This window comes from Mytilus galloprovincialis, chromosome 1 (assembly GCF_965363235.1).
Source record: "Mytilus galloprovincialis chromosome 1, xbMytGall1.hap1.1, whole genome shotgun sequence".
Classification (NCBI taxonomy): Eukaryota; Metazoa; Mollusca; class Bivalvia; order Mytilida; family Mytilidae; genus Mytilus; species Mytilus galloprovincialis.
The window spans coordinates 73647286-73719374 of record NC_134838.1 but is presented as its reverse complement, the minus strand read 5'-3'; the positions used below and the strand labels follow the sequence as shown (position 1 = coordinate 73719374).

General features: G+C 31.8%; 1 protein-coding gene and 1 long non-coding RNA gene across 2 annotated transcripts; both read left to right on the top strand.

Annotated features, from left to right (window-relative positions):
• Positions 1 to 16849: 16849 nt before the first annotated feature.
• LOC143083466 (receptor-type tyrosine-protein phosphatase alpha-like) lies at positions 16850 to 31529 on the top strand. Its single transcript, XM_076259737.1, has 16 exons — positions 16850 to 17106; positions 17401 to 17488; positions 19089 to 19156; positions 20886 to 20922; positions 21512 to 21609; positions 21890 to 22027; positions 22792 to 22937; positions 23205 to 23340; positions 23910 to 24059; positions 24794 to 24893; positions 25908 to 25981; positions 26634 to 26759; positions 27104 to 27214; positions 29017 to 29168; positions 30266 to 30401; positions 30884 to 31529. The coding sequence occupies exons 2-16, from the start codon at positions 17401 to 17403 to the stop codon at positions 30953 to 30955; spliced, it is 1632 nt and encodes a 543-aa protein (XP_076115852.1). The 5' UTR covers positions 16850 to 17106; the 3' UTR covers positions 30956 to 31529.
• Positions 31530 to 36231: 4702 nt separating this feature from the next.
• LOC143083457 (uncharacterized) lies at positions 36232 to 39878 on the top strand. Its single transcript, XR_012980715.1, has 3 exons — positions 36232 to 36338; positions 38673 to 38788; positions 39794 to 39878. It is a non-coding gene; the product is annotated as an uncharacterized LOC143083457 (long non-coding RNA).
• Positions 39879 to 72089: the final 32211 nt, after the last annotated feature.

Here is a 72089-nt window from a genome sequence, read left to right as displayed (position 1 = left end):
CGAAAATCCTTTCGTGATACGGCTCTTCATGGGTTTTCACACAATAATTTCTTTGAAAAATTAATACTTTGTCTATGTATAATCACTTCATAGTTTTTACATATTTATTCTATGGTCCTCTACTTTCCAGATCAATACGATTGGTTAAGCTCAATCACTTGTTCAAAATTGAAACATGTTTAGTTTCACTACACAGAGATTTATTGTTTACACAGTTACACAAAACTTTTGTGTTCCTTAATTGGAGGCGCATTAGCGATATTGACCAAGTTGTTTAAACGATATAATATATTTTTTTAACCAATTATTGTATAAATGTTTTTTCTTCTTCTGCTGATGATATTTGAATGAACAATAATGTTATACGTCTTAATTCAAACCGATAATGTTAGTAAATTAAATTGTCGACTTATTAAACAATCAAAGTCCTTTATCAACATTTATATACATATTTCATATAACAATTAAACATATATTTTCAGATTGTCCTAATGGTCAATTTGGAACAAACTGTTCTGGGTTTTGTGATGGATGTATATTAAAATTGTGTAATTTTGTTAGTGGGTTGTGTGATAACGAAACCGGATGTAACCCTGGTTATTATTACTCTCGATACTGCAATAGAGGTACGTAAGTTGACAATAATAAAACTATGCGACCATTTCATCATGACAAATATGTATGAGAAGAACGTAAAAGAAACATTTAATCTAATTGTGTAAACAGTTGTTCAGTGGGATTAAAACAACAACTTAATTTCGAATTATAGATTTATTATTCATTGCTCATGTAGACAACCTAATTTTTTACCGAAAAATGAAGTAGAAAAATTACAATTTTGTTTCTCAGTCTTCAGTTGTCTCTGTTCTTTTTGTGTACTGTTGTTTGTTCTTTGGTCTTTTTCTTTTCTTGCCATGGTTTTATCACGTAATTTTCGACATACGGTTTTTTGTATCCCTTTTTTGTATCTTTCGCCGCTCTTTTGTACTAAACTGATACTCCAATTTTGATTCTGAATTTGCTTATGCATAAATTTATTTAAGTCACAATCCACTGAAAGGTATTTCAACAATTTAAGGACACTTTATTCTGACACAACTGAACTGAACTCTTAATTACGATAATGAATTTAACGAATTTGACAGAAGCAGCAAATACTAGTTGTATTGTGATTTATTCCCATCCGTGGATGAAACCTACGATACTCTTCATTGAGATCTTGGACATAGAAAGGCCTTTTCTTAGTATTGTCTTCCTTTAGCAATATCGTACTCCGTCCTTCTTCATCTATTGATTGGTTCTTACATTTTCGATTTTTATGCAATGTTGACACCAAACAGTACTCGACGTCTGTGGTGCAAGGCAAACCATTATAAATGTGTAAAGATCACATAAGAACATCTCCCCGAACGTGTAAAACATTACGAAAAAAGCAAAAAATACTAAACAAAAATTTTAAGTTATTATTGGCTTTGATCTAGCTTACAATTACTGCTAGGACTCTCATATCTGTACTTTTTTCTTCTGTTATTTCGATCAAATGATTCCACTGATTTTTATAGTTTGTTTTGATACTGTGCTTTTACACCTCTTTCCATGATAAGGGGAATGTCTGCGGAATGTTAAAATTTGCAACCTTCTGTATGTTCCTGGGCCTTGTTGGAATTATTTGGTGGTGTGGTTATGGTGTGTTTCGGTGTGTCATATTTTTTTTTCCATTTATTGTAATTTAACAAATAAGTAGTTAGTTTTTCTCGTTTAATTTTTTTTTTTACTTTTATCATTTCGTATACTTTTATACTCGTATACTTGGATATATATGTTTTGTTAATTGTTGACAGTCGTTAATGCTATAGTTACAGATGTCTACATATTTTGATAACCTGCATTTCGGAGAGTGGTCCTGATAAGCAATCTTTATACTCCTCTTTTTCAAAAACTTTATCTTTTTATATCAAGCGATTATGGAATACAATCGTGAAAACTAGAAAAAGGGGGATTTTAAGGTATGTAAGATTTTATATTTGTTTTAAATCGATTGAATCTACGATTATTTTAACTCTCAGAGTGTAACGATGGGTTTTTTGGTGTTAAATGTCTACAAAAATGTTTCTGCCGTACCATACCTTGCAGTAAAGGCGAAGGAATATGTCCAACTGGAGGTTGTCAAGTAGGTTGGCATGGTGATTCATGTAGCAAAGGTAAGTAACAGTAAAAATTATAATAAAATCTCATTTATTGAAACATAGTATATACTAGTACAGATACATCTAGTTTAGTGTTACGTGGGGAAAATGTTTGATGATATGTTCAACCTAACATGTAAGGCGTTAACCAAATCGAAATGCATTATCATTCTAAGCATGATTACTGTTTTCGTTTAAATGTTTTTGCTATATCATAATTGGGTAACATTAAAGGCTGCAATTATTATGGTTTATTTTTTGTGGTTTCCAATTTAAACAATTATGAAATATCAGAAACGTTGCTATTGTTAGGAATGATATCGAGTCCTTCATGACAAGTTCCAATTTTTAATCATGAGATAACTCGCGACTTTTAAAGAACATTGAAATATATTGAACTGAATCGTAACCATACCTTTAAAGTATGAGAAGTGTTCATTAACCCCAACTTCTCTGAAACTTCTAGATGAAAATGCAATGTTTTGATCTGCTGAAATGTCTTTTGTCATACGGAATAAACTTATAATTCGAGAAGAGGAAGGATTGCCTTTGCCTTCCATTTACTATCACATCATTGCGCGTATAGTTTAGGCTCATAATCCTTTTCTTTTTTTTATACTTAGTTAGGTCGCATTTGAATTGTTGATATGATAAGCGATAGCTCGTATCAAGCATGCTTTTACCGCTATATATTGATAAATAATGACCCAAATGTTCTTTGTTTTGATAAATTGTGATAGTTTTAGTTTTGCTGTGAAATTGTGAAATATTTTTTTTAAACATGCATAACGCTTACTGTCCCTCAAAACATCATTAAATACGACAGTCTTATAATTTTGTGCATCAGACGCGCGTTTCTATCTCAATATACATCTGTGGCTCGATGAACTTCAACCGAAAATAGAAAAAGTAAAGCTTTAATATCATTAATCATTTGGAATGATACTGATTGAATTCACTCAAATTCTCATATTCGACTTATAACATTCTACAACGAATATCCAAATAAAAAAGTCTAAGATATATTAACTCGAAACAGTGTTTCAGCATTTTGTGTGTATTTTAGTCTAGACGCCAAATAATTAACAATTGAGTTTACCTTCCGAATAATGCCGTCGGTCATATCACCCGCAATTAACATACACATATCTAAATATACTCTTATATTTAGATATAGACAGCGAACTCGTGCAATAGAATTTTTATAAGTCTGTTTAATTTCAAATGATAAGTTATTCAGCGTTTTATCTGTATAAGAATGCGTTTTTGTCGATCGAGTCCGTCAGTCAAATGATTTACCTTTGCTTCACTTTCTATGTTAACATTCCTATCCTTTTAATAACTGAACACGCATAATTCATGCGTAGTCCCTCTCTAAGTATGGGAATAAATTGAAGGTCACATGAATACGGATTTGATGAGGACGAAATATTAACTTGCAAGTGAATACAAAATGTACTTTATAAGCGATGTTTTTTGCTTACTTTGACAAAAATTAACCAAATTGTCCGCTAAAAGCAAATTATTATTTTAATATTGCACTTTTATTAATTATATGAACAAGCAAAATCATATTATATTTCTTTTAATGTCTCGTAGCTAATGTATTTGTTCCATCACTTTTTTCCTAGCGATAAATGCCTTTGGGGTAACAATTGATCATGAAATTGAGAATTTAAATGTGGAACATGTCAAAGGGACAAAAACCCGATAAAAGAGCTGATTACAGCTGATGTTCTTATATATGTTGATCAGTCAAGTTCACGATTCTAATCATCTGCAATTATAAAACCAAGAACACAAACAATCACGTAAGGTTAATCACTGTCACAATTTAGACACAATGATACTAGTGAGCAAATCTTACATTAGTTAATGAAATGAATCGTTGTAATGACTCCTTTTGACAAACACATATGAGTCAAAAAGTCAGCACTACTCGACTACTAGTATTTATAGATCAATGAAACAATTATTCAAGTAATTTGTAGGATGAATAACTTTAGAAACTTCAAACGGATGAAAATAGGAAGCACACTTTCTAAGAGTTTTGAAAGCTAAATCGGTTCAACACACTTTGTTCTAGAGGTAAAGACCCTACAATCTAAATTACGTTAACATTTGAACACTGTATATTTCCTGATTATCTTACGAAATAGTCGCTATGAATTAATACACAAATATTCTGTAATTTTCGTGTTATACTTCAGAATGTGACAGTGGTTATTTTGGTCAAAATTGTGGAGAATTCTGTGACGGATGCGTATCAAATATATGTGATAAACGTGATGGTTTATGTACAAACACCACTGGCTGTGGACCTGGTTATCTTTACGAAGACTACTGTAACAAAAGTACGTATAATATTTATGGTACATTTGCTCATTTACTTATACCTTAGAGTTTGAGACATTAGCTTTATAATTATCAAATGAACGATCAATAGATATCATTGCAAAGCGACTCATTAGACCTCAGATCTTGGATGAATAAGGCTGTTGTTCTTTTGAATCTGTGTATACTTCCATACCTTTGATTATGTAAAATTATTAATAATGTACACGTATATCAAAAATAAAATCATTAACTGGTTCTTGTTACATGTAATTTTTTTTATTCAAAGAAAAGTACTGTATTTTTTCTTGATAATGTTTTACAAAGTTTGGACATTGTGCATACATGTTAGAATTTACAACCGGCATCTACCATGCACGCTAGAAAAATATCTTCATATTTGCAACTGTAATTTAGAAATGTTGCTGCCAACTTGTTTACAACTGATAATGTTTAATAAATTGTGTACTGTTAGAAGAGGATATCTTCACATAGAAACTAGTTTGCATGCATAGACTGTCGGATTTAAATAACCAATATATTCCGGATGACAGGCAACTTTATGTAACCGGACATTAAAACATTCTACTTTTTTACTTTTTAACTGATATACTATCAAGGACATACGTTCCTTTATTGATAAATTTGTACTATTTTACCAGCCTGTGACGATGGATATTTCGGAGCAAACTGTACAAGGAAGTGTAATTGTTTGAATGGCATGTGCATAAAATCAACAGGAAAATGTATAGGTAACAAAAATAAATGATCCTCTTATTTCTATCTTTATTATACATAATGTAAACACTTAAATAATCTCATAGATAAGGCGACCAACAGTACCTTTTGAACCGTTCTGTCAATGTTTTCTCTTTTGGTCATGAAGCTTTTAATTTGTAAACATGTCTGATATTCGTGATTTTGGTGGCTGAGCTGTCTATGTAGTTCATCGTCTATATCACAAGTCTGTCAAAACCAAACTTTTTCGTCTGAACTCCGCTAATGGCAAGTGTGTTCGAGTCCAATAGTTATTGACCCGGATAGTCATTTTTCTGTCCAAGATGTGTTTTTCTTTCCAGGCTTCATCCATTAATAATAATTAACCGCCACAATATAGCAAAAAGGACTAACATTTTCTTTAAACAACATTCATTTATCAATAATTTCCAGTTTTAAGATTAATTTTTCCGAATGACAGTAGGTTTAAATGAGAGCATCGAATTCATTAAGTGTTATGTCTATTTACTTCTGCATTGCGGATTGTGCTGCCGCTGACCCACTAGTCTTTGCAATGCCTTAAAGTTATTATTATATCTGCCATTTTGGTTTTTTTTGTATATAATTATGCATGTCCGTCGGCACTTATTTTTCTTGTAAACAGTCAAGATCACATCAACCGATGTTCATGTGTTTTTATACACATTCAAAATGCTAGCATAGTTCTCTTTCGATTTGATCGAAAATATTTTTTTCATTTTTCTAAAAAAAAAATTAGAAATATCTCTTTATACAAGAATTTCAAACAAAATAAGTTATTATAAACTCAAAATTTGTTTGCTTGTTTGCCAAATTTTTTCCGCAGTGAAGGCAGGGAGAGACAAACTTGTTTGTTTTAAAATATATACAATCATTTTGAAAGGATTTCAACCTTATTGATATATAGGTCCAATATGATATTTCTACTTCATTCTTAATGTCGACATTTAAACCTTGGATTTTGTAAAGCTTTTGCAATGTTTTGAAGACAAATCGAAACGAAGGTTAGCTTGCTATTTCAAACTAATTTCCTGTGTTGACAATTGTTGGTTGCACACTCTTTACGAATTGACAGCCAAAATACGTAGTTGTTTGATTTTAACAAAATTTCATATTTAAAGAGAACGCATCTTGAAATAATTCCTCGTCGCAAAATGGAAGAAAATTGATATACTATGAAAGCGAATTCAATCGTTTTCATGCGGTTTATTTTGTGTATATGTAGCACATTAAAAAAATAGTTTACATGCGGGGACCTTGCTGACATGTCAGTTGTCTAGTTGTAAATCAGTTCTTATAGTTTCTTAATATGTATCAAATGTTAACCACTGTACAGATTAAAACATAACTATATAGAAATTAAAAGTATCATTTGCCAAACACAATATGCCACTACAGAATAGTTAAGCCTGTTTAGGCTCTATAAATAAAACATCATAGAATAGTTCTTAATTTTTACATTATACAACATTCTCTGGTTGAGAGTTTTCATTTTGGCAATCATATGATATCTTCTTAATCATCTAGTGAAGTTCTAGTTTAAATAGATGATTTTCATATTGGTATTTAAACAAAACAAAAAATGGAAGCAGGTCCCTATAGAAAAGATATTATTAAAAAAGAGGGACGAAAGATACCAAAGGGACAGTCAAACTCATCAATCGAAAAATAAACTGACAACGCCATGGCTAAAAATGAAAAGAATAAACAGACAAACAATAGTACACATGACACAAAATAGAAAACTAAAGAATAAGCAACACGAACCCTACCACAAACTAGGGGTAATCTCAGGTGCTCCGGAAGGGTAAGCAAATCCTGATCCACATGTGGCACACGTCGTGTAGCTTATGTGATAACTAATCCGGTAAATAGTCTAATTCGGTAGGTCACATTAATGAAAGGGAAGGGGATTGTCGTTACGACGTAAAGAACATATCCGATATCATTTGTGAAACGGTTATTCCATAACGGTCAACCAACTCGTGATGGCGTCCGTAAAATTTACGAAGGGATGATTTCAACTTCACCATTTGGAACTCTTGGTTTAATATCTTACTTGTGAGCAGCAACCCTCTATCAAGAATATCATGATAAGAAATGCAAGCTCAGGAATATTGTATCAATTCGGAGATATATACCCCGTATGCAGGTGCTGCTGAAATTTTGCTACTTAGAAATGGAAAGTTCACAATTGGAAAGCTGAAATCATCTCTTTTGTCGTTAAGTTTTGTTTTCAACCGACCCTCATTGTCAATTTCTAGATGTAAGTCAAGATATGAGGTCAACTTAACTGTATCTGTAGTATCCTTTATATTAGTTACATGGTGTGTTAGTGACCTAAAACGATATACATGGGGTCAGTAAATTTCATATGGGGTGAGAGCGACCTAATACGGTATATATCGGGTCAGTAAAATCATGGTCACTAGCACACTGTGTAACGAATTTATCTCACCGACAATTTTCACATGTGATATTTTGACTAGCGGCCTATCAAAGTGATCATGTCTCCAATACTTAGTATTTAGATTCTACTTCTAATTGTCTATACAGAAAACAAATGCCAACAATAACAACATTTTTGCTTTACATTAGTTTTATGTATATATTTTAATCGTATATTAAATGTTACAGTATCAATTTCTTCGTCTGTTGAGTCCTCTCAGATTTCTTTTATTGTTTTGTAAGGGAAGTAACTCCGTTATGCCAATAATAAAAAAAACTTGGTAGCTTTTACTTTGTTTTATGAAATTATTTCAACCTTTCATGATCAATTTCTTCGTCTGTTGAATCCTTTCAGATTTGCCCTCAACACTGTGTTGTTTTTATAAAGGGTTGTGGTATCTTTTTTGTTTTGAAATGGAAGTAATTCCTTACTAACCCCATATGGTAACTTACCATGTATGGTTGCTAAGTAACCCTATATTTTTTAGGACACCCTATATCAAATATACATAGTCACCACGTGTAGTCCTTTAAACAATCATATCTCTATAAATCTATCGGATGTAAGATAAATATATATATACTAGTATAGATTAGTCTAAATTAAAAACAACGTTCAAACCTTTGATTGCGTTGGATAAAAAAGGCAACAGTAGTATACCGCTGTTTGAAACTCATAAATCGATAGAAAAAAACAAATCCGGGTTACAAACTAAAACTGAGGGAAACGCATCTATAATACTAAAATAACGAGGTCCAATTCGTCAGCCGTCATGGGGTAAACACGACAAATCAAAGAATTCAATTTTATATACAGCCAATATAGGACAATGGTGTTGATTAAAAATTACACCACTCCAGACCCTTTTGTTTTCCAAATAATTAATATTGCCAATAATTAACAAGTTCCGGGTCGAATCCGATAGCGATACCAATAGTATATTAACCTGTTAACTTATTTGTACGTTCCGCATCTAACACGCGCACCACCAAACGGTGTATTTCGGATTTTGCTATATACACGGGTCATAATCACAGGGTTGACACTACTAAATTCAACCATTGTCAAATCGTTCCCTATTGTAGTATTTTAATCAGTAAGACTTTCTAAGATGACAATACGAATACTAACAAACTGGACTTAAAATAAGGCGTATATGTACAGATTTCAATTATTTGTTAATGCGGGCATGACGTAAAACAGCGAATCAAGAATTCAACGGGTGTGTTCTAGTTAAATATAAGAGAACATCCTCACAATGAAATGTAACACACAGAGAAACGAACTAAACATTAGACAAAATCCGATGAGAATAACAAATATAACATCAAAACTAAATACATGAATTTGGGATAGAGAAGTACCGTGGCAAGTCTAATAGTTATGTGAATTCACATTCAAACATAAGAGGAAACAAACGACACAACAGAAACACAACGTTAAAATGTAACACACACAGAAACAAACTATAATATTATTATGGCCATATTCCCTACTTGGTGGGTTGAACCTGGTTTTGTGGCATGCCAAACCTCCCGCGATAATGACATTGTTAAATATAAGATTAAAATGACAACATAAAATTACAGGACTACAATACAAATAAATCGGAGAACATATTGGACAAAGAAATACACGAATAATATCTAACGAAAAGCACCAGGTTTAAAATTTAATACGCCAGAAGTGCGTTTCGTCCACACAAGACTAACTAGTGTCGCCCAGATACAGAAGTTCGAAAACCAAAACAAGTACAAAAATGAACAGTAACACGTCTAATATTAATGTGAATTCACACTCAAATTAAAGAGGAAACAAACGACACAACAGAAACACAACGTTAAAATGTAACACACACAGAAACGAACTATAAAATAACAATAGCCATATTCCTGACTTGGTACAGGACCTTTTTTAAAGAAAACAATGGTGGGTTGAACCTGGTTTTGTGGCATTACAAATCTCCCGCGATAATGGCAATGTTAAAATAACATTAAAATGACAACATAATTTTACAGGACTACAATACAAATAAAAAGGAGAACATATTGGATATAGAAACACACGAATAATAGCTAAACAAAAGCACCAGGTTTGAAATTTAATAAGCCAGAAGTGCGTTTCGTCCACACAAGACTAACTAGTGACGCCTAGATACAACAGTTCGAAAGCCAAAACAAGTACAAAGTTGAACAGCAATGAAGACCTTTAGTTCAAAAAAGTTGTCCCCAATACGGCTAGGGGTTTCTGCTAGGGATAAGAACATCTTTATTAATTTGAATAATTTATACTTTTGCAAACAGTAAATTTTATAAAATGCATATAATAGATATATTTTTTTATACGTGTGCATGTAAAACAAGTTTCGTTGTATAGGGGTCTAAATATAGCACAAACAACATCGTGTAGTATATACAGAAGGGGGTACAGCTCATTGTCGGGTTGTTATCTCTCTGATATATTCCTCATTTCCATTCTCAATTTTATTTGGAACATTTATAAAAATATGTAGAACAATTCTGTGCTTTAAATACTCCCCAAAATTCATTGATGCGAATAAAACCATACTGCACTTTCGCGTAGAAAAATTTTAATGGTACAATTAGTTCAACTAAATGAAATAAAAGTCTGTATTAGTTTAAAGGTAACTGACATGGAACAAGGAATTCAAATGAACCACTCACATTGATCAATTAAACTACTACAATTTCATATGCCGCATTCGGCGATTTCACAATCGAAGAGAAAAGATATGCGATGTGGCTACCACAATTGCAACATTTCAATTGTAATCTTTAGCTTAAACAATCGATAAGCAGTCGTATGAAATATTTAGAAGAAATACCTTTAACTGTTTTTATCTGGCAAAACACAACTCACTAAATATAGGTTTATTATGTATACCTTGAACTTATATTTCTTCTTTTTCGTTCTGAGTGGTCGTACAATTCCTATTTTATATAAGGAATTTTGCACAGAAAATAATATTTTATTGATGTCTTTTGGGGTTATTGAGCATATAATATTTGTCTATTATTTAAGTTGGATCTAAATCCCCAATTGAGGGTTCGTCTAACGGGGCAGCGATAGGTGGAGGTGTTGCAGCTGCAATAATCGTTCTGCTTGTAGTGGTGGGAGGATTTATTTTTTACAAGTAAGTTTATGACATATATATACTTAAACAGGTAAAATTGATTAACAGCTAAAACATAACTGACAAATTTACATAGGAAATTATCGGTTTGCGGATTCATATATTTAGATTTCGAAGTGACAAAGTTTATTCGACAGCACATATCGGAAATTTTAGTCTTTTCGTCTTTTGCAACAAATGTATATTAAGACTGGTTTCTTGATGATTTTTTTATATGAAATAAAAATATGCAAATTAGAATTTATTTGAATAAAGACCTAATAGTTTAAAGAAATAACGTCATCTATGGTTATTTCTATCCTCAATCAATTGGGAAAAAACATAATAATTAAAATAAAGTTATCAGTACCACTTTACTCTATCAAATGCGCATTTCCAAACTAATACCACTCCGGTAATGTTCGAGGTAACAATATTTGCAAATCCAAAGTTTAAACATATTTTATTTGCTGAATTAAAGCAAAAGGGATTAGACACAAGTAAATCATACTTATGAAGTCTTCTCCATAATACAATATGAAGTTACAATAATAGTATAATATAATGGACATGCATATAAAACAAACAATTTATACAATATAATACTAGCTTCCATAGTAGAACAAAGAGGAGAGAAAGTAAAAAGAAAGTTTGAAAAGTCGTATAATTCTGTGACGATGACTTGTGAATTGATGACAATGATGACGTTCCGTGTCAGTAATAATAGCGCTCTATCAAGGCATAAGAAATCTGTTTGACCTTTTTATGAAATTTTGAACATGTTTGATAATTTGAATATTTTTTTCGTTCGAAAGTTCCAAGTGTCCGCAAAATAATAGTTTTGTATCTAAAACAGAGTTTTCAGATAGCCAGTTAAGGTTATGGAATAAGGTTTTTCTACATAATGTGTATTTTGGGCAAACGAAGAAGTAATGGTAGACATCCTCAATATCTGACCCACAATTGCAAGACGGATCATTTATAATATTAGCTCTAAATAGGTCATTGTTTAAGAATGAAGCGGAACATCGCAATTGCGTTAAGATAATATTTAATTTCCTTGGCCCGTACAAATAAAACGTTTCAATTTTACATAATAGACTAATCGTTTTTTAATTCTTTCTTAAATTTAGAAATAGAGTCGACACTGCGAATTTTTGGATCAAGTTTATTCCATTCACGTATAGTAGAGGGAATAAACGATTCAGTAATAAGGGAAAGTCTACAAAATGGAACAATAATATCATGACCATTTCGCAACGGGTAGTTGGTTGTACTTTGTAAATCCAAAGCCAATCATTCAATGAAAAGTTCATAAACATACAAAAGGACAGAGATCAAAAGGTGGGAGAGGAATCGGAATTATTGCATATAAATAGCAACACATAACATACACATTTGTTGAGTCTAGTTCATGAATAAAAAGATAAATTCAATTACATAAATAGAATTAAAGACTGACTAATAATGTAGATATTACATCATATTTAGTAATTTAAAAAAATACAATATTTTAAAACAAACTAGCTTCGTTTGGCTTAAATCTATCCAGATAAAATGGGATGAGCATAAGACACTTATTAACAGTTGCGAACTTACCGAACATCAATTTTGATTTTGTATATCAAACGAAAAATCTTGAACTTTTTATTTTGGCAATGAGCTGTACAAATTTCTCAGATTGTATCTGCATCCGATTTTAAATTGATAGATGCAAACCTTGGTATGATAGTTTGTCTATCAAAATAGTGTGTTAATTTTTTATGAAATGGTATATCAAAAGAACAGGTGGGTAAACAACCGTGTGTGGGTAATATATACCTGACGTTTTTGTTCTATATGAACAAATATGAAGAACATAATTTATAATTTTATAAATGATGTGTTCTAGTATATCTGTATATAACTATTGAAATGCTTTATTTTCCATATTTTAATTTTAAATTGTAATATTTTATAGTTTAGCACGATGCACTGATGAATACACTAATTTCGAATTTCTTTTTATAAATTTCTTGCTTTCTTGTTTATCAAAAGTTATCAAAGGTACCAGGATTATAATTTAATACGTAAAACGCGCGTTTCGTCTACACAATAAAATTGAAAAACCATTGTAAACTGAATGGTTTTTTTCTACATCAAGATAATCGGGACCTTGATATTAAGTAACTAAGTAAGTAAGTAAGTAACACCATTTTACAGAATTTCTTTTTTTTTTTGTTGCTTCCATTGTTCTGAGAAGACGAAACACGCTTCTAACATACTTTTATCGTGAGCGTAGTCTGTTTTGTGGCATTATACAAATATAGCCTATTTGAAAGAGTGAGTGCATACGTAATAACAGAAAGAACGGATAGCAAGGAGACAATCACCAATTATCATGATCAGTTTGAAAACATACAAAGTATTAAAACGTTTGAACCCGTTGTATTTGTTTGCACCAGTCCAGAATCTGATGTTCAGTAGTTATTGTTTGTTAATGTGGTTCATAAGTGTTTCTCGTTTCTTGTACAGATTAGACCGTTAGTTTCCCCGTTCGATTGGTTTTACATTTGTCATTTTGGGGCCCTTTATAGCTTGCTGTTCGGAGCGAGTCACAAGTTGTAAAAGTAAACCATTACAGGTCAAAGTACCGTCTCCAACACGTTGCATTGGCTCACATCGAACACTACGTTATAAAATGTTTTAAAAGGCACCGAAAAAGACTCAGTAAAAAAACATTGACACAGGAAAACTAACGGTCTGATATTTATAATAAAACCGAGAAACACATATGAACCACATCAACAAACGACAACCACTGAACGACAAGTTTCTCAATTATTTCACCCCAGCTCCTTTGTTCTAACAGGGGTGATCTGAGCCGGATCACCCCTACCAGATCACCCTAGTTTGAGTTTCTTTGTTATGCATGCTTTCCTTTGTTCTGTAACATTTTGGCGGGAATGTCAAATCCACTATAAAACTTATAATTAATTATGCGGAAAAGACTATCTATCAAAATTCACGTAGAAAAAATCCAGTGTATATGCTGGGATTCGAACTCAAGACCTTTAGCATATAAAGCCACGACACATACCACTACACCAGGACGACTGGATACAAAATAATAGTAATTTGACATACTTAAAGGAAGCAAGATCTTTTTTATAAGTGGGGCGAGTTTTCAGACCTTTATTCGGTGGGTTTTTAACCTTTTTCGTTAATTAGTGAGTTTTCAGACTGATTGTTCAATTTGATTTTACACTTTTTCCAAGTGGGGCAAGTCGGTAAACAAGAGTGGGACGATATTTTTATAAAGTGGCGATGTAGTGTGGGCCGATTGGCAAGTTGGGCGAGTTGACATTGTTTGATATCTACTCATCGTGTTTGGGGGTCAAAAAGGGTATACATCATATAGCAATATATAAAGTATATTGTTATGGTTGTGTGGCGTTTTAAACTAGATTTTATGAATTGTAAATGGTTTTTCATCTGATCTAAAACAGCTGGGATGTAAAATAGTTATCCCAGTCGGACTTGGTGTGTCAGTGTTAGATCACCCTCTGGCCTCCGGCCATCGGGGTGATCTTACACTGACACACCGCGTCCTTGTGGGATAACTATTAAGGACATGTGCACACAAATGCAGAGTGTTAAAATGCTTTTTAACAGGCGCCAACTTCTACCTTCACCTGATATAACAGTGTAACATCACAACATTGAAAAATGCACTATTAATTTTCAATTGAAATGTTTGTAAATATTGTCTCAGAGTTGTTTTCAATTATTTAAAAAACATTATCACTTAATATACTAATTAAACGAGCTCAACAAATTATGAAATGCATACTTTCGTAAATGTTCTCAATCTAATGTATAGAATATACCTTATCTGTAGTTGTGTCTTCTATTTTGAAGACGCAGATTAATATCAGCAAAAGAGAAATATGTTCACCGGACAAAATCAAGCGATAACAGAAACTATGGTGAGCAAACTGTTATCATTGTATTTTCATATAAACAAAAACGTTGATTTATCAATAACGAAATTAATATCCTGTAATTTCAGCATACATTTACAGCTAATGATACTTCCTTCATCGTATAAATTAAGCTGTGATGTTGGGGTTTTTTTTTTTTGTGTTTGTGTTGTTGTTTTTTATCAACACTCAATTTTCTATGAATGGAGAATAATGTTTATTAGAAGGAAATTTGACTCATAAGGTCGTTATGATGTGAATGCATTTCCAAGGACACTTTCTATCAAGTGTTCACCCAATGAAATATTTCTTATGGACAAAACAGGATAACGAATGTAGGAAAAATTGCTTAAACTTTTTATACTAGATTGTAATGGAATCTGTTCTGATGAAACATCGAGTTTCGGGCTGCATAGCTTGTTTATGAACATCGGTATTGATAATGCTATGACACCAAACAATTACGTTAAAATGACAACGAAGTATTACAATGGACACAAATCATCTTTGTTCATAACAGCCAGTTGTTCCTTTTTTGTATTGTATTTTTTATGCCCCACCTACGATAGTAGAGGGGCATTATGTTTTCTGGTCTGTGGCTCCGTTCGTTCGTTCGTGCGTTCGTTCGTTCGTCCGTCCGTCCGTTCGTTTGTCCGACTTCAGGTTAAAGTTTTTGGTCAAGGTAGTTTTTGATGAAGCTGAAGTCCAATCAACTTGAAACTTAGTACACTTGTTGATTATGATATGATCTTTCTAATTTTAAAGCCAAATTAGACTTTTGACCCCAATTTCACGGTCCACTGAACATAGAAAATGAAAATGGGAGTTTCAGGTTAAAGTTTTTGGTCAAGGTAGTTTTTGATGAAGCTGAAGTCCAATCAAATTGAAACTTAGTACACTTGTTGCTTCTGATATGATCTTTCTTATTTTAAAGCCCAATTTCACTTTTGACCCCAATTTCATGGTCCACTGAACATAGAAAATGAAAGTGGGAGTTTCAGGTTAAAGTTTTTGTTCATGGTAGTTTTTGATGAAGTTGAAGTCCAATCAACTTCAAACTTAGAACACACGTTCCCTATGATATGATCTTTCTAACTTAATAGCAAAATTATATTTTTCATCCCAATTTCACGGTCCACTGAACATAGAAAATGATAATGGGAGTGGGGCATCCGTGTACTATGGACACATTCTTGTTGTATATTTATTTTTTTGCGATCGTGCCTTTCCTTGACTAATATACAAACATCTGGTTAACATTTTTAAAGATCATAATATGGTATTTCTGTTCAGCAATAGGGCGCGGTGGTAATCTTGATCTTAAACATTCCACCTGAGGATAAGTGGATGCACATTTTAAAACAAATTAAAGGGGAGACTATTATAAATTAGTGAATTACATTATTAAACATTTAGCATCTGAAAATTCTTTTTATTATTAAATGCGAATTTTTATAAATTGAACATCTGAAACATTTCCCATTCATTGGATATATTGAGATTTGGCAGTATCCACCTTCGCTCCATATTTCCCTAGCAAAGGACAGTTATGGTGACTTTCTCTATAACGTATAGCCAGTCAAATTGCACACTGGGAAAATCATGTAATAATATGTATTTGGTAGTTTGCCTTAAAAAAAATACAATGTCCATGAATCCAACACTCTAGACGATCTGATTTGTGTATGTTGAAAATCTTATCTTGTTTATTTTTGTTGTAATTTCTTGTTACAATTGTTTATGGTTTTAGCTTAGAAATTTCATGTGTACTGATGATTCACGACGTAAGTATTTCTATGGATAACAAAATTTATCAACTTATTCTCAGTGATTTGAAGCTCTATCAACGACTTTCTGTAATGCTGTCGTTTTTTGTTGTTGTTGTTGGTATTTTCTCATTGTGTGTTCCTTTCTATATTAAATTTGGTTTGGTTTTTAAAATGTTTTCATTATACAGTACTCCTTTCAAGATATGAATTGCTGGAAATAAAAATTACCTTCTTATTCTTTTTATTTAATTTTTCATTAGGTAAACAGACGGAAAACAGTAATGAAAATGAGTATGCAAATGTTAATATCGCTGCAACATTAGATGAGGAAGATGTCACTCTTACACTAAAAGACAGAAAAAATATCGATTTGCAAAGAAACGACAATGAGGATGAAAACGTGTATAATAATGTTAATAGTGAACATGATGTTTCCAAGTACAATATACTAATTGAAGATCTGAAAGATGCTATAAATGAGAAACAGAAGGAAGAAGGTTTCAAGAAAGAGTATGAGGTAAATTATGTAACCTGGCAGGGTTTGCTTTTGATGAATGCGATATTGTATGTTCTCTGTGAATCGGACAAGTGTTATTTAGTTTGTTAATTTTCTATATACTATTAAATAAATCTAGCATGGAGATAAAAAACGAAGTGATCAAATTGTAAGTGTATTCTGTAAGAAAACATTCGAATGTCAACAAAGTCTTTCGCTAAGAGAAAAAAAAAACGGAATAATGTTTTAAATGATGCTATCAAAATAATGTGAAATATGCTGACAATTCATATCTCTGTTTTTGTTTCTTTTCAGATGCTACCTAGAGGGCTTGTGTATGCTCATGTTGAAGGTTCAAAAGAAGAAAATAAAGTAAAAAATCGCTTTCTCTCAACATGGCCGTGTATGTAATAATTAATCATAAATAATGATAGTTTTGAAAATTAAAAAAAAACTGTTGACAAATAATTTTTAATTTCAGATAATAAGATTGGGAAACAAAACATGAGCAATTCATAATAGTTATCAAAGATACCATAATTATAATTCTGTACGCCAGACGCGCGTTTCGTCTACATAAGACTCATCAGTGAGGCTCATATCAAAATATTTATAAAGCTAAACAATTACAAAGTTGAAGTGCATTGAGGATTTGAAATTCCAAAAAGTTGTGCCAAATACGGCTAAGGTAATCTATGCCTGGGATAAGAAAATCCTTAGTCTTTCGAAAAAATCAACGTTTTGTAAACAGGAAATTTATAAAAATGACCAAATTATTGATATTCATGTCAACATCGAAGTGTTGACTACTGGGCTGGCATAAAGTGTTTTCTCGTCCATTTTAGATTTGAATTGTTATTTGTTTGTCAGTCTAAGCAATTTGTTTACAAATGATTCATTTAGATGCCAAGAATAAAGAAGGTTTTAATCACGTTGATTCATATGGCCGGTCTTAAAATGTTTTATTTTATAATTTGTAACAATGTCTTAGATTTTTTGTTTTTCATTTAAAGTTAAAAAGAAAAAAAACATACATGTAGAACATGGGAATATATAATCAACACTTAACAATTAACATGTGAAACATCAGAGGTCGGAATTTTTTTTTTGGGGGGGGAAATTAATTCAATAATAGTTATCTCTGTATTAACGTCAAACACATATTGTTTTGCAAACACCATTTCGATAAAGGTAGCCTAACTTGCAATATTTAGTCATCGATTCAAAGCGTATTTTACCTGTTCCTATTGTATTCTTTTTCTTAAAAAAATATCGACATAATTGAGCATTTCGTACTTTTGTTTAGGCACGTTTCATTTGAGTTATTTCTCTCAACGGAAAATCAAATGCGCTCCATGCACCATATCGAGATGACCCTTTTGGATTTCTACGTTTACCGTTGGTGTATTTCTGCATTGATTTGTTACACATTTTGATTGATGTTTCAACACTTATATAAGTTAACCGATTGGTTTGGAGCTGAAAATTAGTTCAAACTGAAGCGATCGCGACCACTCTTATGAAGTATTCTAATTATTTTCGATGTTGAAGAATTACAGAAATATTTGCTATTGTTTTCTACTATGAAACTACAAATTATATTTTTATGAAAAATCATAGAAATCTTTGTTTTATCATTAGGTTGTTATCAAAATATATATGATATCACTCACACATGCCAAACATATATTGGATAAGAGTATTCTCCAGATAATAAACCAGTGTATTCAATATGAGCATGACACATTCCCCATTTCAATTCTCAATTTTATGACATCTACAAATTAAAGAAAAATATTTTTTTGTAACAAGTTTTTTACAGCCTTAACAGGTTATAAATATTTTTTTCCAATTTAATTACCAAATATATTTTTTTTCTTCAAAATATGGTCTTAATACAATTATTAGTTCACGGTAGAAAGTAAGCAAATGTTCGGTAATATTCATTAGAATTATTTTTGATGTATGGGCATTATTCAATGGTATATTTTTTTTATTTGTAGATGACCATTCACGAGTTATTCTGAGAGGAAACACTAAGAATGATTACATAAATGCTAGTTACATTGATGTAAGTATTTTAAATTATGTTTTTTCTTATATTTCATCGGTTTAAGTTTGTATACATGTCTGTAGTTAAATTTAGAGCTTTAAAAAAATTGGTTGTTTTCAATTGTAATGGTAAAATATAATTACAAAATAAGAGGACAAATTGATTGTTAAATTGAATAGATCTGAACAGAAACATATCCAATATTATGATTTTGACCCCGCTTTGTTCTAGATGACACATGAGACAAACAAATTAAACTTCCATAGAAAAACAAATTGTCATTTCCAGACACATAATTCTGGCTGCTATCCGACAGCTTTTGTTTATTTCCAAATATAAGTTGAATATTCAGGGCATAAATCTGTTAAGTTGGTGTGAACATAAATTTGCTATTAGTATATAAAAGACCTTCACACTGATCAAGTTTTTTACGTGCCAGACCCAATATCACCATCAAAAGGAAGACATGTTATCCTACATTTAACTGATTCAGACTCCAAAACCACCTAGCTTTTACGCCTACGAAATGCATTATCTTTGTGTCGAAGCAGCAAATGCAATAATCAAAATTACAGTATCAATTCATTCAAGGTCTAAGACGGATAAACAATTTACCAAACAAAACAGACGCAAAGAAAAACACATCATGTTGAAATAGAACATGTATATGACCATAATGAAATAAAAGAAGGACGAAAGATACCAGAGGGACAGTCAAACTCATAAATCGAAAAATAAACTGACAACACCGTGGCTAAAAATTAAAAAGACAAACAGACAAACAATAGTACACATTACACAACATTGAAAACAAAAGAATAAGCAACACGAACCCCAACAAAAACTAGGGGTGATCTCAGGTGCCTCGGAAGTGTAAGCAGATCCTGCTCCACATGTGGCACCCGTCATGTTGCAAATAACAAATCCGGTAAAAAGTCTTAATTCAGTAGGTCATATTCATGAAAGGGAATGGGATAGTAGTTACGACGTAAGGAACATATCCGATATCATTTGCGAAACAGTTATTCCATAACGGTCAATCAACTCGTGATGGCGTCCGTAAAATTTACGAAGGGATGATTTCAGCTTCACCATTTGGAACTCTTGGTTTAATAGCTTCCTTGTAAACAGCAACCCTCTATCAAGAAAATCATGATAGTAAATGCTAGCACTGGAATAGCGTATCAGTTTGGAGATGTATATCAAGTATGTAGGTGCTGCTGGAATGTTGCTACTTAGAAATGGAAAGTTCACAATTGGAAAGCTTATATCATCTCTTTTGTCGTTAAGATTTGTTTTCAACCGACCCTCATTGTCAATTGTCATTTGTCAAAAAAAAGGCCGACTTAACTGTATCTGTTGAATCCTTTATCTCTAGTTCGGTGGGATAGATGCGTTGAACATAGTCACCAAATTTTGAATTATTTAGTGAAAGAACATCATCTTTATAGCGAAAAGTAGAGTTAAATGATATTGCTAACTACTTATTATTCTTCCTAAGAAGTTCCTGTATGAAGTCAGCCTCATAATAATAAAGAAACAAGTCGGCAAAAAATAAGGGGCACAATTAGTTCTCAATGGAATGCCGACAGTCTGTTGAAAAACACGTCCTCCGAACGTGACAACTATTAAGGTTCTCCATCGAATTAAATAGTGCATACTTTTGTGTGTTGTTATTGATAATTAAATTTTTGGAAGTTAACAACGATGATAACTAGTTTAGATTCCTTTCTCTTTACTATTGCAGAACTTTGAAAATAAAAAGGCATACATAGCAGCACAAGGTTTGTAAAAAAAACCTCTCCATTCTTTGTTATTTTCTTTGTATTATAAAGATTTCCAGATATAACTATCATTATTTTGTTGTAAACATTTTTTACTCTATTCGTTCGAACTGTGTCCATAAAATATTTTACGTATTTGCAATTTAACTGTATATTCGGTAGATGTTTGTAGATTTATTATTGCTATAGTGTAACAAGTAAGGACATCTGATTCCAAATTGGTTTTCACTGATAAATGATTATTTTGTTTATATTCATGTTCTCACTCAAGCATATCAGTGCAAATAAATAAACTCAGCATTTGTGTAATTGTTATTTAAGATGTTTACAAATTCTCATTGTCTATATTTTCTTGGACAACCAAAACGTTACTTTTAAAAGGCTCCTCACACACTATTCCCAGAATAGCACCTACATGAAAATAGACCAAAAGTCAAATGAATAACAATGGTAGATTTATGAAAGTACAAAAAAACAACTGCTTTGATAAAAAAAAAAGCAAAAAAGGATAAACGTTTACACTTTCTTTTTTTTAAATTCAATCGACTGTTTCCATTATTAATACGATATCAAAACATGATTTTTTAAGGTCCTAAAAGGGTTACATTGAGAGATTTCTGGCATATGATCTGGCATGAGAATGTTGGGAAAATAGTGATGGTAACACAACTAATAGAAAATCAAAAGGTACCAAACAGTTAACCCAATTATATCATCTTACCACTGTGCCTTGAAATAATTTTAAAAAAGGTATTAGCTTTGAAAAGTGTATTTGAAATATTTATATATTTAATGATCAATTAAAAACGAATTAACTTTACTTTTACTATAATTATTTAGCAAAGGATGTTCATTTTATGAATTAAACAAAACAAAACAAAACGAATGAATATTTCATGATACCAAAAAGTCAAAATCAAACACCTTTTTGGTTGTATGTTTATTTTTACCAATTTCTTTTCTTCAGAAAAAATGTGAACAGTATTGGCCTGAAACAGTTTCTGAACCACTGGTAGTCAACAACTTCAAAGTAACAATGACTGAGGAAAGGAGGTACACATTTTATGTGTACAGGTTATTAACTGTGTCGCTTATAAACTCTACGGTAGTTGTATTATTATATGTATTACAGCGCTAGATTACATAGAAAGGGTTAAATAGCACAGCGAATATGTCGAATCACTCGACAAATATATCTCGCAGCCCATTTGTGTTCTATTATGTGCATGATTATTAGCTGCATAACAAATGAATAGAGGTATATTTGAAATAGCTTATATTGGAACGTCTTTTAATATGCAAATGCCTATGACAAATAATCGTGATTTTAATTGATTTTTTTTTAAATGGAAAATTGATCGGTTAAGCATTGGCTGACTAGCCAAATTGTTAAATTGGTTGTTACACTAAATTTGGAATAAATGGCACTGTTAGGTTTTTGATACATTTGGTTACAAAACCGGAAGTAATAAAAGATTTAAACTCTGACATCTTGCATAAGAATTCAGTTGTTTTAAAAAACAAAATATACAAAAACATAAAAATTGTAAAATAGCAGCTCAACACCACATGAATGTGTTTTGGTCTTCAATATACAGCTTGTTACTCGTCTTATTTGCATTAATAAATTTCTGTTTTATCCCTCTCGAATAAGGTTACTTAATGTTGATATCAAGTTTCACGCTCTCAAATATGGTTAGGTTATTATTCTACATGAAAACGGGGTTTTCAGTATACAAATAAAGTTCAAACTTCACACTAGGTTATATAGACTTATATAAAATTAAATATACCCTTACCTTTTTTTTTATTTTATCTTTTATGTGTTGCTGCTCATACAAATAAATGTTTTTTTTTCTTTTACTTTAGAATGTGCAGGAAAGAAAAATTCACCATTTTCATTTCATTCAATGGCCAGACCACGGTGTTCCCGACAGCATCAAACTTGTACACTTTTACAGAAAAGTCAAAAGTCAAAAATGTAATTTAAAAGGACCAATGGTTGTACACTGCAGGTAAATATGTAAGGAGAACAATTTGACTAATATATATGATTAGTTTAAAGTATATTTATCAAATACCATATAAAACCATATTCCTTAATTGGGATATTGATAATTTGAGAAATATAATTGGAATAATGCATTCAATATTGATATGTAACAACAATATCTGCTACAAAACACTCAAAATCGTTATTGTTTTAGTTTTTACATACATTTATATTTTAAGTTATAATTTGTTAATTATGATGAGATTCAAGCTACTTATCATTTTCTTAGCGCTGGAGTTGGAAGGACTGGGACATTTATAGCTACTGATGCATTATATCAGCATGGACAGAAAGTTGGTTATGTAAATGTTATGGAATATATAGAAATGATGAGGAAAGACAGAATGAATATGGTTCAAACATACGTATGTATCATTCTTGTAGAAAGAATATTAAAGTTTGAACGACACCCAAAAAAACTGATGGTTATTATCACTCGCTATTGTGTTGTTTTTATTATTAGAAGCAATATGACTTGCATTATTCATTAAAACATGATTAAAGGGGAACGTCAAAAATAGCAACTTCAACGTACAAAGTCAACCATATAACTAAAAAATACAGAAATGTTCATCAAACAACATCTCCTTAACCATATAATGTAATGAAATATCATCAATAAGAAGATAAATCAACATCATAGAGTTAATACTTGCGCTTTGTTCAATAATAATTAATTGCAAGACCCGAACGACAAAAAGTTTGATCAACAAAGGTTAAAAAGCTTGTAGACAAACAGCTATGTTTAGATGATGGTAAAAGAAATATATAGAGCGTGTCTAGTTGCTGTAACTATGCTATCATAGCAATGGTAAAAACATAATGTTCATCATATAATATACAGTTCTAGTTTAATGTTAAGGCTGAATCTTTCAGAACCCTACACATTATTCAAAATCAAAATAATGTTGAATATGTATTATTGCAATTGTAGGAACAATATGAGACAGTCTTTGAAGCCTTGTTAGAACTGTTTACAGTACCAAAAACGTCTATTCCGAGGAATGATTTCTGTCAATACATTTTGGACCAAGACAAAAAGACCATCCCGCGAAATCAGAAGTTGTACAAAGTAGAATTTCAGGTAAGGTTTCGGATGAAACAGAGAGAACATGTTGTTTTAATTCAAGACATAAAATGTTCTACATGCAGCTGGTAAAACTTAAACAAGGTTCTGTAAAGTATATTCATATTCATTCAATCTAAAAACAAAATTTGAAGATTAATTCTCCATGGACTTAAACGAGATGATCTTGTGGTAGCGTAGTTTGCCTCGGGTGTTGGCACCACAAGTCACGCAGCATTTACGATTAAGAGCAAAGACCTGTATGCCCGATGTCAGAAAAATGTGTCCAGTAAGGATTACATGTTTTCCTGCAGACTGTTGTAAATTAGCAGATTGAAGGTCCTTCTCAGCGTGAAAATCAAGTACATAGCAGGATTGATGACCATATTATATAACCTAATCCTCGTCTTGAATATGCATTTGATTTTGCTTTAACAGCAAGCCAGATACCTACCCTAAATGGACACATATTTGTAAGAAGGTGCGGTATTATAGCCAATGAGACAGCTCTCCATGCGGGTCATAATGTGTAAAAGTAAACATTTATAGATCAAAGTATGTTTTTCAACACGCAGCCTTACCTGACACCGAACAGCAAGCTATAATGGGCCACAAAAATTACTAGTTGAAACCATTCAAACAGGGAAACCAACGGTCTTATCTATACAAAGAATCAAAAAACAAGAATTCATATGAGTAAATGTCTTTGCATACAATCTTTTATCATTTAAAATAACTTATGTTTGATTTAGAGATTGGAAACCCTACGACCCTTGTTTTCATCATCAGCATTTACTGCAGCAACATTAAAGGAAAATATATCCAAGAATTCAACAAAGAATATACTTGCACGTACGTTAATCGTTATATCTGGCGAGCAATTGAAAACTTTTTACACGAAAAAATGTTATTGTATTTTCCATGTTGAATGAAATATACAATCATATATTTGAGAATATTTTGCTTCTTTCGATTATGTTATCTGGTTGACCGAAGCACATTTAGTATGAAACCCGGAAACGGTGTATATTAAAATGTGCGCACATTCAATGCTTTTAAAACTATATAAAGTTATACAACGAAGCATTCAATTCTTATAAATATGTGTTAAAATTAAAACCATGAATGTAATATTTATACTTAGTTTTTCATTTGTTATTTAATTCATTAATTTAACGTTGTTATTATTAGTATGTGCATTCGTATCTACTGTGCTTAATATATAATGTCAAGCTGGAGTGTCTTGCAGTTACTATCCGTCAATTAAAATTACAAAATTCTAATGAAACATTATAATGTAATTATCTAAAAATGACAAAAGTTATATGCTACAAATATAGCCAATCAAGAACCATAGAAGGTAACACATAAATAGTACGAATAACTGGAGTTGAATTAGATATAATTCATTACTAGTTTGACTCATATTCATTAAAAATTGGTAATTATAGTACAGTTCACATTATACCATTGCAATTTAGTTCACATTTGTCTACATATAAAAAAAGAGTGTACAACACTAGGAATATGACAGTAGTTTTCCATTCATGAGATTTGTATGAACTTTTGATTTTGACATTTTATAAGAGACTTACCGTTTTACATTTCCCTTGGAGTTCGGTATTTTTGTTTATCTTAATTTTGGCATATCTAAACCTTAGTTGACAACATGTATTTATTTACATGCATTGCATCCAAAAATAAATAGAAAGAGAGTATAATCAATCGTTGTTCACAAAATCACCGTATGGATTAGAGTCGTACATTCATTGTATATTTACCCTCTCTTTGGCTTAGTTATTTCTATATAAATGAAACTTTCGGTACCTGCATTACATATCTTGTATTGATTTCACTCTGTTTTAGATGACAGGTATAGACCATATCTTATGTCATATGGTAAAACACGTAGTGATTACATCAACGCTGTGATTATACCAGTGAGTGACATTTAACATTGTTGAACATACTTTATATCATTGACGTATCAGACAACATATCAAAAAATAAAATGACAATGTTAATATGATTTATAACTGTAACCAATGTGATTTATAAAGATACGTTAATATGGTTATCATTATGAAAAAGTCTGATTTCTTGAATGACTTTTTTACTTATAGATTTTTGAATTGAAGAGTACAGCACGAAAAACAGTTCAAAACAATAAATTGCTGATAAAATTGTCGATTTTGATGCTGATCAAGTAATTTTGACTGTAAAGAAAAAGCAATGTTATTAAGACACATGCAATAATTTTACCGAACAACAGTCAAGCTACAAACGTTTCATAGTGTGTTTTCTTGCGTACTCTCTCTTTAAGGGGACATCTGATTTACGTCCTAAATTTAATCAGACGTAGTTGCGTTTTTATACAAATGCATCCTGCACAAAAAAAGGATGATAACTTTTACAGATTTTTTCTGCCATAATACCGCTTGAAACTATTTTTGTAGTTTTATCTACCTTAATCTTACTGTCACACTACCAAAACAGATGCAAAATAATTGTTTACATTTTGGCAAATAAAAACAAAGTATACTTCCCCTATTTCATTTCGTGTTCATTATAACGTCATTGGTTCATTGACAGGGATATGCAGATCAGAGTAAATTTTTAGTAACACAATGTCCTTTGGAAGGGACTGTTGTTGATTTCTGGACAATGGTATATGACCATGACTCAAAAGTTGTTGTATTATTGGACCAGCTAAACAAGGTAAGATATGTTCCTCAATTGACAAGGGGAGAGTCCCGTTCCATCTAAAAGTAAAAATATATCTAAACTTTGAAAAATTCATTACAGTGGAAACCTTCTTAAATACTATACGTTTTAGTTTTTTTTAATTAAAAAAAATTAATCATTGACACAGCATCCACGATGGTCTGTATAGAGATATATAAATCAATGTTATCAAAGACAAAAAAGTGTGAACTTCTTTAGCAAATATTGCTCAAACTAGTAGTATTTCGACTTGTATATTCAAACAATACCTTTCAATTAGCCATTCATATTTTAATGAATAAACAAATTATTCAAAGAAATTTTGTGTTTTTTCATAGAAAGGTCAATTGTGGTCAGGAAAAAATGAAGTGTTGGAGTTTGAACATTTTTCAATTGTGCAAGAAAATGCATCCAACCCAGAACAGCTCCAGCTGACTTTACACTCTAAGGTAAATAGGATGGTTACAAATAAGATCTATTCATTAACAATTTTTAAGTTAGGAACAAAATCACCACACAATGTTTTACATATAGACGAGTATGGCAAAGTGTGCATATACCTCTAATCAATGTAGAAAAAACACATTTGTCTGGAACAATGATCAAGAATGAAGATTTTCTATACGCCCGTCAATAATTTGACGGGACGTATTATGGTATACAAGTGTCCGGCGTAAACATGTCGAACCGTAACTTGAGAACGACTCATTCAAATTTTATGAAACTTAATACAGTTGTTCCTTATGATGGTCAAACGATCTGTATACTTTTCGGTGAAAATAAGATTAACACTTTTTGAGTTACGGGACTCAAGGGGAGGTGCTTTCACATGTCGCGCCGTATCTCAAAAACGATTTATGATGATAGCTTAAAACTGTACACACTTGTTTGTTATATTAATTTTAAGATCTGTATAATTTTTGGTGATGATTCAAAATTTTATTTTTGAGTTATTGAATTTTTTGTAAAAAAGGGGGATTGGGTTTTTACATGTCACGCCATATCTCAAAAACGATTTATGATTATTGCTTAAAACTTTACACACTTGTTAGTTATATCAATCTAAAGATCTGTATACTTTTTGGGTTTGATTCAAAATTTTATTTTAGAAATATTGAGTTTTTTGTAAAAAAAAAAGAAAGAGGGTGCTTTCACATGTCACGCTGTATCTCAAAAACAATTTATGATTATTGCTTAAGAATTTACACACTTCTTAGTTATATTTAACTTAAGATCTGTATACTTTTTGGTGATGATTCAAAATTCTATGTTAGAGTTATTATTGAGTTTTTGTGTTAAAAAAGGTGGGTTTTAACATGTCACACGGTATCTCAGAAATTATTTATGATTATTGCACACAAGAAGACGGGCGTATCATGCACTCATGGCGAAGCTGTTTATTAAAATAGGTTGTCTTCAAGGTTTAATACAAATAGACAAGAAGATGTATGCTATCCTTCATTTGAAACAGATCATGAAACGACAAAAATTACTGAAGAATATATACCGTCTTCAACAATAAATAAGATACACAATATTGCATCCCAAAATGCTATAATACATCGTGCATCGTGATATTACTTAACAAGGTTTATGACAAAGAACAGACCCATGAATATGTCCTGAACTAAAAACCGGTTTGGACATTGTGCACTAGATCAGTTTATGTCATTTCTACTTTAGCACGTTTCTGATGTTGATCTGTTCGGAAGTACTAAAGAATAGTTCAGTAACCGCCAAATCTTTAAAAATAAAAAGATTAGAACTTTTCCAAACTTAATTGATGCGTTACACGTTCATTATATTAGCCTTTTTGGGTTATGTAACAGTTCAGTGACATGTCTTCTTATATCTGAAGTCAACGTTTTTAAGTCATATATTAAGATTTCCACGAATTGAATATGTATTTCCTTTGTTAATTTATGACCAATATTTATTTTCTATTTATTTCAATAATCGTTCTTTTACATTTCTATAAGATCGATTGTTATTAACATCCTGTATACATTTACCCAATAAAATGAAATGGTAAGAATCTTATTAAATAGTAAAATCACAAAAATACTGAACTCAGAGGAAAATCCAATCGGAAAGTCCATAATCACATGGCAAAATCAAATGACAAAACACATCAAAAACGAATGGACAAGAACTGTCATATAAAATATTAATTTAGATTATAATGATAAACTGGATAAATTTCCGTATGTTAGTCTTTGAAAACATTCATTCTCTCTATCACTTCTCTTAGAAAAAGGAACACAGGAAAATTACTGTTTTTACGGCACCTAAATTGAACGTGACAAGTGATGCAATGCTTCCATCAGACATTTTACTTGATCTTCTGAAAACTGTTAAAGATTGCTGGGAAGAACAGAAAGGTTTTATTACTGTTGTAAGCAGGTACGTTATTGAAATGTTAAGTTGTTCTGTTGCTTTATTTTAGTCTTCTACAATGAAATGCCAAATAAATAAATAAATATGCAAAACCAAATTTTCTAGCCAAACATTGATTTGTCAAATATACAATAAAGCCGTGATTGTAAGGATGGAAATAAAATTTAAACACTGTAGAATTCAAAATTGTAGAACATAAGTTAAGGGACTCCTTTATGTGATATGTGATGAGTTTAAATGACGGGAATAGGCTGACTTGCACTTTTAACTTATACTGCCATTGGCATAATATGGATCTCAGGTTGTGAGAAAAAAACATCTAGAATCTGCTTAAATTTTTGTAATGACCTTTTAAGGAGCTTTTGAAGTCTTCTATAAAAGGAAAATTGGGTGAGGTGAGATGGGACCAAATATTTTACCCTGAATCAAACATTTGTCATAGGAAATATTATAAGGATTCCGAAAATCTTACAAAAATTCATTAACCTTGCTTGACTACATCCTTAAGGTATATATGTGTTGAATTATGTATCGCTATGCTTCTGAAATTACTATAGCTAGTTTTGAGCACTATTTTAAATACAGTAATTATCAAGTTGGTTCACATGTGACTATTACCGTTAGCATTTTATAGAGGAATATGATAAAAAGAGTCACGGTTTCCACGTGATAATTGTTGCTCTTTTCTAATATATATATTAATATGAATTATAATTTTAATAAAACTGCAACCGTCATTTTTTTCATTTTCTACATAAGAAAGTGCATGTACGAAGTCAGTAATATGACAGTATGTTTCTATTTATTTGATGAAATTAAGCATTTGATTTTGTCATTTGATTTCAAAGATGTCCGTTTAAAATTTTCCTTGAAGTCCGATATTTTTTACACTTTTTGTTTTTTACTTTTTTACCTTCTCTGAACAATAGAATAGTGAATCTTGATTGAATTAGATATATTGTAAAGCATGATTCCCTGCAATTAATGCACGACTGTCCAGATAGGCAGATTACAGTCATTCCAGTTAAATTCGATTAAATTCATATAGAGAAACCTATTAAATAAAATACTACCAATAAAAAATAGTATCTTTTATTTTACAGCGATGGTTGCACTAAAATTGGACTGTTTGTTGCGCTATATCTTTCCTTCGAAAAAATGGAGATAGACGATGAAGTTGATATTTTTCAAGTTGTAAGGGCAATGCAAGTTAGACGTCCTGAACTTTTAACGGAATTAGTAAGTTTCCCTTATTAAATATTATGTTATAACATTAACGGTGCTTGTATTGCACTATACCGGTATGCGCTTCCGACAATTATTATCTCTTGAGTGAAAGTCGAAGTCAAATCATTTGACAATTTAAACCTAAAACAAACAATGATCAGCTGATAAAACTACAATTAATTTAAATAGAACAATTTCCGCATTGCTCATGCCAGTACTTTGTACTTAGTGGTGCATATAAGCAAAGTTTCGATACAGTGGTATCATTCTGGTAATATTTCTGATACCAACTTTAATTGCGCCACATATCTCTGCAGTGTTATTTGAGGTCAACTATTTGGAAGTCAAAAACCTTATGCAAAACATTTTATAATTACAGCAAATTTAAATAGATATATTGTACTTAAATAATGTTGAAAATATTCTCAAAACCTTGAATGAATCAAAATGTTGTTTCCATCATATCATGATTTTTTAATTATTTTTTTTTGCAGGAGGAGTATGAATATTGCTACAAGTGTATCAAGGAATATTTAGAAAGAGACTCGCTGTATGCAAATATTTAGTAGCGTCCGTGTTTATTTATTTGACATTAACTTTAGAACGCATACCTGTACATACTGAACTGTTATAACGAAATAAATGTAAATGGTAAAAATACAAAGAAAATTATATTTTCATGACTTTGTGGATACAGCAAATTGTTAGTTTTTCGTATCCATTATTATACGCCCGTCGTCTTTTAGACGGGACGTATTATGGTATACCGTTGTCCGTCCGTCTGTCCGTCCGTCTGTCCGTCGTCCACACTTCGGACAATAACTCAAAAACACTTTCACCAATTTCCATGAAACTTAAGTGAATTGTTTATATCTATTGACGTAAGCTCCCTTTCGTTTTTTTTTAATTTCAGATTTTAAGTTTTGGATTTAAGGGGCTTTATTCATAAAAAAGGGGGGATTTTCAACACTTCGGACAATAACTCAAAAAGGCTTTCACCAATGTCCATGAAACTTTGGTGAATTGTTTATATCTATTGATGTAAGCTCCCTTTCAATTTTTATAAATTTCAGATTTTAAGTTTTGGATTTAAGGGGCTTTATTCATAAAAAAAAGGGGGATTTTCAACATTTCGAACAATAACTCAAAAAGGCTTTCACCAATGTCCATGAAACTTTGGTGAATTGTTTATATCTATTGATGTAAGCTCCCTTTCGTTTTTTTTTAATTTCAGATTTTAAGTTTTGGATTTAAGGGGCTTTATTCATAAAAAAGGGGGGATTTTCAACACTTCGGACAATAACTCAAAAAGGCTTTCACCAATGTCCATGAAACTTTGGTGAATTGTTTATATCTATTGATGTAAGCTCCCTTTCAATTTTTATAAATTTCAGATTTTAAGTTTTGGATTTAAGGGGCTTTATTCATAAAAAAAAGGGGGATTTTCAACATTTCGGACAATAACTCAAAAAGGCTTTCACCAATGTCCATGAAACTTTGGTGAATTGTTTATATCTATTGATGTAAGCTCCCTTTTAATTTTTATAAATTTCAGATTTTGAGTTTTGGATTTATGGGGCTTTATTTATAAAAAAAAAAAGGGGGGGGGGATTTTCAACACTTCGGACAATAACTCAAAAAGGCTTTCACCAATGTCGATGAAACTTTGGTGAATTGTTAATATCTATTGATGTAAGCTCCCTTTCAATTTTTATAAATTTCAGATTTTATATTTCCGTGTTATGAATTTTTATGCTTAAAAAAGGGGGGATTTTCCAATTTTGGGACAATAACTAACACTTTCACAAAATTGTTTGCAACTTTGATAAATTGTTTATATCTATTGACATAAGCTCCCTTTCCATTTTTATAAATTTTAGATTTTACGTTTTCTTAAGTAATGAATTCTTATACTTAAAAAAGGGGGATTTTGAAACTTTGGTGAATATATTAATGTAACATCCCTTTTGATTTGTATATATATTTCTAGTTGATCATATAAATTCATTTAAAGCATAAAAGACAAGTTAAAAGAGCAACGGGCGTATCATGCGCTAAAGCGCAGCCCTTTATTGATAAACATTGTCTACAATATACATCTATGGTATTATTTTAATTAATCGGAAAACAGATATAATTTAATGATCGTGTTAGTGATATAATTGTGTAAAACTCTAAACTAGTAAATAAGTATAATCATCAACCTTGAATGACCTTGGATATCGAAAATTTGTATTCATATAAAGTAAAAATTCAAAAGTCTACAGATCAGTCAATGTCAAATTGCAAATTGGTGAAATTGAATATCAAAATTATATTCCAGGGTTTTTTCACAGTATTACATGTTGCTGAATTTAGAAAAAGTGTGTGTCAAAACTTTGGCTCATTGCAATCCCTTTTTAAAATATGTAATAGAAATTGTCACTCAACAGAAATTAATGAACATATGCAGTTGGTATGTTTCTGTACAGTATTGTATTGTGAATTTAAATGCTCACATAACTGATCATAATCTATGCACAATGACGAGAAAGAATACTCGTAACTCATGAAATTTCAGTATAATTTACGATCATTTTTTGTTATATTTCTTGCATTATCTATATTTTTTTGAATTCGTAAACTTGTCTGGATAGTACGGTTGGGATTAGTTTTAAATTATCTTCTTACCTGTATGAATAATCAATCATAGAAATGATCTAAGGTAGAACCGTCAGACAATGTAGTATATGTCTGAACTGTGCAGCTCGGGATTTCAAAAAACAGATACTCATTTCGCAATAAATCTGATAAAAAGTACTCGTAACTCAAGAAAATGTCATTGAAAAGATCCTCTGCTCTACAATAGTACTTTCAAAATGTTGTCCATGGTAAACATCTCAAAATCTGTTCTACATTAAAATTGTCAGAATCAGTTCTATGTTAGAACTGTTGTCAGGTATTGTAGAATGCCAATATATCTTCCTGGTTAGATCTGTCCGTATTAAGTACTACTTATAAGCTGTCAGAATACGCTCTACAATACATTGGCGGATCCAGGGGGTGGGGGCGGGGGTTGGAACCCCCCTTTTTTGACGATCAATGCATTTGAATGGGAGCATATAGTTGGAACACCCCCCCCCCTTTTTTTACTCTGGGTTGGGAACCCCCCCCTTTTTTTTTAAATGACTGAATCCGCCCTTGACAATATCAGGGTAGAACTGTCGGATACGTTATGGGTATAATGTTTTTTAAATAAAATAATTTGTTATAAGGGTAGAACTGTCAGAATCTAGTGTAGATCATTTTCTGTCAACAATGGCTTAAAATGTCTCAGGAGATTTGCTAATAAATCCTTACTGATTGCGAACAAAGTTGCAATGTTCATGGCCATGCTGTTGTCTGTTTTTATAAGACATAATTTGTGAGTGCCACTTTGGTATCTTCTCTCGATTTTTTAAACTGTATTACTTGGCCTTTGATCTCTTTTGTATTTTTAGCACACAAACTGTTCCGTTTCACGAAAAGATATGTTGTTTTTTGTTTTGTTTTGCTATTTTTTGTTATTTTTATTTTTTTTTTTTTTTTTGTTTAGCTTGTTTTGTCAAAATATACAAATAATCTCATTTAATTTTATATTCGTTTACTACGATACAAGTGATTTGTTTTTGTAATTAAATTTTCGTTCTATCTTAAAGATGCTCAAGATATTATTGAGTACATTTGAATCCTCAGCTTAAAATGTTGAAATATAATACTTAAAGTTTCAATATTAGTTTATTGTTTTATTCTTAAATTCATGCCTAGCTTTCGTTGCCAGCATATTATCTTAAACTCCATTCCGTCTCGATGAGAAAGAAGGAATAAAATAAGTGTACCGTGGTCCATATATTGTAAATCAATTATTAACAGAGACAAATCAAGGCAGCAAACACAAACTCGGGAATCGCATAAACTTCAAAAGGGGCGGGACCCGATGCGCCGACATGGTAAGTGTGTCCTGCTTTGTATGTAACATCCGCGATTCAAGCTCTCAGGCACAATGTTAAAATCAGGAATAGAACATAATGGGTTTAAATCACAGATCAGACTACTATGATGCTATCTTTAGATCTAAGAAAAAATATTCAACTTGTATTGTTTCAACATGTTACATGTAATTACTCTTGATTTTTTGAAAGATATATATATATTTATATATTGATATCATTGAGATTTCCTTTGTTATTGTCACTATTCATAAAAGGTTTTTGTATATAATATGTATATTCTCTATTTGATTACTATTTTTTAAATTATATATTTGTTTGTTTATACACATATTTTGTTAACCATGTTTATAAAATACACATTGTAATGTGTTTTTTTTTTTATCAAATAAAATACTTTGTCACTTTGTCACCTCTAAAGAATCGTTTTATTAGTTATCAGTTTTAACTTTTCTGTAAATGGAGTGTAAAAGCGTTAGAGCTTGGCATAAAGTTATAACACTAAGTCTTGATGACATCTTATCGTCAACCTCTCATATTTTCTCTTTGGTTTGTGACTTGTATCTTTGTTGAGTTTTTTTCGTCGATCCATTCATCGTAAAATATTCCTATTGTTAAATTGCAGATACTGTATCCTTGTATAGGCAAATGAAGTTGTCTGTCATATACGAAAATCGGTAAAGATCCTCTGAGATTCTACCACGTGCACGTTTGCAGTGCATTACACCTATCAGTGGAAAAACTTGTGCCAATATCATAATTATTCATAGTTGTAGGTCTCCTCTTTGAGGAAACGAAACTGAATATAGCATTGTATTGTCTAGTGATAAAAGAAAACAAATTTATCCTTATGAGCTGCTTACAAACGTATTATCGACAATTATTCAAGTAAAACAAAACGTTTCAAAATGAATGCAAAAACCATGTCTGCAAACGTCGAAGCGGATTGTAATTGCATAACATGTATCCGTCATAAAGTATACGATTGATCGTATCAAAGAATCGCTCTCACTAAAAAAGAATATATTTAATACAGTAACCCTTTTGACATGGCTAATATCTGCTGAAACCACTGGCTTCCAAAACTAAAATATTTTATTTTAAAATGATAGGTACTTTGTTTACCTAACCTAGTCTCTATTTGTATCTCTTTTTCTTTTACACATCACCATCTATGTTATGATTTGATATTGTTATATGCTGGTTCATATGTATGTTTTTTAATTCTAGAGTCATATTCAAAACAGTGTGGCTGTTGCCATTCCCAGTAAACACACGACGTACTCCCGACGTCGGTTAATGGTCGTCTGAACGTCATGTCGTGAGTTTACGTCGTACCAACGTTGTGGGAACGTAAAAATCCAACGTTGGATGCAGACGTACAGACGACGTTATGAAATTACGTCGGATTCACGTAAATTTAGTACCTTGTCAGGACGTAACATTTTATTACGTTGTGACAACGTGCTTATAACTGTCATAATCCGACGTAACATTTTGTTACGTCGTATCGACATTATAAGAACGTAGTGAATACATTGTAAAAATCTGGTTTTATGGGACGAATTTTTGGGGTATGTCATAATGAGTATTCCTGGATATATCAATCATTCACCTTCACTAGAATATATTTACGATTTTTTCGATTTAAAAAAAAAAATCCCCCTTTTTTCCCGCAGACATAATTTGCATCAAGATGTCAAAGAAAATATTACAAATCCAATTTTAATGTTCTAATATATGTATTTTGTATGAATATTTATTGTTTATTATATCATTAAAATTTTGTCATCATTTATCACTTGGATTTCATAATCGTTTTTCACGATTTGATTAGTGTAACGTTCAGCAGTACTCGGGTTTTACCGCTGCATCCTATGAAAAGTCTGAGCATGCGCACTGTTGCCGCTTGATTTTTGAAAACAGTGAGGAATTGGCAGTGGAAATTTAGCTTGATCCAGATTCCAGAACAAAGAAAAAGGTAAAATAATGATTGCACATTACACCAAATAGGTTCTCCATGATAAAAACAAGTTTGATTGATGAAAATAAAACAGCTGTTACCGTGTTGGGCGCCTCTTTCAAGTCGGTTATACGTGATCGTGTTGAAATATGATACTTTTTCTTATACTGTCAATATATTGCACTGATACAAGATATTTTAGCCATGATGTGTGTTATTTGAATCCATTTATCAAATTTCGTGATTAACTTGTGTTGTTTCTGAAGATATATGCAATTAAAAATAAGTAAAAACTGTAGAAAGTAAAAAAAAGGGGGAGGGGTGCACAGCCACAAGTACTTGTTTTCTATCTGTGACAAGAGCTACTATCCCTATATATTAAGGCTACAAGTGTCTGCTCTGTTATTCTTTGATAATCATTGAAGCATAAAAGTCTTATCCATGTTATCAATATCAGAAAATGTGAAGCTAAACATCTCAGCACTTTAGATATTTGGGTCCATTACAAACTCCGCACATTTCAAACTTGGCATATTACCAACCCGGCCTATTAATGATAATGCTGCATATATCACTGGGGGTCGTCGCTAACATGCATGAAATATTTGCCACTGGATGTTGAGCAACAAACGATCAATCATTGTATCACTGGGTCTGACATCGAAATAGACAATTGTGCCAATAAAGATGTTGTAAAATATAGGCGTCACAGAAAAAAATTAAGATAGCCATCACGGTTGTCGCAATAGGATTAGGTCGTTGTAGGAAGGCGTCCCAGAAAAAAATAAAAAAACAGCCTTCCAAGTCTTGAAAGTGTCATAATGATTTAGACTAGGATCTAGCCTTGAAAGTTGGGTAAAATTTTCTTGTTTTCAGGGTAAAACCCAGTTTACAGGTGTTAAAACAGTACATAGGGACATCTTTTTTGCTGTACAATTTATAATATGAAATCTACATGTTTATCAATGACGAGCTACATGTACAATCACTAAATATGTGATCAGAAACCATGTTGTAATCAATCATAAGGCCACGGTTTTTTTATTTGTTGGTTTACGGATCCGCCGACCCGATTTTTCCGATTTTCAGAATAAAAATAAAATTGACTTTTCATGCTTTTTTTTATTCCCGCCGACCCTTATCAATGCAGTATCCCTGAAAAATAATTAAAATTTTCTTTTTTATAAAATGAAATGCATTAATCATTAACAAAGTTGATAACACTCTCTGTTGTGAAAAATAAAGCTTCCAATTTACGTTTCTAAAAATAGACAAGTCAATTATAACTGACCTTGAAATGTCTTTTGCGCAAATAATTTTGCGGAACGAAACCTGTGTTGAAAACCTATTACAAAATAAGTTCGTTTCCCTTATTTGTCATCAGTCCGTAAGATGCATCATCTCAGAGAAATAGACTTGTCCAAATGTTGACAGGTGGAATACATCAATTAAAGTACTGAATATTAACAAATCATTTGAAATTTTCTTGTTTCATATTATCAATCATTGGGATAAAAACCGGATTGCATGACAACTGATTAACCCGATATTGTCGTTTTTCCAGTGGACGAGTCTATTATGTTTTTCGACACATGTATTGAAACTTATTTTTGTACGACGTTTTTACATTTTTTTTCTTTGTCAGTTTTTGTGACTGAAGATCATTATTTACCAAGTTTTCTGGAATTGATTGAGAGCTACGGGAATCTGTTTTTCTTGTTTGTGAAATGACGATTTAATTTCGTCTTTGTCCGTGCAACCCCCCTTTTTTACAGGAAGCTATTAAACGATGTCATGCGATGTTCATGATCACTGATCAATAATATTTCATCGAACTAAATGTTAAGAAATGATGACAAAACAGCAAATAAGACAAACATTTTGTGAAGTAAGGTGAAATATATATTTATCTTGCATATTTTTCTGTTTTGAAAGATTTTTTTTTTTTTTTTTCCGACCGACCGACCCGACTTTTTTATGAGAAAAATCCGTAAACCAACAAATTAAAAAACCGTGGCCTAAAACATATGAATTTTGGAATGCATTTAAATTTGTCACTTTGTTCTCCTAAAGATTTGTTGGACTAACATTTTTTTTATATAAATAAGGCGGTGAATTTTCTCGTTTGAATTGTTTCACATTGTCATTTCGGGCCTTTCATAGCTGGCTATGCGGTATGGGCTTTGCACATTGTTGAAGGCAGTACGGTTACCTATAAATGTTAATTTCTGTGTCATTTTGGTCTCTTGTAAAGAGTTATCTCATTGGCAATCATACCACATCTTCTTTTTTATATGAAACAGACAGAAGAATATAAAAGATAATTGAACGTATTTTTATTTATTTTTCCAGAGTCTTGTATATAAATCCACAGATCCAATGTGTCTGAGGTTGAGGAAATCATTGCAGTAACCATGTAACAGTTAAGCATGCACCAGCTCAAGAATTTGGACCAAGATTTAAAAAAGGTAAACATCAGTTGATCAGCTCTTTTTCTGTCCTCCTTAACTGAGTGATATAGTTTAACTCTTGTACTGTACGTACATACATGTACATTGAACTCAAAATTGGATTTTGTTATCTAACGTTTGCCTAAACCACATGTTATGCAACCAATACACAACGCTTATTATCATAAAACGCAGAGTTTGAATTTGGAGAGCATCTGCTTTACTGTTCTCTAGATATGTCCTTTAAATTAAGTTTGATAAGATCATTTGTGGCTCATGGACACATTCTTCTTATATTAATTTCATTTATCAAATTATAATTTGTTGATTTTATAGATTGCGTTCATTGGCATATACTATGAGGTCTTGTTGTATCGATGTACATGCTAAATTTATTAAGGTAGAATCCTTTGCATATCTTAAATTAATTGAAAAATGACAATATTGTGAAACCAAACTTCCTTTATTAATTATTTGTAGAATAACCACTGGTTGCTCCAGAAAATATTATGTCCCCTCTCCCCCAGGGAAAGCTCTTTTCTTAAATTTTATTTGGGGGTGGTTGTGTATGAAATACCAAAATGCAAAGGAAGTGTTGTTCTTATTAATTTTTAATTCTGTCGGTGCTGGAATTTTTTTTTTAAAAAGGGCTTAGGGCTGTCCCTTAGGGGCGGACATAGTATTTTCTGGAACAGACATAATTTCATTAACACATGTTCAATTTAACAACAAATTTATTTTTTAAATAAGAACGAAGGTTAATCATAAGTTATGAATAATTATATACTGTTGAAATTGTGTTAAATTTCTAACATACATCATCAAAATGTGTATAATTGGCAAAGATACAAACATCTCAGTAACAACATAAAATAATTATGAATCTGCAGTTTATTATAGGACCAGCAATAGAAAAAATATTGATTATGTGTAAACACAGGATAATTTTTAAGAACTGCTGTAATTCATAAGTTGGGATCAATTTATTTTTTTGTATTTTATAATTTATGATTTTTTTTTCAGAGATCTGAAACCAACACAAGACCAGCTGGGTCAATATTCCTAATGCACCTCCAAATGAGGAACTAATGCGCCATCAAATGAGGAACACAAAAGTTGTGTGTAAACAAAAATTGTCTCTGTAGTGATATTGAACATGTTTCATTTTTAACAAGTGACTGAGCTTTACCATTTGTGTTGATCTGGAAAGTAGAGGATCATAGTATAAATATGTAAAAACTATGGAGTTTTTTAATGTATTCAAAGTTTTAAATTTTCAAAGAAATTGTTGTGTGAAAAAAAATCGCACTTCGTATTCCGAAAATTTAACCACATATATGTGAAAATGTTTTAGCTTCGAAACAAGCCATCCTACATATCCAGTGTACTATATTGACTGAGCTAGAGTAGAAAACATTACCAATACCAACTACGTGTATGCAGAAACAATTGTGCAAATTGCCCAGCTGATTAGAGGGCAGAAAACCAACATTTGGAATGACATGTACAATGTATACAACCAACACAAGACTAAAATTTGGAATAAAAAATAAAAATTCAGAAACAAACTATTATTTTTTTTATTGGTTCATGTAGCTACATGTACATTGTAAGAAAAAAGAAGTCTAAACTGTTGGATAGGTTTTGGTCTCTTGTGGACAGTTGTCTCATTGGCAATCATACCACATCTTCTTTTTTATACTCTCTCTAGTTGGTCAAAGGAAAAAAGCAATAGTTAGTTGAATTGAATTTCAGGTATTTTCTTCATTTGGGATATTTTTAGAAGTGTGTATGAATTGTGTAGAATTGTGTAGAATATATATATTTATAAATTAGACAGTCAGATTTTGGGCCGATTTTCCTAGCTTGTAATCGTGTAGTGAATCCAGCTGAATGCATTTTAAGTAAATATTAAGGTAAATATGGTAGTTTGTTGTATTTCTGAATAATTCATTAAAAATGGTTTTCCGTCGTCAAAGTGAAACCTTCATTCTAGAATTTCTGCCATCATAGTGAAATCTGAGTTCTAGGCCACTGAAACACTAAACATTCACAATTTGAAGCACTTACCAAGATGTCATGTTGAAGGCTGTACATGTACCTATAATTGCTAACATCATCAATATTTGATTTTAGGATAGAGAGTTGTCTTATTGGCCATCATACAAAATTTCTTTTTTTGAAAAGTATTATGTGTTAAAAGAAAGAAAAGTTGCAAATTTGTTAAATGGAAATGTGTAATTCTTGTACTTCAGTATTGCAAAAGTTAAAAACTTAAGACTTTATAAACCTTAAACAACTATTTTTGGGAAAACTAGACATTTATACATTTCACACTGAAACCTGCCAAAGATTAATAAAAACCAACTTTTTGACAATTTCATATACAGCTGGCAGTTTGGAAATAGAGTACATATAAACAATTGTCCATCTTTCCCACATAGAAAAATTTACACCTTAAAACGGGTCAAAAGAAAAAACAAAGACCCTGTTTACATACTTCTTCAATGGAATTGCATTGATTTTATCAATTAAATGAGGACAAGGGACATTTATAGTTGTGCTGTGACGTTGTTACAACGTTTTATGATGGTAATAAATTACGTCACAAATTACGTTGTGTCAACGTTGTGTGGATGGTTGTCAGCACGTGCCTTGGAGTTCACAAAATTACGTTGTACCAACGTAATTTTACTACGTTGTCACAACGATAGTATAACGTTGTCACAACGTAATGTCGACGTTGGATTGTTTACTGGGTTGATTGACGACCTAAAGTATCCCATTGACTGGGACAGATTATGTGAACGTTTGTCTGTAACGACCACTGCTCACTACTTACTTATTATAGAATTTAAACTGTGGGGTCACCAAAGGTTCTTAACGCCTTTAATAATAAAATAAATCGAAAAACTAATCAGGAATAACCTTTATGTTTTGATTTATATTATTGATATAAATCAAAACATCGTGTTATTCCTGATGAATTTTTCGAATAACTTTATTTAGGTGTTGAGAACCTTTGGTGACCCCACAGTTTAAGTGTCTTTAACAAGTAAGTAGTGAACAGTGGTCGTTACAGACAAACGTTCACATAATCTGTCCCAGTCAATGGGATAATTTAGGTCGTCAATCAATGGCCATAGCCACACTGTTTTGAATATGATAGTAGGTGTATGTTCATTAATAGTTATCCCACAAGGACGCGGTGTGTCAGTGCAAGATCACCCCGATGGCCGGAGGCCAGACGGTGATCTAACACTGACACACCAAGTCCGAATGGGATAACTATTTTACATCCCAGCTGTTTTAGATTAGACGGAAAACCATTTACAGTTCATAAAATCTACTTAAGAATGCCACACAACCATTATAATATATTTTATATATTACGATATAATGTATACCCTTAATGACCCTCAAACACGATGAATAGATATCAAATAATGTCAACTCGCCCCACTTGCCAATCGGCCCACATTATATCGCCACTTTATAAAAAAAATCGCCCCTCTCTTGTTTACCTACTCGCCCAACTTTTGAAAAAGTGTAAAATCGAATTGAACAATCAGTCTGAAAACTCACTTATTCATGTTATTAACGAAAAAGGTTTAAACACCACTGAATAAAGTTTGACAACTCGCCCCACTTATAAAAAGATCTTGCTTCCTTTAATTATGTCAAATTACTATTCATTCGTATCCACTCGTCCTGGTGTAGTGGTATGTGTCGTGGCTTGATATGCTAAAGGTCTTGAGTTCGAATCCCAGCATATACACTGGATTTTTTATGCTCCACCTACGATAGTAGAGGGGCATTATGTTTTCTAGTCTGTGGCTCCGTTCGTCCGTCCGTCCGTCCGTCTGTGGTTCCGTTCGTCCGTCCAGGTTAAAGTTTTTGGTCAAGGTAGTTTTTGATGAAGCTGAAGTCCAATCAACTTGAAACTTAGTATACTTGTTGCTTATGAGATGATCTTTCTAATTTTAATGCCAAATTAGATAATTACCCAATTTCACGGTCCATGGAACATGGAAAAGGATAGTGCGAGTGGGGCATCCGTGTACTTTGGACACATTCTTGTTCTACGTGGATTTTGATAGTCTTTTCCGTATAATTAATTATAAGTTTTATAGTGGTTTTGACATTCCCGCCAAAATGTTACAGAACAAAGGAAAGCATGCATAACAAAGAAACTCAAACTAGGGTGATCTGGTAGGGGTGATCCGGCTCAGATCACCCCTGTTAGACCAAAGGAGCTGGGGTGTAATCATGGTTGTTTGAACAAATATATTTCAAAAGAACAAAATCCTTGTGAGTTGTAATGAATGCTGTAAGTAAGACATATTTTTTCTTTCTTTCTTTGTCTTTCTTTTTTTCCAAATCTCTGTCATTTTTCCTCTTCTTTTTCAAATATACGGATATCTTATAAATATATACATTTCAAAAATAAATAGACAAATTAGTACTAACAAAATTAGTATAAACTACTAATGCTTAACAAAGCCGGGATATTACGGTACCGGTATTTTCTGTATTCAACTAACAAATGTTAAGATTATCAATAGAATTAATATAAATTGAAAAAATCTGCCTCGGAAAAAACTTTAAAAGTTTTACGAAGGTGATTATGCAATGTCTTTTGAACGGACGCACGGAGTCGAGCGATAACTAAACACGATTTCGACGTTGGCGATGCCGGAAATAATCCTTCAACCCAAAGACAATTATTACGACAGATAAAAATACATTTGTATTCCACGGCCGACACTCGGCTAACCGAGAGATTGGTCGGTTAAGGCAGCAACCATTTGATTTTCTGGGGGGGGGGGGGGGGGGGCTATGGTTTGATTTCAGTTTTTAGAGAAAAAAATAATTTGTTTTTTATTCTGAGAAAAAAAAATGATTGTTTCACCCTCAGCTGCCACTATATGTAATGCTAAAATGGAAAGAAAAAAATTGTTTTCGACTTGTCACGAAAAAAATATTTGTCAAGAAAAAAAAAACACCTGTAAAAATATTTCATAGTCTGCGCAGTTTTCAGTAAAACTTAAAGGCGTCGCGCAAGTATGTAGTATTTATGCTTATACATTGTACGCATAGATTTTTTTTTAATAAAAGGCGAAACAAACAATTTAAGATAGCATTTAAAGGACACAAAATAGCACTTTGGTTCTAAAAAATAAATTGACATTAGTAAAAATTTCATAATTGTAATATAACGTGAATAATACCACGTTTTAGTAAAAATTATGGGGATAAAGTCGATGTTAATGGGTTGGACAATTGAAATTGTGTCAGTCAAGAGTTATTTAGCCACGACAATAGTTTTTCTACCTTTATATTTTTCAAATGAAAACGTTAAGAATGAGATGTTCTTGAGTAAAAAAAAATATGACAAAACGGTGCAAGAGTTTTCTTCTAGTTAGAGCATTTTTATTTTGTCTTTCTTTGCATTTTATTGAAGGATGTATCACTTCAATATAGCGTGATATGGATTGGCCGCTGGAATATGCATGAATTTATTATTAACGTTTTCAATCAGCCTTAATTTTTGTGTCTTTTCAAAGTATCACGTTCTCAAATCCGACTGAAAGTGTCTTTCTAATACAACACAGGGTACATATAATGTGTTGTCGTTCTCATTACGAATTATATTTGTCACTGGACGTTAAACCCTAATTCGTCAGCATCATCCAATTGGTTCTTTTCTTCTATTACTTAATCATAATTATGTTGTTAACAAATCATTCTAAAAAAGTAAATGGAAAGGAACGAATGCAGCTACATTTGGTTATCTTAAGTTTTAATTAATTTAATTCCGTTTAGTTCCTTTCTACATTTATATATAAGCGCAGAGATTAACTGCAGTTGTCCGCGTGTAAAATTCTAGCATTTGCCACCATTATGAGTTAATCGCAATCCGTTACTGCTTCAACACCCAGGTCTTTTACTCTCTTTTTTAGCAATGCATCACTCTCAACTGTCCTTATCTATTATTCTATATTCTGCGTCTCCATCCAGATTCTCGTGTATACCATGAGGGTCCAGATTGGGGTTGTTGTTTATTTCTGTATTCTTTAAATTGTTATGCCACTTTTCTCTACATTGTATTTATCTTACTCATTATTCTTTCTCTATTCTTTATATTTTAGCATCCCAATATATTTTACTTACTATTTTTAGTAACATTACGACGTTTATCTCTGATTTATATACTTGTTACCAATGAAGATGACAAATTGGTGTCATTCATGACAATTAAACAAAATCAACATGATATATGCGACCATTCTTGGATGAAATCATTATTACTTTAATACTACCCTTTTTAAAACCATTCTTATCAATTTTCAAATTCCATTGTCTAAATTGTTCGTTGTTCATGTGTTGTTTCCGTATATTTTATTTTTCATTGCTCATGTGTTGTTTCCGTACATTTTAGACGCTCGGCTTGAGTCTACCCATTTGATATGATAATACCCATATGGTAGCACTCCACAGTTAGAAAATAAAATTAAAAATGAGCCACAAAATGTTTTATCATCTCCTATTCCTGGATTTCTAATATATTTACTAAACGGTTTGTGTTGTACATCATGCAGGGCCGTAACTAGCCTTTTTTAATATTGAGGCAAAATATATTCGCCGAGCGTAATGAGGCGAAAAAATTTTGGCGAGAGGTCTGGGGGTCGCTTAAGGCCCCCAGAAGTTCTGAGAAAAATAACGCAAGATCGTGCATTCTGAGCGTTTTCCGAACCCTTTCTTACATTGAAACTCAATTAATTTCAAGCTATTTTTTTCGACAATATTCTTGTCTCAAAGCAAAAGCATAGATTCATTGTAATTTAAGACTTTTAGGTTTTACGGGGACAACATTAAAAGTAGACCTATATGTAGGATAAAGCAAAAACCGAAATTCTCATAATCATTATGTCTGTCTGTTGTTGTCTTGTTTTTGTGCTTAATTCGGACTTTGGTGATTTTTTTATGACTATATTTAAATATAGTGACAGTGCAGTATTATATTTTAGGAACTAGTACTGCTTAAGTCGACACTAAGGACCATCTTGACCTTGTTTTACGGTATTAATGATTCTTTTATTGTTGAAGACCTCCATCAACTATCAAGATGAAGAATAGGAAAAAAAGCTTTGGCCATTGATCATTTGTATTTTTTCTACGCATTGACCTTGTGTGAGATAAGGTCCTGTGCACGTTTATTGCATATTCTTTTATTTTCTGTTTAAGAGTCTGAACACAACTTCATGCAAGTTTAATCCTTCAATGTAAAAGGTCATATGGCAATACATTGACTTTTTTTAAAGATGATTTGATACCAGGAAATTGGAGGTCTTACTTTAATTTAAACCATGTCAGCTATCTACTTTTATCTACAAAAAAAGAGCCAGTTTTGTATTCTTTGATATCATGTTCAATTCTCCATGCAGAAACGACAATTTTTGTTTATGTCCAGTAGCATCGTATATTCTTAAAATAGTTTCTCGTACAATGTCTGGACATCGGTGGACATGCAACATGGCACTTGACAACCACAGTTTACAAATGAAAATCAACACTCTGCAGACTATAGTTATAAAGTATGACAATAAATGAACACAAAATAAACCCGGGACACAGAAGTACAAACAATAGACCATCAACACTGAAAACTAAAAGTAAAATAGAAACATGGATCACGAAAAACATGCAGGGGCGACATCAGAAAGACTTGCAAGACACTTCTCCGTGAAAACAATTCAGGTTGATATGAAGACAATCTTGTTTCAGTTTTTTTTTTTTTTTTTGGAAATTTCCAACATGAGGCCACATTTGCCTCAATGTAGTTACGGCCCTGAGTCATGTGCATATGAATGTAATCAGTATCTTCCATAGATTTGATTTTCAAAAATTAAAAGGGTGAAAAATAATTCCTTTTAAGTATTCATGGCAACATTCTGTTTTACCATAAAATATTGCAAAAAGGGGTGAACATGTCACATATCCCCCAAATTTGGATCAAAATAGAATTTCAATGCCTTTGAGTGATACCTTTTTAGAAACTGTTTACATTAATCTTCCTAATGATCAAATAAAAATGGGTGTCTTTCGCCTCATTTTTTCGTAAAATCTAATCACACAGTTCGTGCGACAAAAAGTTACAAAAACACATTACAATAATTGCCGGAAAATGTATGGTATGGACATACAAATACGGACTGTCATACAGAAAACTACGGAAGCGTACGTATTAGCGCCACACATTCTTTTTTAAAATTTTTCTTACTATCTTTGCGTTATTACACAAAGGTTTGCGTATTTGCGATATAAAGCAAGCCTTTGCGAAATAAACATATGCGTAATAACGCAAACATTTGTTTTATATTATTTCTTATTCAAGATTGCAAAGTAAAATGCTTAAATGATTAGAACATATCATGGACTAATATAATGACAACATAATATAAGAAGATGTGCCATGAGAGCCAATAAGAAAACTCTCCATCTAAGTCACTATTCGTAAAAGTAAACTATCATAGGCCAAAGTACGGTCTTCAACACGGAGCATTGGCTCACACCGAACAGCAAACTATAAAAGCCCCCCAAAAACGATATCCATACAATACTAGTATATATATATTACAAAGAAAATTGAGTAATTTGAGGTTAAACCGAAGAAAAAAAATCAACCCTGCTAATATAGCTATAACCGAATAAAAAGATACTTCCAAAGTAAGCTTTCGTTTGAGAACGGTGTAAAGTTGGTTAGATTCAAACTACCCTTTGGCAATAAATATATAGAATGAAGATGTTTTATTAATAAAATTATGTTTTCTCCATAAATTGCTACCCAAGCATCTAAAAAATACTTGGAAGTTTCACAATTGTTTGACATTATTTTTGATCTTTCAATTTAAATAAGCCTTTATACCATACTATATTTATTTTCTTGTTAAATTATATACTTTTCTGATGCACAAATCAGTCTTTATTTATGTATAATTGCACTTCATGTATTCCATTAATCCTATGAATATTTATTATAATGATTTGGCCTTGTATGTATGTTTCTCTTTTTATCTACTAGTAAATCACAACCGAAATGAATGACAGACGGACATATATACAAAACTTAAGAAAAAATTGAAATCAAGATATTTGCGATATATCTCAAATGTTTGCGTTATAACGCAAAGATAGGAAGAAGAAAAAATGTGTGGCGCTAATACGCTTTCGTAGAAAACTGCCTATATTACATACATTACATAATCTTGATGTTCATATAAACCCAATACGAAGGCTATTTTAATACTCAGCTATCCAAAAATGAATTTTATTTCACACTAGCTCTTATATTTGAAAAATCCATAGCCAAAATGCAAAACCACACACCTAACAGTGGAGTGCTACCTATAGCAATTCATTTATTGCCAATTGTAACTCTTAGGTTCAATCCACCCTTTTCTACATTAGAAAATGCCTGTACCAAGTCAGGAATATGACAGTTGTTATCCATTCGTTTGATGTGTTTGGACTTTTGATTTTGCCTTTTGATTTTTGATTTTCCTTTTTGAATTTTCCTCGGAGTTCAGTATTTTTGTGTTTTTACTTTTTTTCTTAACAGACCAATTAACAGACCGGGTTTTATACATCTGACCCATTAACAGACCAGGTTTTAAATAAAGATTGATTTATGTCACCAAAATACAGATTTTCGTATAGATTTTTCACATAATGATATCAATATAGTAAACAAACATAATGCCTGTATTTTTTCGATGTTCAAAATATTGCATACAAGTAAATTCAACCAACATGTCATTTTGTGTACACTTTGTGTGTGTAAAATGTGTATAAATTTATTGATGAGTAACTCGCCTTTTCATTTTATAGATCGTACATCGAAGCTAGAAAAATAATGATTACACCACTGGATTCAGTACATTGAATTGCTTAGTTAGACATGAATAATTTTTATGATAAAATATATTTAAAAAGATATGCAATGAAACATGCTGAACTTTCAATGATTTTCTCGATAACACCTGATTAACAGACTTTAGCCAACCCGATTAACAGACCAACCGCCGATATAGCCGCATACTCAATATACATGTAGATTAACCGACCAATCCCTCGGTTAGCCGAGTGTCGGCCGTGTATTTACTGGCAACCAAGGTTTAAGGTTTGATACACTGCTAGACTTTTTTCCCTGATGAGTCCCACTATTTAGTAAAGCTCCGATACCTAATATAGCATAAACAACATGTTAAAATAAGCAGGTGGGAAACGAGAATATACCAAGTGGCAAAAGTCAAATGTCAGTTTTTGGATGATCGCATAATGTATAATGCTATACATTACAAATAAATTTAATTTAGATTCATTTAATTATTAAAGTACAACTGTATTTATTGGTTTCTTGGCGGATATACTTGTGTATTGATATCTTTAAAAGTACACAAGAATACTTTTATCTTCCATAATTGTGTCAGCTTCCGGAAAATACTCGAATATAAATCTTTCGTTTCTTAAATCTATCATACAATCAATACTCATGTTATAATGTAATGAAGAATTGCGGATTCAATTACACTTACTTTTGTTCATAAATAATGCATCCTCTTATTGGTCTCAATAGTTATATTGACACTTAAATGCCTTTGGTTTATTCACAGACATATGAAATCAGATAGTCAATAAATGTGGCTATCAAAGCAATATTAGCTTTAAAATATAATCATTGACATGAACCGCTTTGTCAGGTACTCATTTACTCACAGTTCCACTTTCAGAGTTTTTGGGACTCAAAGTTTATTTGATGGTATATACAATGAGGACAATATCTCTCCTTGAGTAAAGAGTGCAACGGTTGGATTTCTTTTCGGTATAAATGCAAAAAATATCAAAAACAGGAAAAGCAAAAGAAATTTGGTCCTAACACTGAACATCGCATGAAAACACACAAAGCTGAGATAAAATGTTCAGTTAAAAGTTTCTAGTTTTCCTTTGTCGGGTTCCGAGACTTTTTGGATGTCAGAAAGTTCTGTATGAACTTTTTCACACACGAATGTGTCAATTGCGCAACACAATGCTTCCAAACACTCAATAATGCATTAGAATCAGTTATCACGTACATGTATTAAATTAATAAGAAGAAAATGTAACCAGATATTATCTAGATTGACAATTAAACGATTGTTTGTTACCCATATAGCAAAAGGTCAGCAAATAAGCACAAAAGTCCCTTTATTCAATGTTAATGCCATTTTAAATTTTACGGCGTTTGGTAAATTTGTTTTTCTTCAGAAATGTAATATGTTGAATGTAACGACTTCTATATTTTTTGAAGCGTAAGCTTAAATGTGAAGTTAGTCATTAATATCATATAAAATTAAAACGATATAATATTAAATATATTTGTCGAACGTAAATACATGTAGATGAAATGTCCTAGCGGGATATTTGCTAAAAGTAACTGTCGAGAAAGAGAGAAAATGTATTGTCAGGACTATTTTCTCACAAATACTTTTCATGAATATCCGTTTTCTACCATTGCACACTAATGGAACCGGCCAAGTTAGTTTTATTTCATTATGATTATTTCGAACTTGGGAATTTCAAAAGATTGTCAGACTAAATTACATACGATTAAACGCCCCAATGAGGTATAATAGGCATCAACGTTTAGACAGAAAATAGGACAGAAAGAGATAACAAGATATATCCATGTGCTTATACAACGGCGGTATTGAAATATGGATGTTATCACGGTATCACCTCAGAGCACTAAAGTTCATACATGTTATTGTCGGGGTGCATGTACGTGTCCTTTAATATTCAAGATTGCTTAATATTGTTTTGTTGACACCTGTTTGTTCTTTCGATGTTCTTCTTTTAGATATGTTTCGTTTATTGTTCTCGTCTTTTTATTTTCTTTTAAATTACATTTATCATATAATAATATGAAACTGTTATGCGAGATATAGTGACACATATTTCGGCAAAACGAATGGCATTTACAAATTGTGCTGGTTCATTAAAGGAAACGGTTTACATCCCATTCCTCTTAAATAATTTCTATCAAAACTTTTGATTTTGTTCAACCCTGTATACCTCTATTCCCAATGTTAAATTTAACAAAATCGTCTATTAAAGAAATAATCCGCAATGCTTTTATGCATGAAATGGTAGAATACGCTAAAAAAAATATTATTTTTGGATAACAAACGGCATATTTTGTCAATAGTGAACCTACATATAAAACATGCTACACAGAGGAACAAGTGACGAGTATGCAAGAGTTTCTTATTGACAACATTTTTGTTAAATTTGGAGGTAGGCTTTTTCAACAAATCATCGGCATTCCCATGAGAACGAACTGTTCAACTCTCCTTGTCGACCTTTTCTTATTCATATGAGTCAAAGTTATTCAGACAATTGTCATAAACAAAAAAATCAAGGAAGCTAGATCATTTAATTTCACATTCAGATAATTTATATTGATTATGTAAGCTTCATTAACAATCCAAATTTTTCTGTTTGGGTTCCATTGATATACCACCTAGAACAAGAAATTAATGAAATACTAGACGCGGTTTCCTTTGTCTCATTTCTAGACATTTACTTCGAATTTTCCATCTCAGTACTTGAATCTATGACAAACGAGATGATTTTGATTGTGATATAATCAATTGCTTCCCCCATAGTAGCAAAATACTAACTTCACCTGTATTGGATACACATTTCCTAACTCATTCGGTATTCAATAGCTTTTAACCTTTACTTAGACATTTTTAAATGCCACTAGTGTTTAAGCAGAACGTTTTTTGAACCAGAGGTAAGTAAAGAACGTCTCATCCTTTTTCTAAAAATGTTAATCGAAAGATACCAAAACCTTATAATAAATATTTCCTAAAAGTTTAACAAAAAATACACGATGGTCTTGAAGTATAGATTATAGGTACGTATGTTTGTTTTGTTGACAAATCGTTGTCAATATATTGGAATATTATCCGACTGTCATACAAGTGATTGTTTTAGCTAGCTTTAAACCAGGTCTAATCTACCATTTTCTACATAAGAAAATGCCTGTACCAAGTCAGTAATATGACAGTTGGTAGCCATTCGTTTGATGTGTTTGAGCTATAGATTTTGCCATTTGCCTATTGACTTTCCATTTAAATATTCCCTCGAAGTTTGGTTTTTCTGATTTTTGTTATTTTACTTTTTTTCCTCTCCATCCCCTCTCCAACCACATACACACACACATACACATTCAGCCCAAGAAACATCAACATCAAATACTTAAAGAAAACAGACTTTTCATTGTTTAGATGACTAGTTTGCTAGACGTTGAATGTGATATATATAAGAGAATTTTTTTAACTAATCTAGTTCCATTATTTCACCCTACTTAAACAATAGTTTTAACTTTTTAAGGAGTTCATTTGCATATGTCACTCCTCAGTTCATTAAGGAAGTGATTGTTTAATCCGATTTCTTTAAAACCCTTATAGTATACTTTGTTTTGGACGATTAAATTTAGCATTAACTTCCGATACAATGCCAAATCATGTTTGCTTCTTTAGGATCACCAATCCTATATGTAAAGATTAGATTTGGGATTTAAACGTCAAACTCACTCCTTTTTGGTTAATGCAAAATCAGTATTTTACTTATGAACTCACCTAACCCATTTTAGGACAGGCTATTAAACATAAAGCATATTCATATCTTCTTGTCCCAAGACAAATCATGAATTGCAAGTTTATGGACCATATGCTCGTTTGTACAGACCAAAGACGTAGTAATGAATATATTCTGACAATTAAAAATATGTATGTTCCCTCAATTGTTTTCAGTTCATCCTATCTTCAATTTATAATTATGTTGACTGCCCTGTAGTATCTAACTCATAATTTTTATAAGAACGTTTTTACATTAAGTATTTCTTCTGATTTCCTTAGCACTTTGTATCACCCCGGTATTTTGATTGGGTTCATGTTTCTTAGTCTTCAGTTTTCTGTGTTGTGTTAATTTGATCTCGTTTGGCCGTTTTCTTTTTTACCTGACATTGTCAGTTTAATTTCGACTTATGTGTTTGAATATCCCTTCTGTATCTTTCGCTTCTCTTTTCAATATCAATGTCGACGTATAATGGAAATACATAGATGCTTTCACAGAAACTACTTTATAAAAAAACTCTCTGAATACCATGTACATATTATAGAGCTGCTGGTATTTTTATTACAAAATGAATGTACTGGATACATTTTATCAGCGTGAGTATTTAAGCCTGCAATACATTTGTTTTTAAATAATATATGTATATGCAAGGTTAACACGTAAAGTTGGACGTAGTAATGAATATATTCTGACAATTAAAACATGTATGTTCCCTCAATTGTTTTCAGTTCATCTTATCGTCAATTTATAATTATGGTCACTGCCCTGTAGTATTTAACTCATAATTGTTATATGAACGTTTTTTCATTAACTAAGTATCTCTTAAGTAGTAACTGATAGCCGTGGTGTAGTGGTTAGTGTATCGGACTTCTAACACAAAGGTTCCTGATTCGATTCCCGTTCGGTGATGAAAATTTCAGGGACTCAATTATTTGCGAGTATCGTCTTGAGGAAACAATGATAGTCCGTCGGAAGGGGACGATTACTGGCTGACTCGTGTTAAGATAGATCCATATCTCTTGCACGTAAAAGACACCCTTGTAGATTTCGAAAGAGTAGGCTAATGCCGCTACAAGGCAGCACTCGCACCCGCAAAGTGGAAAGGGATTAATATAAGTTGAAAAACTTGTTTCCCAATCCACTATAAATAAATATGTTTAAATTATTCTTTACTGTGCACTTGATATCACCCCGGTTTTTTTGGTGGGTTCATGTTGCTTAGTGTTTAGTTTTCTATGTTGTGTTAATTTGTTTCTCTTTTGGGTTTTTTATTCTTTTTTACCATTTTTGTTATTTTTTAACCATGACATTGTCAGTTTAATTTCGACTTATGTGTTTGAATATCACCTCTGTATCTTTCGCTTCTCGTTTGCAATATCAATGTCGACATATAATAGAAAATACATAGATGCTTCAGTGGCGGATCCAGAAATTTTCATAAGTGGGGGCCCACTGACTGACCTAAGAGGGGACCCGCTCCAGTCACGCTTCAGTAATTCCCTATATAAGCAACCAATTTTTTTCCCAAAAAGGGGGGCCTGGGCCCCCTGCCCCCCCCTAAATCCGCCTCTGTGCTTTCACAGATACTACTCCATAGAAAAACTCTTTGAACACCATCTATTTATTTGAGAGCTGCTGATAATTAGATTACAAAATGAATGAACTGGGTAAATTTTATCAATATAAGAATTCTAACCTACAACTAGTACATTTGCATTACACAGAAGTTTTTTTTAGATATATATATATATATATATATATATACAAGGTTAAAAATTTAAAGAATAGTTAGACATGAGGAATGTTGACCATTTAAAAGTAAGCATTTAAATTTTCTGAAATTTACTTAAGTTATATTAGTAAATATACTTAAAATCTTTTATATTCAAGAAGATACATTTAACAACATGCTATTTATAATTACAATGAAATTAGTATGCAATATTAGTGTATGGTGATTGGCTACCAAAAAGGACAACACTCCTTTTATTCATGGCTAATATAATTATAAATTGTATAGAATTTGGTAAATTAGTTTTATCATTTTATTAAATCTGTAGATTATAACGACTCCTACACTGAAGAAGCGTTTGTTTATGATTATGTCATCAAATCACTTTAACGTACGAAGGCAGTATACACCAGTTTTTGAAAGACCAAAGATTGTTGTTTAATATTTGTAGAACGACTATTGAATTAAGAAATTACGTGATTAAGGTTTATCAATTGTACTTATCTACCTGAACCTGTGCAAAAATACCAATTGCATAATGTACAGTCAATAATTTTAACAGTGTCCGCCAATAGTTCATAAATGAATATGTATGCATGTATCCCAGAAATAGTTGTTGCAATCTTTTTGCGTCCATTGTGTGATTGAATACTTTCAAGATTCCACGTAGTTTTCATAATGACATTTGATGTGTATTATATTTGCGCGTATTATCATTACATTGCGAATAAATACATTACGAATTAACGCAACTTTGGGTAGATTTGTGAGCATTCTTTGTGGGTAAATACATGTAAATTATACTTGTTTTCTTATTCAACTCGTTTCAATCATAGTTTTACCTTCTGTTAGTCTTAGTCATCTGTTTACCAACGAGGAGGTAGTTTTATATGTTTTGTCGTGTCGGTTTAACTTTTTCTTTTTTAGCCTTGGCGTTGTCAGTTTGTTTTCGATCAATAATTTTAACTGTCCCTCTGGTATCTTTCGGCCCTCTATTACAGTTATGTTGTGTTGTTTAATTACTATCATAAGTTGACGGAACGATTGAACGCTCAGAAATATATGTAAACTCCTTACGTTCATCCTTCGAGTGCCTTTCGCTTAAGACTGTATTGCAGTGGTTGTTGTTTGTCCTTATTTGCCATATTGTTCTCCGTATATTGTTGCATTATAATTAAGCCATTAGTTTTTTCTTTAAATGTCTTGTTTACATATGTTTATCACAGATCTTCTAAAGCTTACTATACAGTTTGGTTGTTCATATCTGTAATTTAGACACCAATTGATAGCTGTCTCACTTGCAATCATACTATTATATGTCTCCTTATCACTGCTTATTTTATAGGCATTTTAATTGGTGCAAACCTCACAATGCCATTCCAGGGAAACAATGCAATACAATTATTAGTATACACACCAGATTAAGGTCCATTGTTCAATGCCGTATCTAATCTCTTTGCTGATGTTATAACGTTTGACCCACATCTATATATTCATAAAGATGAACTCATATCTGAAATCGAGGGTAAAGTCAATACAACATAGCTCAAACAACTCAAGACACACCGAGAAGTACAATAACAAACACTTCTTTCAAATGAGTTCTTGAATTAACTCAGCTTGCAGTCTTTACAATGTAAAAATATCTTTGTAAACCAACAACCAGTAGGAAACACGTAGACAAATGCTCTATAAGTATTGCTCCGAAGAATTCAAAAGAATCAAACCAAATGTGTGTTAAAAAAAAGCGGAAGGAACCAAGGGGGCATTAATAACTCATATTTCGATAGGAAACTTTGCAAAATTCGTGAGACGACAAACAGACAGACAATCAACAACAAAAATTCTACGTCAAAAACTAAAACCTTAGCAACAAAAACACTGTGTAAATGATCACGTAGGCATATCTTTGAATATTTTTATTGTTTTTACTTTGTAGGTTGGCAGACATACGCAGCAAGGTAATTAAAGTAATTTCGGTTTTAGAAAGCTAATATTACTTGAAGTCTTGAAATGGCATTTCGCGGCAATTTTCAAGTATAGCAATGGATACCCTTTGGATTGACTTTTAAATCAATTGTAATTCGATCGTATCGTATTTTAATAATGAAATAAACGATGTAAATTAATTCTTATTTGAAGGCTGATTCCTCGTATTATATCTTTTCATATTGACTTTTTTAAAATGTTTCAATTAATTTTTCAATATTTCAATGTTAATTGGAAATTCAAGAACTTTTTTTATGATCGCTTTTCATTAACCGATTAAAGTGCTCGTTCTTACATGTGTATTATTTTCTGAACGGTGCGTAACACAATGTATATATGCAATTTATCTCGGTCAACCAAATAAATGTGTGTTTGTAGGTATGGCTAGCATTACATTGCAAAAATCGTTCAAATGTTCCCAAACAGACTGCTCTAGAAAGTGCATTTCGAATGACATTTCTCTACCCAGAAGTGGATTGTGAGAATATACCGATATCAATCTTCAAAATTAAGCCTCTAGTACTAATACAAATTGATAAATTTTGACTATCATTTCTCATATATTTAAGAATACACTGTCTAAATATTTCAGTCTCGTATTAAGTTTTCACCGCGTTTGTCGATAAATGTTTTAGTAGTAGGTATGTCACCTTGAGATAAATTACCTGTCTTCTACCTTTCTTAGTTACAATAGTACCTTGTCTTAATCCCAATGCATCCTTTACGAGACATCAAATTATCTCGTGTCGGTTTTGCAACTATATTTAAACTCAGGTCGATCAGTAAGTAAACATTGTAAAGCAATGAAATTGATTTTCACAAAGTTCTATTGCATGCATCATGTGCATAAAAATCAAATTCAAATCCAATAATAATTGTATTAGTACACATTCACCCCTTTGTTAAGCGGAAGCATGATAAATTTCCATTCGAATATTTATCAAAGAACTTTGTTTTGAAACTTTAAAGAAACATTCATGAAAGATTCATTTCAGATTTAGAAATACACATTTGAATACCGCATTGACGCTTCTGTTGAAATTTTCTTTTTAAACATGCTTAAATGAGGCAAATTCTTTCGATCAGATATAATCTGTTTTAAATTATATGTTTATTTCACATTTGTAATTCTTAAACATTAAAGAATTTAAATTTAGGTTTTGTAGCTATCGAATCCCAAATCACCTTGCATGTCAAACAGCAGTTTTCCAGTTGTATTTTGCTAAACCCTTTGTTAAAGTAAGGGGACGACCATTTGATATTATGGGGGCGGGGGGTACAGGAGGATTTTGAAAATAGATAACTCAGCCTTGATAATCACAAAAATAAATGGTTTGTTCTGTGGTAGTTTGAAAATAAATTACCTGACTTGCAATGTATAGAAAATAAATAACTCAGCAGGTCTAATCGAAAGTATATGAGATGGCACCAGATTCTTCATAAATTCATCTTTTTTCCCCAAAAAAATCGGGAAACACTTCCCAATTTTTTTAATAACAAAAGTATAAATATTATTTAAATATACTTGAAATGTCTGAAAATTGGTTTCATTTAACTTGAAGTATATTGTCTCAGGAAACCTTACCTCACCTTTATTTTAACAGGGCCGTAACTCCATGTAGGAAATTTCAAAACCAAACGCTTGTCTCCATGTCAAATTGTGTTCACGGCCTTGCAAGAAGAAAGTTCTGTTTTCCCTCAGACTTATAGCCCTGATTTTTCGGGATCAATGTTTCTTATTTATTTGTCTTTTGTTCATTGATTGCTCTTCTGTATTCTGTTAGTGTTGCATTCTTTTTGTAATCTAGTAATTTTGTTATGAACTTGATCATGAGTTTAAAAAAAAACAGCAACCACAGGCTTAACTATGTGAATTCCATTTTTGTTTTATCATGCACATTGGTCTTTTGATGTTTTCCCTAGAAACTTCAGTCTTGCACTGAATTTATACATTTTGCTTTGAGACCAAAATATTGTCAAAAAATTATTAAAACAAAACTTCATTTTCAGATTATGAAAGGGTCTTCCGAACATCCAGAAAGCATGATTTTGCATCATTTGTTCTATAGCTTCTTGGGCCTTTAGTGGCTCCAAAACCCTTCAAAAGAAATTTTGCCTCGCTCCGCTCGGCATAGTAGGTTTGCCAAAACATTTAAAAGTGCCTAGTTATAACTAAACTTAATACTATGTGTATATGCAGTTGGGAATTTAAAAGATTCATTTCTGTAGAGGGGGATGGTTAATCTAATTAAATGTTACATAATGACTTGACTATACTATATGTATTATTTATAAACAAAACATTAAAAAATTGTATGTTTTTCGAATATCAAAAATATAGTTGTGAAAATGAATAATCAGTCCCTTGCTTTAATGAAAATGAAAAATCTTGCTTCAATAGTGCAGAAAATGAATAATCTGTCCTCTTAGTTTGCAAAAATAAATAACCGATCAAAAACAAATCCTCCTGCCCCCCCCCCCCCCCCCCCCCCAGAATATCAAATGATCGTCCCCTAACTCTACATGTTATTGCATGCACGTAGGTACAATGTATCTAGAAAGTTACAGAATCGAGAAAATTAGATAGTTTCTGAAAATGAATTCCGAACGGTATGATAGAGAACCTAATAGTATACATTAATATTAATGAAGATAATCGATAGCTTTGAATAGACTCAAAACTAAAGCTGTAATAAGTGCTCACCTTAACAGTCAATACAGTCTTCAGTGACGATTATAAGATTTTTGTATGACCAATTTGTTTTCATTCATTTTGAGTCTATTTTTGTTTGATCAGCCTTATTCAGGGATATATTAAATCAATCCAATGGCTTTATGTTAAATATTGTGCAAAGTTTCTTTTGGGGTTCAATTGTTAGTCACTAGAGGTACATGACTGTTTATGAACAGGCACACGGAATGAAAATGACAATTTGTCTCCAAAATGCCAAAATTTCTGACGTACCATTGAAACAATACTTGATAATCTAACTCAAGTAGCAAGAGCAGCTACATAATCATATATCAAGGCTTGGCTCTTGAACCATTGCTTATTTTTTTGTATTGATGTGGCATAAGAACATTCAAATAATCACAAAATACTCATAAAACATGTGTGGAAACCATTTATATAAAAGGAAAGACAGCATTGAATTTCGCTGTAATGCAATTCATGATACAAAACACTACACACACTTAACAAAAACAACCATCCTTTTCCAAAAATTCTTTAATTCCACTTTCCGAGAAACGTTTCAGTAAAAAAATCGATTGCATAACCGTTAAGGTTTAGGTCTCAACACTATGCCCAATATGTTTCTTTACTATAATTAATTAAAGATTGGATTGTACATTACTGAATGAGATATCAATATTGCATCGAGCCTAGTTATCTTGTTTAATGAATCGTTAACTGTATGTGTTTTGTGCTATGTTAGGTCACAGTAGGTGACAGTAACAGTCAATACAGTCTTCAGTGACGATTATTAGATTTTTTATGACCAATTTGTTTTTCATTCATTTTGAGTCTATTTTTGTTTGATCAGCCACTCAAACAGGAAGTATAAAATTATGAATTGTTTTAAATTAGTCAGACGGAAGATTTCGGTCAGATGTTTTTAAAAAATGTGTTAAAACTTCTTTGAATACTGTTATTCAAAATATGCATGGTCTATTGCAGGTTGTAAATGTATGACAGGCGCAAAACATATTAACTGCATGTCGGAAGTTGACGGTCGATTGATTAATTTTAACTTAATGTCCAGTGGCAAATATGTCATGCAGGTATATTGGATAGGGACAGAAGTTTTGCCTTCCAACAAGGACCATTCAAATAGTTGTTGCCAGGGTTTTAAGCGTGCAAAGAGCGAGCGACTTTGATCTGTTTCTAAGAGTCATCAAATGCAGCGTTCCCATTTTCTGACCATATTAAATTGAATTTTTTAAACAAATATAAAATTTGTTTTTCATATTTTGTCTAATAAAACATGAATAATGAACTTAATTTTTCCATCCCTGGATGTTTAAAGATGAAACAACGTTTAATGTATGAACAAAGGAACACATAATATGCACTTTAGTGCAGACAGAGATACACCTTAAAGGGTGGTTTTAAACTGTTGTCAATAAATAGATATATGGTATCTAAGTTAACTTTAAGATAGAAAATACTAGCCGATTTTATGCATTATTGCAGACATGAAATTTAACAAAGTAGCTTTAAAAAATTAAACAGTTTAATGTTTCAGAAAAAAAAACAATGTCGTTATGCAATAAAATATTTACAACCCTCAGATAATCAATAAAGCACTTGAATGAAAAAGTTTAAGAAAAGAAATGTGTATGTATGTTCTATCAAGGAAAGTGATTTAACTATTTCGGGTTCCTTTGCAACAGCGGGATAATAAAATCCCTGAAACTAATTTAAAAAAAGAACTCAAGCTTATGATGTAAAGCATGTCAATGTGTGTCAGAATACAGGTCTAAATTGCTATATTCAATTAGTGGTGGATCGTGGAGGGGGGAACCCCCTTTTATGACGATCAATGCATTTGAATGGGGACATTTAGTTGGACCCCACCCACGTTTGGGTTGGGTTGGGACTCCCTCTTTAAAAATGGCTGGATCCGCCTCTGCCAATCCATGTGATTATAGATCACATTTTTTTACCAACTGAAAAAGGAATACATTTTTACAAATAATTTTGTGTTTAAAAAAAAATTATACAGAGAATCATTTCATGTGATGTTTTGGTTTTTATCGAGATTGAACTCTTCAAAAAAAATTAATTTTTGCGACAACACGTTCCGCTTTTTGGTTTAAGTCTAGACATATACGCAGAAACGCCAGGCCCTACAACTACTTGATATATATTCTTTTTTCTTTATGTGTGAAGCCAAAACAATATGGAAGCTAAAACTTATAGATACCTTTTTACATGTACTAATAACAAAATTCTTGCAAGAATATGAAAAAATAAAGTATCCCTCAAAAGTAACTCGAAAATTTGATTTTCACAAATTAAAACAATTTTAAAGACGAAAACATAAAAAAAACAGCAGATGATATGTGATGAGTACACATTTTATTCATCGAGTGCCTGTATATAAACGGCATGTATGTATGAGTACACCATATAATTTGGAGAATGAATGATGATGTATTGGCTTTGGAGTTGCTGTTATTGTCCTATAGACCATCATTAACAGTAGGATGCCCAATTGTTCGTTCAGTTTTACGCATTTTTCAAAAATATTCGATAAAAAGTGATGAACTATTGATTGAGAAAGGGATCGTTAGATCAATGACCGAGGTTGGAAAGTAATATTGTTAAATATCAATATCATGAGATACTAAAAACCAAAGTCTGATAGTCACAGAAAACATATTGGAAGGAAAATCAGGCACGTGCAGACATCTGAATCAAGAACATCATGTTTTCCATATTGTCTGTCCTGTATTCAAGATAGGTATATCTCATAGTTTTGAATGGTTGTTTTGGGTTTTGTAACATTATCAAGATGTGACATACAATGTATCTTGTTTTATTGTACAAACTGCTATTCACTTGCATGGGCCTTTAAGCAACAGGTGAGAATTGTTTTATGATAATTGGAAGTTTACATTTTCATTTCTGTTTTTGTTCAAGGCTTAATTGGATAGGAATAATATCGATTTGGTCTAAGAATTACAAGTAAACATAGATACTTTTCATTACAGGTTCTAAGGGAAGGCAGGTATATAATAGTATCTGAAATCTTTAATCTGGTTCATACCGGAAAAAAAATTGGGAAACTTATACATGCAGAAACCAAACAAGCCTTTACAAGTAGTGGTGATATAACATGACTGACCTTGTGACCTTCAACTGTCATAAAACAAAATGCTTTTATTTTGATAGCACATAAATTAAGTTTCCTCAGTCTTAGGAAAAGTCATTTAGCTAGCTATAAAACCAGGTTCAATCCACCATTTTCTACATTTGAAAATGCCTGTACCAAGTCAGGAATATGACAGTACTTGTCCATTCGTTTTGATGCGTTTTGTTATTTGATTTTGCCATGTGGTTATGGACTTTCCGAATTGATTTTCCTCTAAGTTCAGTATTTTTTGTAATTTTACATTTTTTCCCAAAGTGATTCAGTTTCTGCCATTTCAATACTCTTGTCATTCTTGCCCTGAATTCCTACCATTTCACTGATTTGTGGTTATACAATTCTTAAATCACAGTATAATATCTCAAATTGCAAAATATTGCAAACCAAGAAATAAGATAGGCAATGAATAATATCTTACGGCAGATAAATCTCAAATCAAAGATTTTATTTGTGACCTAAGACAAAAAATATTGCAGCTTATAATGAAAGCTACTACTGCAGCTTTTTATGAAAGCTACTACTTTGTATATGGAATGACAAGCCAGGGAAAATCAAAAGGACAGAAATGGAAAAGAAACTAAATGACACTATACTTTAATGAAAAGATTAAATTCAGGTCAATAATGAATATTTGCATTTTTTCAAGGCGGTCAACTATTTGAAGGCTATTGTAGTGGTTGTCGTTTGTTCTTATTTGCCATATTGTTCTTCGTATAATTAAGCCATTAGTTTTGTCTTTAAATGTACTGTTTTACATTTATTCATCACAAGGTCTTCTTAAGCTTGCTATACAATATGGTTGTTCATATCTGTATTTTATACTATCAATAGATATCTTTATCACTTGCAATCATACTATATCTCCTTATTCTTGTATGCATTTTAAATGGTGCAAACATCACTATAAAATTTCAGGGAAACAAAAAAAAATATGAGAAAACACGAATGATTCAGGTCCATTGTTCAATGACCTATCTGACCTATATACAAATGTACGTCCAATTTGTTTGAATTATTTTGTGCGAATGCTGATGCTATAGTGTTTGACCCACATTTATATTTCCATACTGATGAATAAGTATCTAAAATCGAGGAAAAAGTCAATATTACAAATCCAAAATAGCTCAAGACACACCGAGAAGTGCAATCACAAACACTACTTTCAACAGCTAGAGTCCTTGAAATCTTAACAATGTGAAAATATCTGTGTAAACCAACAACCAGTAGGAAACTTCGTAAAATTCAAGAGAATTGATAAAAAATGTGTAAAAAAAACAAGGCGGAAGATGCAAATGTGACATTAAAACTCATTAGCCGCGACGGGAAGTATGGCATACAACGTTAGACGACAAAAAGACAGACAATTCAGTAATAACAATAAATCAAAAACTGAAAACCTAGCAACAAAAACCCTGTGTAAAATTATCGCATAGGCATATTTTTGAATATTTTAATTGTTCTTGCTTCGTCGTTTGGCAGACATACGCAGCAATGTATTATCATTGTTTATATTGCCGATATGGTAATTAAAGTAATGTTGGTTTTCATTATATAGAGAGACTATAGCTGATAGAATTACTTGAAGTTTTGAAATGGCATGTCGCGGCAATTTTCAAGTATAGCAATGGATATCCTTTATATTGACTTTTGATTCAATTGTAATTAGTCCGTATCTAGTTCTATTAATGAAAGGATTTAACTCTTATTTGAAGGCTGTTTCCTGCTATCATATCTTTTTATATTGACTTTTTTTAAATATTTCAACTTGCATGCTGTTAATTGGAAATTCAAGAACTTTTGTTCTGATCGAATTTCATAAGAGATCAATGTTTTCGATAAACATGTGTATTATTTTCTGAAAGTTAGTAATTGCAATGTATATATGCAACTTGATATCTCGGTCAACCAAATAAATGTGTGTTTGTAGGAATGGCTTGCATTACCTTGCAAATATTGTCCAAATGTTCCCCCGTCAAACAGACTGCTATAGAAAGTGTATTTCGAATGACATTATTTCTATCCAGAAGTGGATTTTGAGAATATACCGATATCAATCTTCAAAATTAAGCCTCTAGTACTAATACAAATTGATAAATTTACTAATATATTTAAAAATACACTGTCTAAATATTTCAGTCTCGTATTTAAGTTTTCACCGCGTTTGTCGATAAATGTTTTAGTAGTAGGTATGTCACCTTGAGATAAATTACCTGTCTTCTACCTATCTAAGTTACAAAAGTACCTCGTCTTAATCCCAATGCATCCTTTACGAGACATCAAATTATCTCGTGTCGGTTTTACAACTATATTTAAACACAGGTTGATCAGTAAGTAAACATTGTAAAGAAATTGAAATTGATTTTCACAAAGTTCTATTGCATGTATAAAATTCAAAATCAAATCCAATAAGAATTGTATTAGAACATATTTATCCCTTTGTCAAGCGCAAGCATGATACATTTCCATTCGAGTTTTGATCAAAGAACTTTGATTGAAACCTAAAAGAAACATTCATGAACAATTCATTTCAGATTTAGAAATACACATTTGAATACCGCATTGAAGTATCTGTTGGAATTTTCATTTATAAAACATTTTTAAATGAGACAAATTCTTTCAATCAGATATAATCTGTTTTAAATTATATGTTTATTTCACATTTGTAATTCTTAAACATTAAAGAATTTAAATTTAGGTTTTGTAGCTATCGAATCCCAAATCACCTTGCATGCCAAACAGTAGTTGGCCAGTTGTCTTCGTTAAAGCATGGACGCATTGTCAATATTATACTTCCATGGTTAAAGTTACTTTACATGCTATTATACGTATGCATCCAGAAGATTACATGGAAGCGAGAAAAAAGACAGTTTCTGAAAATGAATTACAAACGAGACAATAGAGAATCTATACCTAGTAAATACGTGCTCACCTTATACAGGGAGATAAATCCATTCAATGGGTTTATTGTTAAGATTAAGCAATGTTTCTTTGAGGGTAAAACTGATAGTCACTATAAGTAAATAACTGTTTATGATCATGAACAACAAGCACACTTTAGTTCTCTCAAACAGTATGTTTATACTATTTAGGGTCCAAGTAAAGAATATAGTTCACTATTTTACATAGCCTCAATGAAAATGACAATTTGTCTCCCAAGTGTCAAAATATCAGACGTACCATTGAAACCAGAGTTGATCATCTAACTCACATATAAAGCAGGAGCTACAAAATTATATATCAGGCTTGAACAATGAGAGAGAAAAACATTATTCGCTATACTATAGTTCATAATACAAAACACTACACACACTTAACAAAAACAACCATCCTTATTCCAAAAATTATGTTATTCCGCTTTCCGAGAAACGTTTCAAATCAAACAAAAACTCGATTGCTTAACGTTCAGGTTCAGGTCTTATTTTTCTTTACTATAATTAAATAAAGATTGGATTGTCCATGAATGAATGAGATATCAATACTGCATCGAGCCTAGTTATCTTGTTTAATGAATCGTTAAGTGTATGTGTTTTGTGCTATGTTAGGTCACAGTAGGTGACAGTAACAGTCAATACAGTCTTCAGTGACGATTATAAGATTTTTGTATGACCAATTTGTTTTTCATTCATTTTGAGTCTATTTTTCTTTGATCAGCCACTCAAACAGGAAGTTTAAATATTAAGAATTGTTTTAAATTGGTCCGACGGAAGATTTCGGTCAGATATTTAAAGTATTAAAACTTTATAACGTTTATAAACTATAATTTTAATATTATGTATGGTCTAGTACACGTTGGAAATGTATAATGACAGGAGCAAAACACATTAACTGCATGTCGAAAGTTGACGGTTGATTGATAAATTTTTACTTAATGTCCAGTGGCAAATATATCATGAAGGTATATGGGAAAGGGGCAGAAATTGTTTCTTTAAACACGTCGAATACGGACAAGACTATATGTAATAGTTGTTGCAAGGGTTCTTAACGTGCAAAGAGCTTGCAATTCTCTTTCTACGAGAAATCGAATTCTGCGTTCCCATTCTGACCAGAAGTGACTACAAACTTGTACACCCCGCATAGCCGAACGACCGCCTCATTTGGTGAGGGCTTTACTGCCTGGCAGTGAAGACCAATGGTGAAAAATATTTCTTATCCCTAGTCACTATATTCGCAAGTCTATTTCTATGAAATCGATGTTTTTTTCTTATTTTGTCTAAACATGAATAATGATCTTAATGTATCCATCCCTGGATGTTTAAATATGAAACAACGTGTAACGGACGTACAAAGAAACACATAATATATAAATAAATGCAGACAGAGATATATAATTAAGTGCAGACAGAGATATATAATTAAGTGCAGACAGGGGTACACCTTTAAGGGTGGTTTTAAATTGTTGTCAATAATTAATAGATATATGGTATCTAAGTTAACTTTAAGATAGAAAATACTAACCGATTTTATGCATTATTGCAGACATGAAATTTAACAAAGAAGTTATAAAAAATCGAAGAGTTTAACGTTTTCGAAAAAACAAAGTAGTTATGTAATAAAATATTTACAACCCTCAGAAAATCAATAAAACACTTGAATAAAAAGTTTAAGACAATATAGTTATGTATGTTCTATCAATGAAGGTGATTTAACTATTTCGGGGTCCTTTGCAACAGCGGGATAATAAAACCTAAGAAACTAATTATAAAAAAGAACTGAAGATCTAGAGTATGTTGTAAAGCATGTCAAAGTTAGTCAGAAGACAGGTCTATATATATATTGCAATGTCCAATCCATGTGGTCGGAACATATTTTTTTACCAAAGAGGTTCACAATTTTAAAAATTATATGTCTAAATATCTAGAGAATTAATTCATGTGACGTTTGGTTTTTGATTGTGATTCAACTCTTCGGCCCAATATAATTTTAGTCACAATGCGTTCCGCTTTTTGGTTTAAGTCTAGACATGTACACAGAAAACACCAGGCCCTACACTTATCTAATATATATTCTTTTTTCTAAAAGCCGAAACAATATGGACGCTAAAACTTACAGATACTTATGTATGTGTACTTATTACAAAAGTCTTTCAAGAATATGAAGAACTAAAGTACCCCTTGAATGCAACTTTCACAAATTAAAACAAAAACGATTAATGAAAAGAGAGCAAATGATAAATGATGGGTAAACTTGTTCATGTTCGTATGTCTGTATACATTATGAACGGCATGTATGTATGACTACACCATTTTATATGGTGCAGATAGAATTAACGATGCAATGGCTTTAAAGTTGCTGATATTATCATCTTGACCATAGGCATTACACACAGTAGCATGCCCAATTTCTAGTTCAGTTTTCTGCTATCTTAAGCAAAATTATCATTCATTACCAAGTTGGCATACAATTATGTTATTTGTAGTTATAACGATAATTTAGTGTTTTTATTAAATATGCAAGAGGACAAAAGAATATCAAAAGTCAATACAATTTCAGATATAAAAAAGAGATATAAAGTTTATGACATTGATACTTGTGGATTATCGGATTTATCCAATCGAGATAGTTAAAATTGATAATTTAACTATCGAGATTGGATAAATCCGATAATCCACGCGTTACTATGTAATAATCTGATTCTCTAATGATTAAAAGATAAATTTCCCTTTTTCTCTAAACCAAAATCCCCTTCGAGTGCCTTCCACTCTCCACGAAGTTGTCAATTTCATTAACACCTATTACAACATTTTGATCATTTCACGAAGCTGAGAAAGATTATGACCCTTTGACTCAGCCAATCATCTTCTGAGATCCCCGACAACCACACGTTGATTAAAATTTTTTATACAATGGGTTCGGAAAGGGATATAATTTCCATAGAATTAGAGAAAACATTATAATAAAAAGAAATCAAGTCCACAGAACACAACGTTATGAAAAATAGATTGACGAATACGAACCCCACCAAAATCAAGTTGTAAAGTCAGGTGCTCATCAAAGATAAGCAGGTCTTGTTCTATTAGAGGCACCTGTCGTGGTACGAATGGCAAGTACAAATTCCACTACATGTCGCACTGTATAAAAAGTGATGAACTAGTGATAGAGAACGGGATCGTAAGAGCAATGACCGAAGTTGGAAAGCTAATATTGTTAAATATCGTTATTACGAGATAAAATCAAAGTCTAATAGTCACAGACAACATATGGGAAGTAAATTTTGGCAATGCAGACCTCTGAAACAAGTGTCCAGAGAGGGTAGAACATCATAATTTGCATATTGTCTGTCCTTTACTCAAGATAGGCATAGTTCATAGTTGTGTATGGTTGATCTGGGTTTTGTTACATTATCAAGAAACAAAAGTGACATACCTTGTTTTATTTTACAAAATGTTATTCATGCATGCGGCCTTTCAGCGACAAGTCAGATTTGTTTTATGATAATAGGACGTTTACGTTTTCCTTTCTGTTTTGGTCAAGGCTTTATTAATTGGATAGGAATAATACCGATTTGATCTAAAAATTACAAGTAAACAGGGATACCATTCATTACAGGTTCTAAGAGACTGCAGGTATATAATAACATCTGAAAGCTTTATTCTGGTTCCTACCGGTAAACAATTTGGGAAACTTATACATGCAGAAACTAAACCAGCCTTTACAAGTAGTGGTGATATAACAAGACTGACCTTATGACTTTCAACTGTCATAAAACAAAATGCTTTTATTTTGATAGCACATAAATTAAGTTTCCTCTCAGTCTTAGGATGAGCCATTTAAATGACAATTTATTGCGTCTGTTCTTAAATTACTCGCCTAAATTGTGATCTTGTTTGAAACTTTTCTATATAGGGTTGAGCTCATTCGGTATATAATTACTCGATTTAATATGCATACAAAATAATTGTTTTTAGAAATTGCGTGTATATCAAACTGAGTTAACTTAGTACACAATTAAAAACTATCGAGTTCTTTTAAATATATTTATATATTACCTTGTAATTTACAAAGCATGTTCCTCGGTTACTACTTAATAAAAATATTTACACTAGTCAGTAGTATTGTACAGTATAAATAAAAAATAAATTTCCATTTTCTACAGTCTATTTCATCATTTTTTTACATTTTGACATACAGGACGGAATTAAATAATCTCTAACACCAAGTAGTATTATTTGATAACAGTTTCCCTTGTGCGGGTTGATCCAAATCCAAGATGAGTATGTTGCATGCTGTTTTTGCGTATTACATTCTCTTGCATCGGCGACAGGGAACGAGTTCTAGGTCCCTTCGGAACATTTAACAGATTGCTTCTGCCCCTTTCTCCTTCAAGAATTGGCGCGAGAGACATTTTTCTGAATTGTCCTCCAACGCCTGCATCGTGGCTATAATTACAGGCGATAGTATTTCTTCGCCGTCCCATATATGCCTTTGTTGGCTTTTTTATTTTGTCATCATCTACATCAGAATCACTCCCGGAGCCATCCTTGTGTATTTCGTTTTCACATTGATGAATGAGTATCTGTAAGGCATTAGACCCCTTCGGAAGCTCTTCTTTTTGGAATTGTAATTTCGGATTTAAAAACTCTTTCATTGTATCATCAACACTTCCTCTTCGCCCACGGTTATATTTGGGTCCTTCATTTTCACTTGACATTGTTTTCAAACTACTAAATTGATATCAATAAGTTTATATTCACACTCTGGAGCAACAACACAGTAGTCTTTTCTCCAGTAAATTCCGTTTTTACCTTTGTTACAAGTATCGCCGTAATGTTTCTTTCTATATAGATAATCGATTTGTTTACACGGTTAAACGGTTATTTCAAATATTGTTAAAATAAATCAGTGTTTGTTCGATTTTTCTCACCAAGAAAATTATTCTTTTAATATTATACCATAACAATCACTATAAAAATTCTTTTATCACTAATATATCTATTTATATTGAGAACACGTATTTTTCCAATGTTGTTATCGATGTTTAAAACAGATCTTCAATAGACTTAGATTACATACTCTTATGCCTTCTCATGGGATAAGTCATGTTCTAAAATATTTTAAATGTCCTTTTGCAAGCGTATATAATTACGCATAACTATTGTTGGTTGTTTGTTATGACTTATTCAAAAGGCAATTGGTCTGTCGCTTATTGTTTAAATTGTTGCATGAATAAACAGGACCGTTTGTTTATATCTGTAATTTAAAATATATGGTATGCTAAGGTCAAAGTTTTATGAAAACATTGAAGATTTAAATAGGGTATTATAATTAGTTTATTGACTCTTTTGATTTCTTTTACTTTTAAGTTTCCTAAACGTTTCAACAGGTTTACAAAATATACGTTGAACTGCTTGTTTTTATTAGAAAATTGATACGTGTATAATTATTTGAAATAGGGTTTGTCTGTTAGTACACCCTTCAGCTCTCCTTGGTTAGTTTTTTTTTTTTTCTATTTAGAACCCTATAAAATATTTATGAAAAACATAAACTTATTAACTTTTGGCTATTCATCATTTCATTTTATTGCAAAGGGAAAGTTCGATAACAATAAAATTAATTATGTTAAAAATAAATACAACATTAGTGTGTGCCCCCGCAAGTTACCAAATAATGAACCAAAGTCCTTAAACAATAAACTCTAGGTACATCTGAACAAGTAAGCCTAATATTAAGTATTTTTGAATGGCGAACAACTTTAAGTATTAGGAAGAAAAAGGACTTGGGTTGAGAGACTTGAACGAAAAATAAAAACAGAATTTATTTTAAAAAAATGTTTGTGTATGTTATTGAGAAACGTATTCCTTTTTAGTGTATTAACAAAAGATACAACTTTACATGTAAGCCTAATATATTGTAGAGTTTTCAGTACTTTAACTTATAATATGATGCCAGAAAGAAAAAAGAGAGAGGAAATTCGTTTGTATAGAACTAATCAAAAACAACATATATTTATCTAAAGAAAAACAGCATTAAGATGTTAATGATAATTTTTATGCACCACCTACAATAGAAGAGGGGCATTATGTTTTCTGGTCTGTGCGTCCGTCCGTCCGTTCGTTAGTCTGTCTGTCCCGCTTCAGGTTAAAAAGTTTGGTCAAGGTAGGTTTTGATGAAGTTGAAGTCCAATCAACTTGAAACTTAGTACACATGTTCCCTATGAAATGATCTTTCTAATTTTAATACCAAATTAGAGTTTATGTCCCAATTTCATGGTCCACTCTTTCACATAGAAAATTTTAGTGCGTGTGGGGCATCCGTGTACGTTGGATAGATTGTTGTTTTTGAATTATGTTATTTACTTATAAAAATCAATTGCTTGCCTATATATAGAAGAGTTCCATGCAGAGATAAAATATTGATCTGATAATTAATGTCCCCACAACACAGTTTTCTTTATAAAAAAAAGTAAAGTAATGATCACCTACCTCGAAATGCGTATCATGGACATACAATTCTGGCGAAGTAGAGATCTGTCTTTATCTTCACACAAGAACACATATCAACATAAAAAATTATAAAAGAATATACATGTAAATGTGCTCACTCCTAGTACACTATCTGTTATATCACTCTAATATCGGCCACTGTAATGTTCCGATATATTACAATTTAAAACAGTAATTATTATAGAGTTATGCATGTTAGATTTTTAAATCAATTGACCTGTATTCATTAGTTGAAGTCATGTTATTTTCTAAAAAAAAACTCGACATTTATTTGTTTTCTTCATGTAACTGTGTTAGCCAGTGTCACTAACCATAAGACTTTTTAAATATTACAACACAATCTTTCTTTCACAATTTCGTATGAAAGAGTCGACTTTTATAGACCTGAGGCAAATTTTTTTTCACAACAAAATCTTAACAGCCAATTGCAATACTACCCTTATTAAATACTACAGTCCCACTAGGCCACTACGATCTGTGAAAAAAAAATGCAAATTTTGATGATCGTAGTACGATCGTGTAGATCGCAGTAAGGTCGTAGCATGGTCGTGGTGAGGTCTTCAAGATCGTAATGAGCTTCGCAAACTTTGAACATG

Excerpts from the sequence above, each read along its gene's own strand:
- LOC143083466 (XM_076259737.1), top strand. The coding sequence starts at position 17,401 with ATGCTACCTAGAGGGCTTGTGTATGCTCATGTTGAAGGTTCAAAAGAA. Across the intron at positions 17,489-19,088 it reads CTTTCTCTCAACATGGCCGT|ATGACCATTCACGAGTTATT; the intron begins GTATGTAATAAT and ends TTTTATTTGTAG. Across the intron at positions 23,341-23,909 it reads TGAATATGGTTCAAACATAC|GAACAATATGAGACAGTCTT; the intron begins GTATGTATCATT and ends TTGCAATTGTAG.